The sequence below is a fragment of the Tachypleus tridentatus genome, chromosome 3, assembly GCF_004210375.1.
Source record: "Tachypleus tridentatus isolate NWPU-2018 chromosome 3, ASM421037v1, whole genome shotgun sequence".
NCBI lineage: Eukaryota > Metazoa > Arthropoda > Merostomata > Xiphosura > Limulidae > Tachypleus > Tachypleus tridentatus.
The window spans coordinates 114,094,315-114,149,313 of record NC_134827.1 but is presented as its reverse complement, the minus strand read 5'-3'; the positions used below and the strand labels follow the sequence as shown (position 1 = coordinate 114,149,313).

The 54,999-nt window shown below is 27.1% G+C and overlaps 1 protein-coding gene across 1 annotated transcript; it reads left to right on the top strand.

The window, feature by feature from the left end:
• Nucleotides 1–40,146: 40,146 nt before the first annotated feature.
• LOC143247815 (notch-regulated ankyrin repeat-containing protein-like) lies at nt 40,147–41,572 on the top strand. Its single transcript, XM_076496324.1, has one exon. The coding sequence runs from the start codon at nt 40,515–40,517 to the stop codon at nt 40,896–40,898; it is 384 nt and encodes a 127-aa protein (XP_076352439.1). The 5' UTR covers nt 40,147–40,514; the 3' UTR covers nt 40,899–41,572.
• Nucleotides 41,573–54,999: the final 13,427 nt, after the last annotated feature.

Genomic DNA, 54,999 nt, shown 5'->3' with positions numbered 1-54,999 from the left:
GGTTATGGAAAGAAAACCAATCAACAGGAACAGAAGTGAACAAAGAACTATAAATATCATCTAGTAGTTGTTATGGAAAGAAAACCAACAACATAAACTATGAACAAAGAACTGCCAATATCATCTAGTGATATCAGAAAGAAAACCAATCAACATAAACTATGAACAAAGAACTATAAATATCATCTAGTAGTTGTTATGGAAAGAAAACCAATCAACATAAACTATAAACTATAAATATCATCAAGTAGTTGTTATGGAAAGAAAAACCAATCAACATAAATATGAACAAAGAACTATAAATATAATCAAAGTAGTTGTTATGAAAGAAAAACCAATCAACATAAACTATGAACAAAGAACTATAAATATCATCAAGTAGTTGTATAAAGAAAACCAATCAACATAAACAAAGAACTATAAATATCATCTAGTAGTTATGGAAAGAAAACCAATCAACATAAACTATGAACAAAGAACTATAAATATCAGTAGTTGTTATGGAAAGAAAACCAATCAAATATAAACTATGAACAAGAACTATAAATATCATCAAAGTGTTGTTGGTGAAAGAAAACTAATAAATCCAAAACATAAACTGAAAGAACAAAGATCATAAAGAACTATAAATATCAAGTAGTTGTTATGGAAAAGAAAACCAATCAACATAAACTATGAACAAAGAAATTTATAACATCATCTAGTTATATGGAAAGAAAACCAATCAACATAAACTATGAACAAAGAACTATAAATATCATCAAGTAGTTGTTATGGAAAGAAAAAAACCAGTCAACATAAACTATGAACAAAGAACTATAAATATAATCAAGTAGTTGTTATGGAAAGAAAACCAATCAACATAAACTATGAACAAAGAACTATAAATATCAAGTAGTTGTTATGGAAAGAAAACCAATCAACATGTAAACTATGAACAAAGAACTATAAATATAATCAAGTAGTTGTTATGGAAAGGAAAACCAATCAACATAAACTATGAACAAAGAACTATAAATATCATCTAGTAGTTGTTATGGAAAGAAAACCAATCAACATAAACTATGAACAAAGAACTATAAATATCATCTAGTAGTTGTTATGGAAAGAAAACCAATCAACATAAACTGCGAACAAAGAACTATAAATATCATCTAGTAGTTGTTATGGAAAGAAAACCAATCAGCATAAACTATGAACAAAGAACTAAAATATGACCCTGTGTAGTTGTTATGGAAAGAAAACCAATCAACATAAACTATGAAGAAAGGACTATAAATATCATCTAGTAGATATTATGGAAAACCAATCAACATAAACTAGAACAAAGAACTATGAATTATCATCTGTAGATGTTATGGAAAGAAAATTACCAAACATACAATTAATATCAAAAATCTATAAGACAAGTGATCTAGTAGTTATCATGGAAAAGAAAATTACAATAAAATAATTAGGTCATGAAAGAAATATAAATATAATCTAGTAGTTATCATGGAAAGAAAACAATCAACATACACTACAACAGCAAAATATTAAATAGTGGGTCTGGTACTTATCATGGAAAGAAAATAATAAACATACACTAATATCAAAGAACGATAAATATTATCAGTAGATATCATGGGTGCAAAACTAATAAACATATTAATTATTATCAAAGAACTATAAATATGATATAGTTGTTGTCAATGGAAAGAAAATTAATAAACACAACTAATATCAAAGAACTATAAATATGATGTAGTAGTTATGGAAAGAAAATCCAATAAATGTACACTAATATCAAAAAAAAGTTTATTCCGGGTAGTTCTGTATATTTACGTGTGAAACTTTGCACATATCACTGCTGAACATTCAAAGTCTCCAAAGGCGAAGTCCACTATCTCACTGGTTGAAGTCAACAACTCAACGTCAATAACGAGTATCTCCCCGTGAGCATCAATAACTGCTTGACATCTCTGCCCATGGAAGCTCTGGTGAGATGACGAATTACATCCTGTGGAATGGTTGTTGTCCTCTCAGCCTGCAAAAGCTGCTGCAAGCTGAGGAAGAGTCTGCGGTTGAGTTTCATCGCCGTCGCCGTCATCGGTCCAACTATAATCCCAAAGATGTTCGATGGGTTTTAATCTGGTGATCTGGAGGGCCAGGGAAGAACGCGTTGATGTTGGCGAAGATGTCTCAAGAAGACAGTGGTGAGTCAAGGCTGTTTGAGGACGGGCGTTGTCATGTTGAAAACGTCGTTTACCAACATGATGGGTTGCACATGGAGCCTAAGAATCTCGTCGACGGTTGCGTATGGTCTGATCGGAAACTATACGCAGCCCTGGTATGGTTGAGGCACTAGACGTCGCAGTGGTGGTCCCTATCCCGAAGGTGACGTAACCGGATGAAGCGATCTTATGCGGGCGTGGTCACACGAGGTCTGCCAGATTGTGGAAGGTCACAGTTGATCCATGTTGTTGGTGACGTTTCCATAGCCTTGTGATGGTGCTTTGGGTGGACATTCACAGCTCTGGCAACATCTGGTCGAGATTCGCCTGCTTCCAAGCGACCAATGGCGTTGTTGCGTTGTGCTTCAGTCAGTCTTGTCGTAACTGTATTGCGTGTCGGTGGCTAAACACTGAGCTATGGAAACCGAGAGCCCGTCACTTTTATAGGGATATTGCACATGTTGCATTTGCAGAACATGCAGATCTCACAACAAATTTATTGGACACGAATGCGTTTTATGCGAAAAATCCAATGTTTTCTTCCGTTTTCAAAGTGCACAACTTTTATTGTCATTTTGGTCTGACAATCAGTGCCTTAACACGTGTAACATCACATACTCTGAGCTTGTAACGTTATTATATATTTCTCTTAAAATAACCAAAATATCCCTTTTGCGTTTCTTTTTTGAAAGGTATATAAAAAAACAATAAATATGATTTAGTATTTATCATGGAAAGAAAATTAATAAACATACACTAATATCAAAGAACTATCAATATGATTTAGTAATTGTCATGGAAAGAAAACTAATCAACATAAACTAAGATCAAAGAACTATAAACTGGTAGTTATAAAGCAGAGAAAACTAATCAATTTTGTCTAAGAACAATGAACTAAAAGTATAATATAGTAGTTATCATGGAAAGATATGAATCAACTTTGTCTGAGAACAATGAACTGAAAATATAATATAGTAGTTATCATGGAAAGAAAACTCATCAACATTGAGTAAGATCAATAAACTATGAATATAAACTTGTACTTCTCATCGAGAAAAAGTGATCAACATAAACTGAGATCAAGAAACTCTAAATATAATATGGTAATTTTGTTGAAACAAAATAAATCAAAATAAAGTAACAACAAGAAATTATAAATAAAATTAGTAGTTTTCATGGAAAGAAAATTATTCAACATCAAATAGGAAAAAGAACTATAATGTAGTTTTTCATTAGTAATAATGTTACATCATTTGTAGTTTGCAAATGTTATTAATAATAATGTTACATAACTCATAGCCAGTAATTTTCTAACGTTTATTAATAATATATTACCTTAATGATAGCTAGTAATGTTCTAATAATTTTAAATAATATTGTTACATCACTGATAGCCAGTATTGATATAAGGTTTATTAGTAATAATATTACATCATTGACAGCCAGTAACGTTGTAAAGTGTATTGAGAGTAATATTACATCATTCATACCAGTGATCTTGTAATGTTTATTAGTAATATTGTTACATCATTGATAGCCTGTAATGTTGAAGAGCTTATTAGTAATAATGTTACATCATAGACAGCCACTAACTTTGTAAAGTTTAAAACAATATTGTTACATCATTAGTAGCCAGTAATGTTGTAAAATTTAATAATAATATTATTTAATCATTGATAGTCAGTAATATTGTAATGTTTATCAACAATATTGTTATATCATTGATAGCCAGCAGTGTTGTATTGCTTATTAATAATATTGTTACATCATTGATGGCAATAATATAAAGTTTATTAATAATAATATGATATCATTCATATCTAGTAATGTTATAATATTTATTTATAATAGTGTCACATCATTAATAACTAGTAATGTTATAATATTTATTTAATAATAGTGTCACATCATTAATAACCAGTAATATTATAAAGCATATTAATAATATTGTAACATTAATGACAGACTGTAATGTTGTTATGTTTATTAATAAAATTGTTAAATCATTGATAGCCAGTAATGTTTATTAATAATATTGATACAATAATAACAGCCAGTAATGTTCGAATATTTATTAATAATATTGTATTGTTACATAATTTATAACAATTAATGTTGTAATATTTATTGATAATATTGTAACAGCAATTGTAGCCTGTAATGTTGTAATGTTTATAATAATTTTGTTACATCATTAATAGCCAGTAATTTGCTAATACTTATTAATAATATTGGTACATTAATAACAGCCAGTAAGGTTGTAATGTTTATTAATAATATTGTTACATCATTGATAGCCAGTAATGTTTAATAATATGTTTAAATCATTGCTAGCACTAATGTAAAGTTTAGAAATAATAATGTTACATCATTAATAGCCAGTAACGTTATAATGTTTATAAATAAGAATGTTATATCATTGATAAGCGAGTAGATGTTGCAATATCTATTAATAATATTGTTACTTTAATGACAGCCAGTGATGTTGTAAAATTTATCAATAATATTGTTACATCTTTGATGCACAATAATTTTGAAATGTTTATTAATAATAATGTCAAAGTATTGATAACCAATAATGCTGAAATAGTTATTACTTATATTGTTACATTGTTAAAAGCCGCTAACGTTGTAATGCTTATTACTAATAATGTTACACAATTATAAGAAGTAATGTTGTAATGTTTATTAACAATATCGCTACTTTAAAGACAGCCGGTAATATTGTGATTATAATTAATAATATGGTTCCATCAGTGACAGCCAGTAATGTAAAGTTTATTAATAATAATGCAACATCATTTTGCTGCATGTATAGTTCTAATGTTGATTAATAATATTGTTACGTTAATAACAGATTAACACACTTAGTACAGCGGTATGTCTCGATTTACAAGGTTAGAGTTTCGATTCCCCTTAATGGGCTGAACAGATAGCCCTTTGTAGATTTGCTGCAAGAAAACACACACAGCCGGAATATTCCAATATTAATTAATAATATTGTTACATCATTGATACCCAGTAGTGTTGTAATGCTTATTAATAATATTGTTACATCATTGATAGCCAGTAATGTTGTATTGTTTATTAACAATATTGTCATATCATTGATAAATACCAGTGTTGTAATGCATTACAATAATATTATTTATATCATTGATGATGAAATAATAGTAAGTTATGGTACTGTTTATTAACAACATTATTAAGTATCTTTGATAGCCAGTAGTATTGTAATACCAATCAATAATATTGTTAAATCATTGATGTAAATAGTAGTGTTATAGAGTTTATTAATAATAATGTTACATCATTGACAGCCAGTAATCTTGTAATATTTAATAATAATACTATTGTTATAATCATTGATAGCCAGTAGTGTTGTAATGTTTATTCATAATATTATTAAAATCATTGATAGCCAGTAGTGTTTTATGTATTTATTAATAAAATTGTTACATCATTGATAGCCAATAATATTAGTATTGCTTCTTCATAATATTGTTACATCATTGATAGCCAGTAGTGTTGTAATATTTATTAATAATATTGTTATATCATTGATAGTTAGTAGTGTTGTAATGTTTAATAATAATATTGTTATATAATGATAGCCAGTAGTGTTGTAATGTTTATTAATAATATTGTTACATCATTGATAGCCAGTAGTGTTGTAATGTTTATTAATATTGTTATATCATTGGTAGCCAGTAGTGTTCAATTGTTTATTAATAATATTGTTACACATCAATGATAACCAAGTAGTGCTTAAATTGTTTATTAATAATTTTGTTACATCATTGATAGCTTGAGTATTGTTGAAATGTTTTTTAAAAATATTATTTACATCATTGATATAAAGTAGTGTTGTAATGCTTATTAATATTATTGTTATATCATTGATAGACAGTGGTGTTGTAATGCTTATTAATAATGTGTTACATAATTGATGGCAATTAGAGTTGTTATACTTATCAATAATATTGTTATATCATTGATAGCCAGTAGTGTTGTAATGTTTATTAATAATATTGTTTATGTCATTGACAGCCAGTAGTATTGTAATGTTTATTAATAATATTGTATTTATCTTTCAGAGCCAGTAGTGTTGTATTGTTTATTAATAATATTGTTACATCATTGATAGCCAGTAGTGTTGCATTGTTTATAAATAATATTGTTACATCATTGATAGCCAGTAGTGTTGTAATGCTTATTAACCATATTGTTAAATCATTGATAGCCAGCAGTGTTGTATTGCTTATTAATAATTTTCAACATAATTGAGAGCCAGTAGTGTTGTATAGCTTATAATTAATATTGTTACATCATTGATAGCCAGAAGATTTGAAATGCTTATTAAAAATATTGTTATATCATTGAGAGCAAGTAGTGTTGTAATGCTTAAAAATAATATTGTTATATCATTGATAGCCAATAGTGTTGTAATATTTATTAATAATATTGTTATATCATTGTTAGCCAGTAGTGTTGTATTGTTTATAAACAATATTGTTATATCTTTGATACCCAGTAGTGTTTTATTGTTGGTTAATAATATTGTTATATCATAGTTAGCCAGTTGTGTTGTAATGCTTCTATATAATATTGTTATATGATTGATAGCCAGTAGTAATGTAATGATTATTAATAATATTTTTTTACATCATTGTTAGCCAGTAGTCTTGTATCGCTTGTTAATAATATTATTACATCATTGATAGCCAGTAGTTTTTTGTATTCCATATTAATAATATTGTTACATCATTGATAGCCAGTGTAGTTGTTATGCTTATTAATATTGTTAAATCATTGATAGCCAGTAGTGTTGTAATGTTTATTAATAATACTGTTACATAATGGTTAACCAGTAGTGTTGTATTGCTTTATTAATAATATTGTTACATCATTGATAGCCAGTACTGTTGTAATGCTTATTCATAATATTCTTATATCATTAATAGCCTGTAGTGTTGTAATGTTTATTCATAATATTGTTACATGATTGATAGAAAGTAGTGTTGTAATATTTATTAATAATATTGTTATATCATTGATAGCCAGTAGTGTTGTAATTTTTAATAATAATATTATTATATCATTGAGAGCCAGTAGTGTTGTATTGCTTATGAATAATATTATTACATCATTGATAGCCAGTGGTGTTGTATTGCTTAGTAATAATATTGTTTCATCATTGATAGCCAGTGTTGTTGTTATGCTTATTAATAATTTGTTAAATCATTGGTATCCGGTCGTGTTATAATGTTTATTAATAATAATGTTACATGATTGATAGCCAGTAATATTGTAATGTTAAATAATAATATTTTTTATATCATTGATAGCCAGTAGTGTTGTATTGCTTATAAATAATATTGTTACATCATTGATTGCCAATGTTGTTGTAATGCTTATTATTAATATTGTTAAATCATTAATAGCCAGTAGTGTTGTAATGCTTATTAATAATATTGTTACATCATTGATAGCCAGTAGTGTTGTATTGCTTATTAATAATTTTGTTACATCATTGATAGCCAATAGTGTTAAAATGCTTATTAATAATATTGTTAAATCATTGATAGCCAGTTGTGTTGTAAGGCTTTTTAATAATATTGTTATATCATTGACGGCCAGTAGTGTTGTATTTTTTATAAATAATATTTTTGTATCATTGAAAATCATTAGTGTTGTAATGCTTTTTAATGATATTGTTATATCATTCATAGCTAGTTGTGTTGTATTGTTTATTAATAATATAGTTTTATCATTGTTAGCCAGTGGTGTTATAATGCTTTTAAATAACATTGTTATATCATTGATAGCCAGTGTTGTTGTAATGCTTATTAATAATATTGTTAAATCATTGATAGTCAGTAGTGTTGTAAGGCTTATTAATAATATTTTTATATCATTATAATGCTTCTTAATAATATTGTTATATCTTTGATAGCCAGTAGTGTTGTATTGTTTATTAATAATATTGTCACATCATTCATAGCCAGTAGTGTTGTAATGTTTATTAATTATATTGTTATATCATTGATAGCCAGTAGTGTTGTGATATTTATTAATAATATTATTATATCATTCATAGCCAGTAGTGTTGTATTGTTTATTAATAATATTGTTATATCTTTCATAGCCAGTAGTGTTGTAATGCTTATAAATAATATTGTTAAATCATTGATAGCCAGTAGTGTTGCATTGTTTATTAAAAATATTGTTACATCATTGATAGCCAGTAGTCTTGTATCGCTTATTAATAATATTATTACATCATTAATAGCCAGTAGCGTTTAACTGCTTATTAATAATATTGTTTCATCATTGATAGCAAGTGTTGTTGTTATGCATAGTAATAATATTGTTAAATCATTGATAACCAGTAGTGTTATAATGTTTATTAATAATAATGTTACATCATTGATAGCCAGTAATATGTTAATGTTTAATAATAATATTGTTAGATCATTGATAGCCAGTAGTGTTGTAATGTTTATTAATAATATTTTTTATATCATTGATAGCCAGTGGTGTTGTAATGTTTATAAATAATATTGTTACATCATTGATACCCAGCAGTGTTTTAATGCTTATTAATAATATTGTTAAATCATTGATAGCCAGTAGTGTTTTTATGCTTATTAATAATATTGTTATATCATTCATAGCCAGTTGTGTTGTATTTTTATTAATAATATTGTTGTATCATTGAAAGTCAGTAGTGTTGTAATGCTTTTAATAATACTGTTATATCATTCATACCTGGTTGTGATGTATTGTTTATTAATAATATTGTTTTATCATTGTTACCCAGTAGTTTTGTAATGCTTTTAAAATAATATTGTTATATCATTGATAGCCAGTAGTGTTCTAATGCTTACGTATAATATTATTATTATTATTAATATGCTCTTAATAATATTGTTAAATCATTGATAGTCAGTAGTGTTGTAATGCTTATTAATAATATTTTATGTCATTGATAGCCATCAGTGTTGTAATGCTTATTAATAATATTGTTATATCATTAGTAGCCAGTAGTGTTGTAAGGTTTATTAATAATATTGTTATCCTCATTAGTAGCCAGTAGTGTTGAAATGCTTTTTAATAATATTTTTATATCATTGACTGCCAGTAGTTTTTTGTAATGCTTTATAATATTATTGTTATATCATTCACAGCCAGCAGTGTTGTAATGTTTATTAATAATATTGTTTTATCATTAGTAGCATAGTGTTATATTGTTTATTAATAATATTGATATATCATTAATAGCAGTAATGTTGTAATTTTAATAATACTATTTCTATATCATTGATAGCCAGTAGTTTTGTAATGTTTATTCATAATATTCTTATATCATTCATAGCCAGTAGTGTTGTAATGTTTATTAATAATATTGTTACATCATTTATAGCCAGTAGTGTTGTAATGTTTATTAATAACGTTGTTATATCATTGATCGCCAGTAGTGTTGTAATGTTTATTAATAATATTGTTATATCATTGATAGCCAGTAGTCTTGTAATGTTTATTAATAATATTTTTATATCATTGATAGCCAGTAGTCTTGTAATGGTTATTAATAATATTGTTATGTCATTGATAGCCAATAGTGTTGTAATGTTTATCAATAATATTGTTATATCTTTGACAGCCAGTAGTGTTGTATAGCTTATTAATAATATTGTTACATCATTGATAGCCAGTAGTGTTGTAATGCTTATTAATATTATTTTTAAATCATTGATACCCAATAGTGTTCTTATGCTTCGTAATAATATTGTTATATCTTTGGTAGCCAATAGTCTTGTATTGTTTATTGATAATATTGTCACATCATTGATAACCAATAGTGTTGTAATGCTTGTTACTAATATTATTATATCATTGATAGCCAGTAGTGTTGTATTGTTTATTAATAATTTTGTTATATCATTGATAGCAAGGAGTGTTGCAGTGTTTTTTAATAATTTTGTTACATCATTGTTAGCCAGTAGTCTTGTATCGCTTATTAATAATATTATCACATCATTGATAGCCAGTGGTGTTGTATTGCTTATTAATAATATTGTTTCATCATTGATAGCCAGTTTTATTGTTATGCTTATTAATAATATTGTTAAATCACAGGTATCCGGTCGTGTTATAATGTTTATTAATAATAATGATACATGATTGACAGCCAGTAATATTGTAATGTTTAATAATAATATTTTTTATATCATTGATAGCCAGTAGTGTTGTGTTGCATATAAATAATATTCTTACATCATTGATTGCCGGTGTTGTTGTGATGCTTATTAATAATATTGTTAAATCATTGATAGTCAGGAGTGCTGTAATGCTTATTAATAATATTTTTATATCATTGATAGCCAGTGTTTTTATAATGCTTATTAATGATATTGTTAAATCATTCATAGTCAGTTGTGTTGTAATGCATATTAATAATATTTTTATATCATTGATAGCCATTAGTGTTGTAATGCTTATTAATAATTTTGTTAAATCATTAATAGCCAGTAGTGTTGTAATGCTTATTAATAATATTGTAACATCATTAATAGCCAGTAGTGTTGTATTGCTTATTAATAATTTTGTTACATCATTGATAGGCAGTAGTGTTGTAATGCTTGTTATTAATATTTTTATATCATTGACAGCCAGTAGTGTTGTAATGCTTTTAAATAATATTCTTATATCATTGATAGCCTGTAGTGTTGGAATGTTTATTAATAATATTGTTATATCTTTCTTAGCCAGTAGTGTTGTAATGTTTTTTAATAATATTCTTATATCATTAGCAGAGAGTAGTGTTGTAATGCTTATTAATAATATTGTTTTATCTTTAATAGCCGCTTATGTTGTAATGCTTATTAATAATATTGTTATATCATTGAGAGATAGTAGTCTTCTATCGCTTATTAATAATATTATTACATCATTGATAGCCAGTGGTGTTGTATTGTTTATTAATAATATTGTTTTATCATTGATAGCCAGGGTTGTTGTTATGCTTGTTAATAATATTGTTAAATCATTGGTATCCAGTCGTGTTATAATGTTTATTAATAATAATGTTACATGATTGGTAGCTAGTAATATTGTAATGTTTAATAATAATATTGTTACATCATTGATAGCCAGTAGTGTTGTAATGTTTATTAATAATATTGTTATATCATTGATAGCCAGTATGTGTTGTAATATTTATTAACAATATTATTATATCATTCATAGCCAGTAGTATTGTATTGTTTATTAATAATATTGTTATATCATTGATAGCCAGTAGTGTTGTAAAGTTTATTAATAATATTGTTATATCATTGATAGCCAGTAGTGTTGTAATGTTTATTAATAATATTGTTATATTGACATCATTGTTTAGACGGCCATATCATTGTGCCGGTAATGTTTATTATAATATTGTTATATCATTCCCAGCTGTGCAGTAGTAAGTTGTATTGTTTATTAATAATATTGTTATATCATAAAGTTAGCCAGTGTAGCCAGTAATGCTTTTAAATAATATTGTTATATCATAGGAGAGCCAGTAGTTTTATAATGCTTATTAATAATATTATTATATCTTTGATAGCCAGTACTGTTGTATTGTTTATTAATAATATTGTCACATCATTGATAGCCAGTAGTGTTGTAATGTTTATTAATAATATTGTTATATCATTGATAGCCAGTAGTGTTGTGATATTTATTAATAATATTATTATATCATTCATAGCCTGTAGTGTTGTATCGTTTATTATTACTATTGTTACATCAATGATAGCCAGGAAAGTTGTAATGTTTAATAATAATATTGTTATATCTTTGATAGCCAGTAGTGTTGTAATGCTTATAAATAATATTGTTAAATCATTGATAGCCAGTAGTGTTGCGTTGTTTATTAATAATATTGTTACATCATTGTTAGCCGGTAGTCTGGTATCGCTTATTAATAATATTATTACATCATTGATAGCCAGTAGTGTTTTACTGCTTATTAATAATATAGTTTCATCATTTATAGCCAATGTTATTGTTATGCTTAGTAATAATATTGTTAAATCATTGATAACCAGTAGTGTTATAATGTTTATTAATAATAATGTTACATCATTGATAGCCAGTAATATGTTAATGTTTCATAATAATATTGGTAGATCATTGATAGCCAGTAGTGTTGTAATGCTTATTAATAATATTGTTACATCATTGACAGTCAGTAGTCTTTTAATGTTTGTTAATAATATTTTTATATCATTGATAGTCAGTAAAGTTGTAATGTTTATTAATAATATTGTTATATCATTGATAGCCAGTAGTGTTGTAATGCTTATTAATAATATTGTTATCTCATTAGTAGCCATTAGTGTTGAAATGTTTATTAATAATACTGTTACATAATGGTTAGCCAGTAGTGTTGTATTGCTTATTAATAATATTGTTACATCATTGATAGCCAGTACTGTTGTAATGTTTATTCATAATATTATTACATGATTGACAGAAAGTAGTATTGTAATATTTATTAATAATATTGTTATATCATTGATAGCCAGTAGTGTTGTAATGTTTAATAATAATATTATTATATCATTAAGAGCCAGTAGTGTTGTATTTCTTATTAATAATATTTGTACATCATTGATAGCCAATGGTGTTCTATTGCTTATTAACAATATTGTTTCATTATTGATAGCCAGTGTTGTTGTTATGCTTATTAATATTATTGTTAAATCATCGGTATCGGTCTTGTTATAATGTTTATTAATATTAATGTTACAGGATTGATAGCCAGTAATATTGTAATGTTTAATAATAATATTGTTAAATCATTAATAGCCAATAGTGTTGTAATGCTTATTAATAATATTGTTACATCATTGATAGCCAGTAGTGTTATATTGCTTATTAATAATATTGTTAAATCATTGATAGACAGTAGTGTTGTAATGCTTTTTTAAATAATATTTTTATATCATTGACAGCCTGTAATGTTGTAATGCTTTTAAGTAATATTTTATATCATTGACAGCCAGTAGTGTTGTATTTTTTATTAATAATATTCTTGTATCATTGAAAGTCATTAGTGTTGTAATGCTTTTAAATAATATTGTTATATGATTGATAGCCAGTAGTGTTGTAATGTTTATTAATAATACTGTTATATCATTGAGAGCCATTAGTGTTGTAATATTTATTAATTATATTATTATATCATTCATAGCCAGTAGTGTTGTATTGTTTATTAATAATATTGTTAAATCTTAGTTATCCAGTGGTGTTGTAATGCTTTTAAAGAACATTGTTATATCATTGATAGCCAGTGTTGTTGTAATGCTTATTAATAATATTTTTATATCATTATAATGCTTCTTAATAATATTGTTATATCTTTGATAGCCAGTAGTGTTGTATTGTTTATTAATAATATTGTCACATCATTGATAGCCAGGAAAGATGTAATGTTTAATAATAATATTGTTATATATTTGTAGCCAGTAGTGTTGTAATGCTTATTAATAATATTGTTATATCATTGATAGCCAGTAGTGTTGTGATATTTATTAATAATATTATTATACCATTCATAGCCAGTAGTGTTGTATTGTTTATTATTAATATTGTTACATCAATGATAGCCAGGAAATTGTAATGTTTAATAATAATATTGTTATATTTTGATAGCCAGTAGTGTTGTAATGCTTATAAATAATATTGTTAAATCATTAATAGCTAGTAGTTTTGCATTGTTTATTAAAAATATTGTTACATCATTGTTAGCCAGTTGTCTTGTATCGCTTATTAATAATATTATTACATCATTGATAGCCAGTAGTGTTTTACTGCTTATTAATAATATTGTTTCATCATTGATAGCCAGTGTTGTTGTTATGCATAGTAATAATATTGTTAGATCATTGATAACCAGTAGTGTCATAATGTTTATTAATAATATTTTATATCATTGATAGCCAGTGGCGTTGTAATGTTTATAAAAAATATTGTTACATCATTTATTGCCAGCAGTGTTTTAATTCTTATTAATAATATTGTTAAATCATTGATAGCCTGTAGTGTTTTTATGCTTATCAATAATATTTTTATATCATTCCAAGCCAGTTGTGTTGTGTTTTTATTAATAATATTGTTGTATCATTGAAAGTCAGTGGTGTTGTAATGCTTTTTAATAATACTGTTATATCATTCATACCTAGTTGTGTTGTATTGTTTATTAATAATATTGTTTTATCATTGTTAGTCAGTAGTGTTGTAATGCTTATTAATAATATTGTTATATCATTGATAGCCAGTACTGTTGTATTGTTTATTAATAATATTGTTGTATCACTAAAGTCAGTAGTGTTGTAATGCTTTTAAGTAATATTGTTATATGATTGATAGAAAGTAGTTTTGTAATGCTTATTAATAATATTTTTATGTCATTGATAGCCAGTAGTGTTGTAATGCTTACTTATAATATTATTATTATTAATATGCTTCTTAATAATACTGTTAAATCATTGATAGTCAGTAGTGTTGTAATGCTTATTAATAATATTTTATATCATTGATAGCCATCAGTGTTGTAATGCTTTTTAATAATATTGTTATATCATTAGTAGCCAGTAGTGTTGTAAGGTTTATTAATAATATTGTTATCTCATTAGTAGCCAGTAGTGTTGAAATGCTTTTTAATAATATTTTTATATAATTCACAGCCAGTAGTGTTGTAATGCTTTATAATAATATTGTTATATCATTGACAGCCAGCAGTGTTGTAATGTTTATTAATAATATTGTTTTATCATTGGTAGCAGTAGTGTTATATTGTTTATTAATAATATTGTTATATCATTGATAGCCAGTAATGTTGTAATTTTAATAATACTATTTTTATATCATTGATAACCAGTAGTTTTGTGTTGCTTATTAATAATATTGGTATATCATTGATAGCCAGTAGTGTTGTAATGTTTATTCATAATATTGTTATATCATTGATAGCCAGTAGTGTTGAAATGTTTATTGATAATATTGTTAAATCATTGATCGCCAGTAGTGTTATAATGTTTATTAATAATATTGTTATATCATTGATAGCCAGTAGTGTTGTAATGTTTATTAATAATATTGTTACATCATTGATAGCCAGTAGTCTTGTAATGTTTATTAACAATATTTTTATATCATTGATAGCCAGTAGTGTTGTAATGTTTATTAATAATATTGTTACATCATTGATAGCCAGTAGTCTTGTAATGTTTATTAACAATATTTTTATATCATTGATAGCCAGTAGTGTTGTAATGTTTATTAATAATATTGTCATGTCATTGATAGCCAGTAGTGTTGTAATGCTTCTTAATAATATTGTTATATCTTTGATAGCCAGTAGTGTTGTATTGTTTATTAATAATATTGTCACATCATTGATAGCCAGGAAAGTTGTAATGTTTAATAATAATATTGTTATATATTTGTAGCCAGTAGTGTTGTAATGCTTATTAATAATATTGTTATATCATTGATAGCCAGTAGTGTTGTGATATTTATTAATAATATTATTATACCATTCATAGCCAGTAGTGTTGTATTGTTTATTAATAATATTGTTACATCAATGATAGCCAGGAAATTGTAATGTTTAATAATAATATTGTTATATTTTGATAGCCAGTAGTGTTGTAATGCTTATAAATAATATTGTTAAATCATTAATAGCTAGTAGTGTTGCATTGTTTATTAAAAATATTGTTACATCATTGTTAGCCAGTTGTCTTGTATCGCTTATTAATAATATTATTACATCATTGATAGCCAGTAGTGTTTTACTGCTTATTAATAATATTGTTTCATCATTGATAGCCAGTGTTGTTGTTATGCATAGTAATAATATTGTTAAATCATTGATAACCAGTAGTGTTATAATGTTTATTAATAATATTTTTATATCATTGATAGCCAGTGGCGTTGTAATGTTTATAAAAAATATTGTTACATCATTTATAGCCAGCAGTGTTTTAATTCTTATTAATAATATTGTTAAATCATTGATAGCCTGTAGTGTTTTTATGCTTATCAATAATATTTTATATCATTCCAAGCCAGTTGTGTTGTGTTTTTTATTAATAATATTGTTGTATCATTGAAAGTCAGTGGTGTTGTAATGCTTTTTAATAATACTGTTATACCATTCATACCTAGTTGTGTTGTATTGTTTATTAATAATATTCTTTTATCATTGTTAGTCAGAAGTGTTGTAATGCTTATTAATAATATTTTATATCATTGATAGCCAGTACTGTTGTATTGTTTATTAATAATATTGTTGTATCATTAAAAGTCAGTAGTGTTGTAATGCTTTTAATAATATTGTTATATGATTGATAGAAAGTAGTTTTGTAATGCTTATTAATAATATTTTTATGTCATTGATAGCCAGTAGTGTTGTAATGCTTACTTATAATATTATTATTATTAATATGCTTCTTAATAATACTGTTAAATCATTGATAGTCAGTAGTGTTGTAATGCTTATTAATAATATTTTATATCATTGATAGCCATCAGTGTTGTAATGCTTTTTAATAATATTGTTATATCATTAGTAGCCAGTAGTGTTGTAAGGTTTATTAATAATATTGTTATCTCATTAGTAGCCAGTAGTGTTGAAATGCTTTTTAATAATATTTTTTATATCATTGTTGTAATGCTTTAGTTGTGTTGTAATGCTTTATAATAATATTGTTATATCATTGATAGCCAGTAATGTTGTAATTTTAATAATACTATTTTTATATCCTTGATAACCAGTGGTTTTGTGTTGCTTATTAATAATATTGGTATATCATTGATAGCCAGTAGTGTTGTAATGTTTATTCATAATATTGTTATATCATTGATAGCCAGTAGTGTTGTAATGTTTATTGATAATATTGTTACATCATTGATAGCCAGTAGTGTTGTAATGTTTATTAATAACATTGTTAAATCATTGATCGCCAGTAGTGTTATAATGTTTATTAATAATATTGTTTTATCATTGATAGCCAGTAGTGTTGTAATGTTTATAAATAATATTGTTACATCATTGATAGCCAGTTGTCTTGTAATGTTTATTAACAATATTTTTATATCATTGATAGCCAGTAGTGTTGTAATGTTTATTAATAATATTGTCATGTCATTGATAGCCAGTAGTGTTGTAATGATTATTAATAATATTGTTATATCTTTGATAGCCAGTAGTGTTGTAATGCTTGTAAATAATATTGTTAAATCAATGACAGCCAGTAGTGTTGCAGTGTTTATTAATAATATTGTTATATCATAGTTAGCAAGTAGGTGTTGTAATGCTTTTAAATAACATTGTTATATCATAGGAGAGCCAGTAGTTTTATAATGCTTCTTAATAATATTGTTATATCTTTGATAGCCAGTTCTGTTGTATTTTTTTATTAATAATATTGTTGTATCATTAAAAGTCAGTAGGGTTGTAATGCTTTTAAGTAATATTGTTATATGATTGATAGAAAGTAGTTTTGTAATGCTTATTAATAATATTTTTATGTCATTGATAGCCATCAGTGTTGTAATGCTTATAAATAATATTGTTATATCATTAGTAGCCAGTAGTGTTGTAATGTTTATCAATAATATGGTTATATCTTTGACAGCCAGTAGAGTTGTATTGCTTATTAATAATATTGTTACATCTTTGTTAGCCAGTAGTGTTGTTTTGCTAATTAATAATATTGGTACATTATTAATAGCCAGTAGTGTTGTAATGCTTATTAATAATATTTTTAAATCATTGATAGCCAATAGTGTTCTTACGCTTCGTAATAATATTGTTATAGCATTGATAGCAAGGAGTGTTGTAATGTTTATTAATAATATTGTTGTATCTATTAGAGCCAATAGTGTTGTAATGCTTATAAATCATATTGTTTAATCATTGATAGCCAAAAGTGTTGCAGTGTTTATTAATAATTTTGTTACATTATTGTTAACCAGTAGTCTTGTATCGCTTATTAATAATATTATTACATCATTGATAGCCAGTGGTGTTGTATTGCTTATTAATAATATTGTTTCATCATTGATAGCCAGTAGTGTTGTATTGATTATAAATAATATTGTTACATCATTGATTGCCAGTGTTGTTGTAATGCTTTTAAATAATATTTTTATATCATTGACAGCCAGTAGTGTTGTAATGCTTTTAAATAAAATTTTTATATCATTGACAGCCAGTAGTGTGGTAATGCTTTATAATAATATTGTTATATCATTGACGGCCACTAGTGTTGTATTTTTTATTAATAATATTCTTGTATCATTGAAAGACATTAGTGTTGTAATTCTTTTTAATGATATTGTTATATCATTCATAGCTAGTTGTGTTGTATTGTTTATTAATAATATTGTTTTATCATTGTTAGCCAGTAGTGTTATAATGCTTTTAAATATTATTGTTAAATCAATGATAGCCAGTAGTGTTGCAGTGTTTATTAATAATATTTTTATATCATTGTTAGCCAGTGGTGTTGTAAAGCTTTTAAATAACATTGTTATATCATTGATAGCCAGCAGTTTTATAATGTTTCTTAATAATATTGTTATATCTTTGATAGCCAGTAGTGTTGTATTGTTTATTAATAATATTGTCACATCATTGATAGCCAGTAGTGTTGTGATATTTATTAATAATATTATTATATCATTCATATCCAGTAGTGTTGTATTGTTTATTAATAATATTGTTATATCAATGATAGCCAGGAAAGTTGTAATGTTTAATAATAATATTCTTATATCTTTCATAGCCAGTAGTGTTGTAATGCTTATAAATAATATTGTTAAATCATTGATAGCCAGTAGTGTTGCATTGTTTATTAAAAATATTGTTACATCATTGATAGCCAGTAGTCTTGTATCGCTTATTAATAATATTATTACATCATTAATAGCCAGTAGCGTTTAACTGCTTATTAATAATATTGTTTCATCATTGATAGCAAGTGTTGTTGTTATGCATAGTAATAATATTGTTAAATCATTGATAACCAGTAGTGTTATAATGTTTATTAATAATAATGTTACATCATTGATAGCCAGTAATATGTTAATGTTTAATAATAATATTGTTAGATCATTGATAGCCAGTAGTGTTGTAATGTTTATTAATAATATTTTTATATCATTGATAGCCAGTGGTGTTGTAATGTTTATAAATAATATTGTTACATCATTGATACCCAGCAGTGTTTTAATGCTTATTAATAATATTGTTAAATCATTGATAGCCAGTAGTGTTTTTATGCTTATTAATAATATTGTTATATCATTCATAGCCAGTTGTGTTGTATTTTTTATTAATAATATTGTTGTATCATTGAAAGTCAGTAGTGTTGTAATGCTTTTTAATAATACTGTTATATCATTCATACCTGGTTGTGATGTATTGTTTATTAATAATATTGTTTTATCATTGTTACCCAGTAGTTTTGTAATGCTTTTAAATAATATTGTTATATCATTGATAGCCAGTAGTGTTCTAATGCTTACGTATAATATTATTATTATTAATATGCTTCTTAATAATATTGTTAAATCATTGATAGTCAGTAGTGTTGTAATGCTTATTAATAATATTTTTATGTCATTGATAGCCATCAGTGTTGTAATGCTTATTAATAATATTGTTATATCATTAGTAGCCAGTAGTGTTGTAAGGTTTATTAATAATATTGTTATCTCATTAGTAGCCAGTAGTGTTGAAATGCTTTTTAATAATATTTTTATATCATTGACTGCCAGTAGTTTTGTAATGCTTTATAATATTATTGTTATATCATTCACAGCCAGCAGTGTTGTAATGTTTATTAATAATATTGTTTTATCATTAGTAGCAGTAGTGTTATATTGTTTATTAATAATATTGTTATATCATTGATAGCCAGTAATGTTGTAATTTTAATAATACTATTTCTATATCATTGATAGCCAGTAGTTTTGTAATGTTTATTCATAATATTCTTATATCATTCATAGCCAGTAGTGTTGTAATGTTTATTAATAATATTGTTACATCATTTATAGCCAGTAGTGTTGTAATGTTTATTAATAACGTTGTTATATCATTGATCGCCAGTAGTGTTGTAATGTTTATTAATAATATTGTTATATCATTGATAGCCAGTAGTCTTGTAATGTTTATTAATAATATTTTTATATCATTGATAGCCAGTAGTCTTGTAATGGTTATTAATAATATTGTTATGTCATTGATAGCCAATAGTGTTGTAATGTTTATCAATAATATTGTTATATCTTTGACAGCCAGTAGTGTTGTATAGCTTATTAATAATATTGTTACATCTTTGATAGCCAGTACTGTTGTATTGCTTATTAATAATATTGTTACATCATTGATAGCCAGTAGTGTTGTAATGCTTATTAATATTATTTTTAAATCATTGATACCCAATAGTGTTCTTATGCTTCGTAATAATATTGTTATATCTTTGGTAGCCAATAGTCTTGTATTGTTTATTGATAATATTGTCACATCATTGATAACCAATAGTGTTGTAATGCTTGTTACTAATATTATTATATCATTGATAGCCAGTAGTGTTGTATTGTTTATTAATAATTTTGTTATATCATTGATAGCAAGGAGTGTTGCAGTGTTTTTTAATAATTTTGTTACATCATTGTTAGCCAGTAGTCTTGTATCGCTTATTAATAATATTATCACATCATTGATAGCCAGTGGTGTTGTATTGCTTATTAATAATATTGTTTCATCATTGATAGCCAGTTTTATTGTTATGCTTATTAATAATATTGTTAAATCACAGGTATCCGGTCGTGTTATAATGTTTATAATAATAATGATACATGATTGACAGCCAGTAATATTGTAATGTTTAATAATAATATTTTTATATCATTGATAGCCAGTAGTGTTGTGTTGCATATAAATAATATTCTTACATCATTGATTGCCGGTGTTGTTGTAATGCTTATTAATAATATTGTTAAATCATTGATAGTCAGGAGTGCTGTAATGCTTATTAATAATATTTTTATATCATTGATAGCCAGTGTTTTTATAATGCTTATTAATGATATTGTTAAATCATTCATAGTCAGTTGTGTTGTAATGCATATTAATAATATTTTTATATCATTGATAGCCATTAGTGTTGTAATGCTTATTAATAATTTTGTTAAATCATTAATAGCCAGTAGTGTTGTAATGCTTATTAATAATATTGTAACATCATTAATAGCCAGTAGTGTTGTATTGCTTATTAATAATTTTGTTACATCATTGATAGGCAGTAGTGTTGTAATGCTTATTATTAATATTTTTATATCATTGACAGCCAGTAGTGTTGTAATGCTTTTAAATAATATTCTTATATCATTGATAGCCTGTAGTGTTGGAATGTTTATTAATAATATTGTTATATCTTTCTTAGCCAGTAGTGTTGTAATGTTTTTAATAATATTCTTATATCATTAGCAGAGAGTAGTGTTGTAATGCTTATTAATAATATTGTTTTATCTTTAATAGCCGCTTATGTTGTAATGCTTATTAATAATATTGTTATATCATTGAGAGATAGTAGTCTTGTATCGCTTATTAATAATATTATTACATCATTGATAGCCAGTGGTGTTGTATTGCTTATTAATAATATTGTTTTATCATTGATAGCCAGGGTTGTTGTTATGCTTGTTAATAATATTGTTAAATCATTGGTATCCAGTCGTGTTATAATGTTTATTAATAATAATGTTACATGATTGGTAGCTAGTAATATTGTAATGTTTAATAATAATATTGTTACATCATTGATAGCCAGTAGTGTTGTAATGTTTATTAATAATATTGTTATATCATTGAGAGCCAGTTGTGTTGTAATATTTATTAATAATATTATTATATCATTCATAGCCAGTAGTGTTGTATTGTTTATTAATAATATTGTTATATCTTTGATAGCCAGTAGTGTTCTAAAGTTTATTAATAATATTGTTATATCCTTGATAGCCAGTAGTATTGTAATGTTTATTAATAATATTGTTATATCATTGAGAGCCAGTTGTGTTGTAATATTTATTAATAATATTATTATATCATTCCTAGCCAGTAGTGTTGTATTGTTTATTAATAATATTGTTATATCTTTGATAACCAGTAGTGTTGCAGTGTTTATTAATAATATTGTTATATCATTGATAGCCAGTAGTGTTGTAATGTTTATTAATAATATTGTTATATCATAGATAGCCAGTAGTTTTGTAATGCTTATTAATAATATTGTTATATCTTTGATAGCCAGTAGTGTTGTAATGTTTATTAATAATATTGTTAAATCATTGATAGCCAGTAGTGTTGTAATGTTTATTAATAATATTGTTACATCATTGATAGCCAGTAGTGTTGTGATATTTATTAATAATATTATTACATCATTGATAGCCAGTAGTGTTGTATCGTTTATTATTAATATTGTTACATCATTAAGGAAAGTTGTAATAATAATTTCATCATTTTGATAGCCAGTAGTGTTGTAATGCTTATAAATAATATTGTTAAATCATTGATAGCCAGTAGTGTTATAATGTTTATTAATAATATTGTTACATCATTGATAGCCAGTAGTATGTTAATGCTTATTAATAATATTGGTACATCATTGATAGCCAGTAGTGTTGTAATGCTTATTAATAATATTGTTACATCATTGATAGCCAGTAGTCTTTAATAATATTGTTTCATTGATTAATAATGTTTATTAATAATATATCATTGATAGCCAGTAAAGTTGTAATGTTTATTAATAATATTGTTATATCATTGATAGCCAGTAGTGTTGTAATGCTTATTAATAATATTGTTATCTCATTAGTAGCCATTAGTGTTGAAATGTTTATTAATAATACTGTTACATAATGGTTAGCCAGTAGTGTTGTATTGCTTATTAATAATATTGTTACATCATTGATAGCCAGTACTGTTGTAATGTTTATTCATAATATTATTACATGATTGACAGAAAGTAGTATTGTAATATTTATTAATAATATTGTTATATCATTGATAGCCAGTAGTGTTGTAATGTTTAATAATAATATTATTATATCATTAAGAGCCAGTAGTGTTGTATTTCTTATTAATAATATTTGTACATCATTGATAGCCAATGGTGTTCTATTGCTTATTAACAATATTGTTTCATTATTGATAGCCAGTGTTGTTGTTATGCTTATTAATAATATTGTTAAATCATCGGTATCCGGTCTTGTTATAATGTTTATTAATATTAATGTTACAGGATTGATAGCCAGTAATATTGTAATGTTTAATAATAATATTGTTAAATCATTAATAGCCAATAGTGTTGTAATGCTTATTAATAATATTGTTACATCATTGATAGCCAGTAGTGTTATATTGCTTATTAATAATATTGTTAAATCATTGATAGACAGTAGTGTTGTAATGCTTTTAAATAATATTTTTATATCATTGACAGCCTGTAATGTTGTAATGCTTTTAAGTAATATTTTTTATATCATTGACAGCCAGTAGTGTTGTATTTTTATTAATAATATTCTTGTATCATTGAAAGTCATTAGTGTTGTAATGCTTTTAAATAATATTGTTATATGATTGATAGCCAGTAGTGTTGTAATGTTTATTAATAATACTGTTATATCATTGAGAGCCATTAGTGTTGTAATATTTATTAATTATATTATTATATCATTCATAGCCAGTAGTGTTGTATTGTTTATTAATAATATTGTTAAATCTTAGTTATCCAGTGGTGTTGTAATGCTTTTAAAGAACATTGTTATATCATTGATAGCCAGTGTTGTTGTAATGCTTATTAATAATATTTTTATATCATTATAATGCTTCTTAATAATATTGTTATATCTTTGATAGCCAGTAGTGTTGTATTGTTTATTAATAATATTGTCACATCATTGATAGCCAGGAAAGATGTAATGTTTAATAATAATATTGTTATATATTTGTAGCCAGTAGTGTTGTAATGCTTATTAATAATATTGTTATATCATTGATAGCCAGTAGTGTTGTGATATTTATTAATAATATTATTATACCATTCATAGCCAGTAGTGTTGTATTGTTTATTAATAATATTGTTACATCAATGATAGCCAGGAAATTGTAATGTTTAATAATAATATTGTTATATTTTGATAGCCAGTAGTGTTGTAATGCTTATAAATAATATTGTTAAATCATTAATAGCTAGTAGTTTTGCATTGTTTATTAAAAATATTGTTACATCATTGTTAGCCAGTTGTCTTGTATCGCTTATTAATAATATTATTACATCATTGATAGCCAGTAGTGTTTTACTGCTTATTAATAATATTGTTTCATCATTGATAGCCAGTGTTGTTGTTATGCATAGTAATAATATTGTTAGATCATTGATAACCAGTAGTGTCATAATGTTTATTAATAATATTTTTATATCATTGATAGCCAGTGGCGTTGTAATGTTTATAAAAAATATTGTTACATCATTTATTGCCAGCAGTGTTTTAATTCTTATTAATAATATTGTTAAATCATTGATAGCCTGTAGTGTTTTTATGCTTATCAATAATATTTTTATATCATTCCAAGCCAGTTGTGTTGTGTTTTTTTTAATAATATTGTTGTATCATTGAAAGTCAGTGGTGTTGTAATGCTTTTTAATAATACTGTTATATCATTCATACCTAGTTGTGTTGTATTGTTTATTAATAATATTGTTTTATCATTGTTAGTCAGTAGTGTTGTAATGCTTATTAATAATATTGTTATATCATTGATAGCCAGTACTGTTGTATTGTTTATTAATAATATTGTTGTATCACTAAAAGTCAGTAGTGTTGTAATGCTTTTAAGTAATATTGTTATATGATTGATAGAAAGTAGTTTTGTAATGCTTATTAATAATATTTTTATGTCATTGATAGCCAGTAGTGTTGTAATGCTTACTTATAATATTATTATTATTAATATGCTTAATAATACTGTTAAATCATTGATAGTCAGTAGTGTTGTAATGCTTATTAATAATATTTTATATCATTGATAGCCATCAGTGTTGTAATGCTTTTTTAAAATATTGTTATATCATTAGTAGCCAGTAGTGTTGTAAGGTTTATTAATAATATTGTTATCTCATTAGTAGCCAGTAGTGTTGAAATGCTTTTTAATAATATTTTTATATAATTCACAGCCAGTAGTGTTGTAATGCTTTATAATAATATTGTTATATCATTGACAGCCAGCAGTGTTGTAATGTTTATTAATAATATTGTTTTATCATTGGTAGCAGTAGTGTTATATTGTTTATTAATAATATTGTTATATCATTGATAGCCAGTAATGTTGTAATTTTAATAATACTATTTTTATATCATTGATAACCAGTAGTTTTGTGTTGCTTATTAATAATATTGGTATATCATTGATAGCCAGTAGTGTTGTAATGTTTATTCATAATATTGTTATATCATTGATAGCCAGTAGTGTTGTAATGTTTATTGATAATATTGTTACATCATTTATAGCCAGTAGTGTTGTAATGTTTATTAATAACATTGTTAAATCATTGATCGCCAGTAGTGTTATAATGTTTATTAATAATATTGTTTTATCATTGATAGCCAGTAGTGTTGTAATGTTTATTAATAATATTGTTACATCATTGATAGCCAGTAGTCTTGTAATGTTTATTAACAATATTTTTATATCATTGATAGCCAGTAGTGTTGTAATGTTTATTAATAATATTGTCATGTCATTGATAGCCAGTAGTGTTGTAATGCTTCTTAATAATATTGTTATATCTTTGATAGCCAGTAGTGTTGTATTGTTTATTAATAATATTGTCACATCATTGATAGCCAGGAAAGTTGTAATGTTTAATAATAATATTGTTATATATTTGTAGCCAGTAGTGTTGTAATGCTTATTAATAATATTGTTATATCATTGATAGCCAGTAGTGTTGTATATGTTGTTGTATTAATAATATTGTTACATCATTGATAGCCAGTGAAATTGTAATGTTTAATAATAATATTGTTATATTTTGATAGCCAGTAGTGTTGTAATGCTTATAAATAATATTGTTAAATCATTAATAGCCAGTAGTGTTGCATTGTTTATTAAAAATATTGTTACATCATTGTTAGCCAGTTGTCTTGTATCGCTTATTAATAATATTATTACATCATTGATAGCCAGTAGTGTTTTATTATTAATAATATTGTTTCATCATTGATAGCCAGTGTTGTTGTTATGTAGTAATAATATTGTTAAATCATTGATAACCAGTAGTGTTATAATGTTTATTAATAATATTTTTATATCATTGATAGCCAGTAGTGTTGTAATGTTTATTAATAATATTGTTACATCATTTATAGCCAGTAGTGTTTTAATGTTATTAATAAAATCATTGATAGCCAGTAGTGTTTTTATGCTTATCAATAATATTTTTATATCATTCCAAGCCAGTAGTGTTGTAATGCTTATTAATAATATTGTTAAATCATTGATAGCCAGTGGTGTTGTAATGCTTTAATAATATTGTTACATCATTGTTAGCCAGTTGTGTTGTATTGTTTATTAATAATATTCTTACATCATTGTTAGCCAGTAGTGTTGTAATGCTTATTAATAATATTGTTTCATCATTGATAGCCAGTGTTGTTGTTATGCATAGTAATAATATTGTTATATCATTCATATCCAGTAGTGTTGTAAGGTTTATTAATAATATTGTTATCTCATTAGTAGCCAGTAGTGTTGAAATGCTTTTTAATAATATTTTTATATAATTCACAGCCAGTTGTGTTGTAATGCTTTATAATAATATTGTTATATCATTGATAGCCAGTAATGTTGTAATTTTAATAATACTATTTTTATATCATTGATGACCAGTAGTTTTGTGTGTTGCTTTGATTAGTGTTGTAATAATATTTGTTATATCATTGATAGCCAGTAGTGTTGTAATGTTTATTGATAATATTGTTACATCATTTATAGCCAGTAGTGTTGTAATGTTTATTAATAACATTGTTAAATCATTGATCGCCAGTAGTGTTATAATGTTTATTAATAATATTGTTTTATCATTGATAGCCAGTAGTGTTGTAATGTTTATAAATAATATTGTTACATCATTGATAGCCAGTTGTCTTGTAATGTTTATTAACAATATTTTTATATCATTGATAGCCAGTAGTGTTGTAATGTTTATTAATAATATTGTCATGTCATTGATAGCCAGTAGTGTTGTAATGATTATTAATAATATTGTTATATCTTTGATAGCCAGTAGTGTTGTAATGCTTGTAAATAATATTGTTAAATCAATGACAGCCAGTAGTGTTGCAGTGTTTATTAATAATATTGTTATATCATAGTTAGCAAGTGGTGTTGTAATGCTTTTAAATAACATTGTTATATCATAGGAGAGCCAGTAGTTTTATAATGCTTCTTAATAATATTGTTATATCTTTGATAGCCAGTTCTGTTGTATTTTTTATTAATAATATTGTTGTATCATTAAAAGTCAGTAGGGTTGTAATGCTTTTAAGTAATATTGTTATATGATTGATAGAAAGTAGTTTTGTAATGCTTATTAATAATATTTTTATGTCATTGATAGCCATCAGTGTTGTAATGCTTATAAATAATATTGTTATATCATTAGTAGCCAGTAGTGTTGTAATGTTTATCAATAATATGGTTATATCTTTGACAGCCAGTAGAGTTGTATTGCTTATTAATAATATTGTTACATCTTTGTTAGCCAGTAGTGTTGTTTTGCTAATTAATAATATTGGTACATTATTAATAGCCAGTAGTGTTGTAATGCTTATTAATAATATTTTTAAATCATTGATAGCCAATAGTGTTCTTACGCTTCGTAATAATATTGTTATAGCATTGATAGCAAGGAGTGTTGTAATGTTTATTAATAATATTGTTGTATCTATTAGAGCCAATAGTGTTGTAATGCTTATAAATCATATTGTTTAATCATTGATAGCCAAAAGTGTTGCAGTGTTTATTAATAATTTTGTTACATTATTGTTAACCAGTAGTCTTGTATCGCTTATTAATAATATTATTACATCATTGATAGCCAGTGGTGTTGTATTGCTTATTAATAATATTGTTTCATCATTGATAGCCAGTAGTGTTGTATTGATTATAAATAATATTGTTACATCATTGATTGCCAGTGTTGTTGTAATGCTTTTAAATAATATTTTTATATCATTGACAGCCAGTAGTGTTGTAATGCTTTTAAATAAAATTTTATATCATTGACAGCCAGTAGTGTGGTAATGCTTTATAATAATATTGTTATATCATTGACGGCCACTAGTGTTGTATTTTTATTAATAATATTCTTGTATCATTGAAAGACATTAGTGTTGTAATTCTTTTAATGATATTGTTATATCATTCATAGCTAGTTGTGTTGTATTGTTTATTAATAATATTGTTTTATCATTGTTAGCCAGTAGTGTTATAATGCTTTTAAATATTATTGTTAAATCAATGACAGCCAGTAGTGTTGCAGTGTTTATTAATAATATTTTTATATCATTGTTAGCCAGTGGTGTTGTAAAGCTTTTAAATAACATTGTTATATCATTGATAGCCAGCAGTTTTATAATGTTTCTTAATAATATTGTTATATCTTTGATAGCCAGTAGTGTTGTATTGTTTATTAATAATATTGTCACATCATTGATAGCCAGTAGTGTTGTGATATTTATTAATAATATTATTATATCATTCATATCCAGTAGTGTTGTATTGTTTATTAATAATATTGTTATATCAATGATAGCCAGGAAAGTTGTAATGTTTAATAATAATATTCTTATATCTTTCATAGCCAGTAGTGTTGTAATGCTTATAAATAATATTGTTAAATCATTGATAGCCAGTAGTGTTGCATTGTTTATTAAAAATATTGTTACATCTTTGTTAGACAGTAGTCTTGTATCGCTTATTAATAATATTATTACATCATTGATAGCCAGTAGTGTTTTACTGCTTATTAATAATATGGTTTCATCATTGATAGCCAGTGTTGTTGTTATGCATAGTAATAATATTGTTAAATCATTGATAACCAGTAGTGTTATAATGTTCATTAATAATATTTTTATATCATTGATAGCGAGTGGTGTTGTAATGTTTATAAAAAATATTGTTACATCATTGATAGCCAGCAGTGTTTTAATTCTTATTAATAATATTGTTAAATCATTGATAGCCTGTAGTGTTGTAATGCTTATAAATAATATTGTTAAATCATTGATAGCCTGTAGTCTTGTATCGCTTATTAATAATGTTATTACATCATTGATAGCCAGTAGTGTTTTATTGCTTATTAATAATATTGTTTCATCATTGATAGCCAGTGTTGTTGTTATGCTTACTAATAATATTGTTAAATCATTGATAACCAGTACTGTTATAATGTTTATTAATAATATTGTTATATCATTCATAGCCAGTTCTGTTGTATTTTTTATTAATAATATTGTTATATCTTTGATAGCCAGTAGTGTATGAATACTTTTAAATAATATTGTTATATCATTGATAGCCAATAGTGTACTTATGCTTCGTAATAATATTGTTATATCATTGGTAGCCAATAGTGTTGTATCGTTTATTAATAATATTGTTACATCATTCATAACCAATAGTGTTGTAATGCTTGTTAATAATATTATTATATCATTGAGAGCCAGTAGTCTTGTATCGCTTATTAATAATATTATTACATCATTGATAGCCAGTAGTGTTTTATTGCTTATAAATAATATTGTTACATCATTGATAGCCATTGTTGTTGTAATGCTTATTAATAACGTTGTTAAATCATTGATAGTCAGTAGTATTGTAATGCTGATTAATAATTTTTTTATATCATTGACAGCCTTTAGTCTTGTAATGCTTATTAGTAATATTGTTAAATCATTGATAGCCAGTAATGTTGTAATGCTTATTGATAATATTGTTAAATCATTAATAGCCAGTAGTGTTGTAATGCTTATTAATAATATTGTTACATCATTGATTGCCAGTGTTGTTGTAATGCTTATTAATAATATGGTTAAATCATTGATAGTCAGTAGTGTTGTAATGCTTATTAATAATATTTTATATCATTGACAGCCAGTAGTGTTGTAATGCTTTTTAAATAAAATTTTTATATCATTGACAGCCAGTAGTGTGGTAATGCTTTATAATAATATTGTTATATCATTGACGGCCACTAGTGTTGTATTGTTTATTAATAATATTGTTTTATCATTGCTAGCCAGTAGTGTTGTAATGCTTTTAAATAATATTGTTAAATCAATGACAGCCAGTAGTGTTGCAGTGTTTATTAATAATATTTTTATATCATAGTTAGCCAGTGGTGTTGTAATGCTTTTAAATAACATTGTTATATCATTGATAGTTAGCAGTTTTATAATGCTTCTTAATAATATTGTTATATCTTTAATAGCCAGTAGTGTTGTATTGTTTATTAATAATATTGTCACATCATTGAGAGCCAGTAGTGTTGTGATATTTATTAATAATATTATTATATCATTCATATCCAGTAGTGTTGTATTGTTTATTAATAATATTGTTATATCAATGATAGCCAGGAAAGTTGTAATGTTTAATAATAATATTGTTATATCTTTGATAGCCAATAGTGTTGTAATGCTTATAAATAATATTGTTAAATCATTGATAGCCAGTAGTGTTGCATTGTTTATTAATAATATTGTTACATCATTGTTAGCCTGTAGTCTTGTATCGCTTATTAATAATGTTATTACATCATTGATAGCCAGTAGTGTTTTACTGCTTATTAATAATATTGTTTCATCATTGATAGCCAGTGTTGTTGTTATGCTTACTAATAATATTGTTAAATCATTGATAACCAGTACTGTTATAATGTTTGTTAATAATAATGTTACATCATTGATAGCCAGTATTATGTTAATGTTTATTAATAATATTTTTATATCATTGATAGCCAGTGGTGTTGTATTGCTCATTAATAATATTTTTAAATCATTGATAGCCAGTAGTGTTTTTATGCTTATTAATAATATTGTTATATCATTCATAGCCAGTTCTGTTGTATTTTTTATTAATAATATTGTTGTATCATTGAAAGTCAGTGGTGATGTAATGCTTTTTAATAATACTGTTACATCATTCATACCTAGTTGTGTTGTATTGTTTATTAATAATATTGTTTTATCATTGTTTGCCAGTAGTGTTGTAATGCTTTTAAATAATATTGTTAAATCATTGATAGTTAGCAGTTTTATAATGCTTCTTAATAATATTGTTATATCTTTAATAGCCAGTAGTGTTGTATTGTTTATTAATAATATTGTCACATCATTGAGAGCCAGTAGTGTTGTGATATTTATTAATAATATTATTATATCATTCATATCCAGTAGTGTTGTATTGTTTATTAATAATATTGTTATATCAATGATAGCCAGGAAAGTTGTAATGTTTAATAATAATATTGTTATATCTTTGATAGCCAGTAGTGTTGTAATGCTTATAAATAATATTGTTAAATCATTGATAGCCAGTAGTGTTGCATTGTTTATTAATAATATTGTTACATCATTGTTAGCCTGTAGTCTTGTATCGCTTATTAATAATGTTATTACATCATTGATAGCCAGTAGTGTTTTACTGCTTATTAATAATATTGTTTCATCATTGATAGCCAGTGTTGTTGTTATGCTTACTAATAATATTGTTAAATCATTGATAACCAGTACTGTTATAATGTTTGTTAATAATAATGTTACATCATTGATAGCCAGTATTATGTTGTTTATTAATAATATTTTTATATCATTGATAGCCAGTAGTGTTGTAATTAATAATATTTTAAATCATTGATAGCCAGTAGTGTTTTTATGCTTATTAATAATATTGTTATATCATTCATAGCCAGTTCTGTTGTATTTTTTTATTAATAATATTGTTACATCATTGAAAGTCAGTGGTGATGTAATGCTTTTTTAATAATACTGTTACATCATTCATACCTAGTTGTGTTGTATTGTTTATTAATAATATTGTTTTATCATTGTTTGCCAGTAGTGTTGTAATGCTTTTAAATAATATTGTTAAATCAATGACAGCCAGTAGTGTTGCAGTGTTTATTAATAATATTTTTATATCATAGTTAGCCAGTGGTGTTGTAGTGCTTTTAAATAACATTGTTATATCATTGATAGTTAGCAGTTTTATAATGCTTCTTAATAATATTGTTATATCTTTAATAGCCAGTAGTGTTGTATTGTTTATTAATAATATTGTCACATCATTGATAGCCAGTAGTGTTGTGATATTTATTAATAATATTATTATATCATTCATATCCAGTAGTGTTGTATTGTTTATTATAATATTGTTATATCAATGATAGCCAGGAAAGTTGTAATGTTTAATAATAATATTGTTATATCTTTGATAGCCAGTAGTGTTGTAATGCTTATAAATAATATTGTTAAATCATTGATAGCCTGTAGTCTTGTATCGCTTATTAATAATGTTATTACATCATTGATAGCCAGTAGTGTTTTATTGCTTATTAATAATATTGTTTCATCATTGATAGCCAGTGTTGTTGTTATGCTTACTAATAATATTGTTAAATCATTGATAACCAGTACTGTTATAATGTTTGTTAATAATAATGTTACATCATTGATAGCCAGTTCTGTTGCATTGCTTATTAATAATATTGTTAAATCATTAATAGCCAGTAGTGTTTTTATGCTTATTAATAATATTGTTATATCATTCATAGCCAGTTCTGTTGTATTTTTTATTAATAATATTGTTGTATCATTGAAAGTAAGTAGTGTTGTAATGCTTTTTAATAATATTATTATATCATTGTTAATCAGTAGTGTTGTAATGCTTTTATATAATATTGTTATATCATTGATAGCCAGTAGTGTTGTAATATTTATCATTAATAGTATTATAACATTCATAGCCACTTATGTTGTAATGCTTATTAATAATATTATTAAATCATTTATAGCCAGTAGTGTTGTAATGTTTATTAATAATATTGTTATATCATTTATCGCCAGTAGTGTTGTAATGTTTATTAATAATATTGTTTTATCATTGGTAGCAGTAGTGTTATATTGTTTATTAATAATATTGTTATATCATTTATCGCCAGTAGTGTTGTAATGTTTATTAATAATAATGTTATATCATTGATAGCCAGTAATGTTGTAATTTATATCATTGATATACTTATAATAATATTGTTATATCATTGATAGCCAGTAGTGTTGTAATGTTTATTAATAATATTGTTACATCATTGATAGCCAGTAGTGTTGTAATGTTTATTAATAATATTGTTATATCATTGATAGCCAGTAGTGTTGTATATCATTGATAGCTTATGCTAATAATATTGTTACATCATTTATAGCCAGTAGTGTTGTAATGTTTATTAATAATATTGTTATATCATTCATAGCCAGTTCTGTTGTATTTTTTATTAATAATATTGTTATATCTTTGATAGCCAGTAGTGTATGAATACTTTTAAATAATATTGTTATATCATTGATAGCCAATAGTGTACTTATGCTTCGTAATAATATTGTTATATCATTGGTAGCCAATAGTGTTGTATCGTTTATTAATAATATTGTTACATCATTCATAACCAATAGTGTTGTAATGCTTGTTAATAACATTATTATATCATTGAGAGCCAGTAGTCTTGTATCGCTTATTAATAATATTATTACATCATTGATAGCCAGTAGTGTTTTATTGCTTATAAATAATATTGTTACATCATTGATAGCCATTGTTGTTGTAATGCTTATTAATAACGTTGTTAAATCATTGATAGTCAGTAGTATTGTAATGCTGATTAATAATTTTTTTATATCATTGACAGCCTTTAGTCTTGTAATGCTTATTAGTAATATTGTTAAATCATTGATAGCCAGTAATGTTGTAATGCTTATTGATAATATTGTTAAATCATTAATAGCCAGTAGTGTTGTAATGCTTATTAATAATATTGTTACATCATTGATTGCCAGTGTTGTTGTAATGCTTATTAATAATATGGTTAAATCATTGATAGTCAGTAGTGTTGTAATGCTTATTAATAATATTTTTATATCATTGACAGCCAGTAGTGTTGTAATGCTTTTAAATAAAATTTTTATATCATTGACAGCCAGTAGTGTGGTAATGCTTTATAATAATATTGTTATATCATTGACGGCCACTAGTGTTGTATTGTTTATTAATAATATTGTTTTATCATTGCTAGCCAGTAGTGTTGTAATGCTTTTAAATAATATTGTTAAATCAATGACAGCCAGTTGTGTTGCAGTGTTTATTAATAATATTTTTATATCATAGTTAGCCAGTGGTGTTGTAATGCTTTTAAATAACATTGTTATATCATTGATAGTTAGCAGTTTTATAATGCTTCTTAATAATATTGTTATATCTTTAATAGCCAGTAGTGTTGTATTGTTTATTAATAATATTGTCACATCATTGAGAGCCAGTAGTGTTGTGATATTTATTAATAATATTATTATATCATTCATATCCAGTAGTGTTGTATTGTTTATTAATAATATTGTTATATCAATGATAGCCAGGAAAGTTGTAATGTTTAATAATAATATTGTTATATCTTTGATAGCCAGTAGTGTTGTAATGCTTATAAATAATATTGTTAAATCATTGATAGCCAGTAGTGTTGCATTGTTTATTAATAATATTGTTACATCATTGTTAGCCTGTAGTCTTGTATCGCTTATTAATAATGTTATTACATCATTGATAGCCAGTAGTGTTTTACTGCTTATTAATAATATTGTTTCATCATTGATAGCCAGTGTTGTTGTTATGCTTACTAATAATATTGTTAAATCATTGATAACCAGTACTGTTATAATGTTTGTTAATAATAATGTTACATCATTGATAGCCAGTATTATGTTAATGTTTATTAATAATATTTTTATATCATTGATAGCCAGTGGTGTTGTATTGCTCATTAATAATATTTTTAAATCATTGATAGCCAGTAGTGTTTTTATGCTTATTAATAATATTGTTATATCATTCATAGCCAGTTCTGTTGTATTTTTTATTAATAATATTGTTGTATCATTGAAAGTCCGTTGTGTTGTAATGCTTTTAAATAATATTGTTATATGATTGATAGCCAATAGTGTTGTAATGCTTATTAATAATATTTTTATGTCATTGATAGCTATCAGTGTTGTAATGCTTATAAATAATATTTTTATATCATTAGTAGCCAGTAAAGTTGTAAGGTTTATTAATATTATTGTTATCTCATTAGTAGCAAGTAGTGTTGAAATGCTTTTTAATAATATTTTTATATTATTGACAGCCAGTAGTGTTGTAATGCTTTATAATAAAAATTGTTATGCCATTGACAGCCAGCAGTGTTGTAATGTTTATTAATAATATTGTTTTTTCATTGGTAGCAGAAGTGTTATATTGTTTATTAATAATATTGTTATATCATTTATCGCCAGTAGTGTTGTAATGTTTATTAATAATAATGTTATATCATTGATAGCCAGTAATGTTGTAATTTTAATAATACTATATTTATATCATTGATAGCCAGCTGTTTTGTATTGCTTATTATTAATATTGGTATATCATTGATAGCCAGTAGTGTTGTAATGTTTATTCATAATATTGTTATATTATTGATAACCAGTAGTGTTGTAATGTTTATTAATAATATTGTTACATCATTTATAGCCAGTAGTGTTGTAATGTTTATTAATAACATTGTTATATCATTGATAGCCAGTAGTGTTATAATGTTTATTAATAATATTGTTACATCATTGATAGCCAGTAGTCTTGTAATGTTTTTAATAATATTGTTACATCATTGATAGCCAGTAGTCTTGTAATGTTTTTTAATAATATTTTTATATCATTGATAGCCAGTAGTGTTGTAATGTTTATTAATAATATTTTTATATCATTGATAGCCAGTAGTGTTGTAATGTTTATCAATAATATTTTTAATCTTTGACAGCCAGTAGAGTTTTATTGCTTATTAATAATATTGTTATCTCTTTGTTAGCCAGTAGTGTTGTATTGCTAATTAATAATATTGTTATATTGATTGTTTAATGCATTAATCATTGATAGCCAGTAGTGTTGTAATATTTATTAATAATATTATTATATCATTCATATCCAGTAGTGTTGTATTGTTTATTAATAATATTGTTATATCAATGATAGCCAGGAAAGTTGTAATGTTTAATAATAATATTGTTATATCTTTGATAGCCAGTAGTGTTGTAATGCTTATAAATAATATTGTTAAATCATTGTTAGCCTGTAGTCTTGTATCGCTTATTAATAATGTTATTACATCATTGATAGCCAATAGTGTTTTACTGCTTATTAATAATATTGTTTCATCATTGATAGCCAGTGTTGTTGTTATGTTTACTAATAATATTGTTAAATCATTGATAACCAGTACTGTTATAATGTTTGTTAATAATAATGTTACATCATTGATAGCCAGTTCTGTTGCATTGCTTATTAATAATATTGTTAAATCATTAATAGCCAGTAGTGTTTTTATGCTTATTAATAATATTGTTATATCATTCATAGCCAGTTCTGTTGTATTTTTTATTAATAATATTGTTGTATCATTGAAAGTAAGTAGTGTTGTAATGCTTTTTAATAATATTATTATATCATTGTTAACCAGTAGTGTTGTAATGCTTTTATATAATATTGTTATATCATTGATAGCCAGTAGTGTTGTAATATTTATTATTAATAGTATTATACCATTTATAGCCACTTATGTGTTAATGCTTATTAATAATATTATTAAATCATTTATAGCCAGTAGTGTTGTAATGTTTATTAATAATATTGTTATATCATTCATAGCCAGTTCTGTTGTATTTTTTATTAATAATATTGTTATATCTTTGATAGCCAGTAGTGTTGTAATACTTTTAAATAATATTGTTATATCATTGATAGCCAATAGTGTACTTATGCTTCGTAATAATATTGTTATATCATTGGTAGCCAATAGTGTTGTATCGTTTATTAATAATATTGTTACATCATTCATAACCAATAGTGTTGTAATGCTTGTTAATAATATTATTATATCACTGAGAGCCAGTAGTCTTGTATCGCTTATTAATAATATTATTACATCATTGATAGCCAGTAGTGTTTTATTGTTTATAAATCATATATTGTTACATCATTGATAGCCATTGTTGTTGTAATGCTTATTAATAACGTTGTTAAATCATTGATAGCCATTAGTCTTGTAATGCTTATTAGTAATATTGTTAAATCATTGATAGCCAGTAATGTTGTAATGCTTATTGATAATATTGTTAAATCATTAATAGCCAGTAGTGTTGTAATGCTTATTAATAATATTGTTACATCTTTGATAGCCAGTAGTGTGGTATTGCTTATTAATAATTTTGTTACATCATTGATAGCCAGTAGTGTTGTAATGCTTATTAATAATATTGTTAAATCATTGATAGCCAGAATTTTGTAATGTTTATTAAAAATATTGTTAGAATATTTATACCCAGTAGTGTTGTAATGTTTACTAATAACATTGTTATATCATTGATCGCCAGTAGTGTTGTAATGTTTATTAATAATATTTTTATATCATTGATAGCCAGTAGTGTTGTAATGGTTATTAATAATATTGTTACATCATTGATAGCCAGTAGTCTTGTAATGTTTATTAATAATAGTTTTATATCATTGATAGCCAGTAGTGTTGTAATGTTTATCAATAATATTGTTATATCTTTGACAGCCAGTAGTGTTATATTGCTTATTAATAATATTCTTATATCATTAGCAGACAGTACTGTTGTAATGCTTATTAATAATATTGTTTTATATTTGATAGCCAGTAGTGTTGTATTGCTTATTAATAATATTGTTAAATCATTGATAACCAGTAGTGTTGTAATATATATAAATAATATTGTTATATCATTAATAGCCAGTTGTGTTGTAATGTTTATTAAAAATATTGTTATATGTTTGATCGCCAGTAATGTTCTAATGCTTCTTAATAATATTGTTATATTTTTGATAGCCTATAGTGTTGTTTTGTTTATTAAAAATATTGTCACATTATTGATAGCCAGTAGTGTTGTAATTGTTGTTAATAATATTATTATATTATTGATAGCCAGTAGTGTTGTATTGTTTATTAAAAGTATTGTTATATCATTGATAGCAAGAAGTGTTGTAATGTTTATTAACAATATTGTTGTATCTTTGATAACTAGTAGTGTTGTAATGCTTATAAATAACATTGTTAAATCATTGATAGCCAGTGTTTTTGTCATGCTTATTAATAATGTTGTTAATTCATTGATATCCAGTAGTTTTATAATGTTTATTAATAATAATGTTATATCATTGATAGCCAGTTCTTTTGTATTGCTCATTAATAATATTGTTATATCATTGATAGCAAGTAGTGTTGTAATGTTTATTAATAATATTGTTATATCATTGATAGCCAGTAGTGTTGTAATATTTATTAATAATATTGTTATATCATTGATAGCCAGTAGTGTTGTAATGTTTATTAATAATATTTTTATATTATTGTTAGCCAGTAGTGTTGTAATGCTTCTTAATAATATTGCTATATCATTGATAGCCAGTAGTGTTGTAATGCTTATTAATAATATTGTTATATCATTGATAGCCAGCAGTGTTGTAATGTTTATTAATAATATTGTTATATCATTGATAGCCAGTAGTGTTGTAATGCTTATTAATAATATTGTTATATCATTGGTAGCCAGTAATGTTGTAATGTTTAATAATAATAATATTACATCATTGATAGCCAGTAGTGTTGTAATGTTTGATAATGATATTGTTACATCATTGATATCCAGTAATGTTGCAATGTTTATTTATAATAATGTTTCATCATTGATAGCCAGTGTTGTATTACTGATTATTCTTCCAGTGTTGTATTGTTCTGGTTGTTATTGTATTATTTACCTTAGTATTCTGACCGATAGGTTTCTATTATAAGTAAACAACTTCTTATAATATTAAACTAATTTGTTTATTTCACAATCGACAATGCGATAGTTGATTTTTTTTTTTAAATCTCCTGCCTCTTCTTAGTGATGTGTGGGTATCTACTTGCCAGTGGTCAGGTAATTCCACACGGTACAATGACCGGAAAGTCGTGCAGCCACTAGCCAAGTTCAAAGAAAGTGGCTGTGAGACTATGGTCACGTGCTACGTTCAACGTCTGGCGGTTCTTACATCGCAGCCAAGAACAAGATCAGTCTCTACTACATGGAGGTCATGAGAACGTTCGAGCTCAAGGTCGGAACTTGCGTGCCTCTCGCGGCAACAGATTTGAAAAGAGAAATAACGTTTATCAAACCATGATTGTGGCTGTTATTCAGTCATATAATTATTTATATTATACACGTATTATTTTACGTATACGTACTTTACGTATAAGATAGGTTTGGGGGAACAAATAATTAACATTAAATTTGATTATAAAATAGTTTGTGTGTTTTTTTTTCGAATGATATCTCTTTTATCATATTGATTGACATTAGCTATCATGCGTTATTTCAATATATCAAACTTTTAATCCTGGTACATGTGTGAAGATAGTTAGAAGATTGTGTGTGTTAAATTTTTTCTTTGTTCCTTCTAATTCCACTTAGACAAAATAGTTTATTTGAAGCTCAGATACTGCCACAAGTAGCCTAGAAACAGTCCAGAAAACAGTCTTCTCACGCTACTGGTTATCACTGTTGGCGTTTGGCTCATTTCATTTTGCCTGGTGTCAATCACGCAAGAATAGGCGGAGCAATCGTGGGAATCCGAAAGTGATTCGATATTATTTGCTGTGTGATTTCGCGCGGGAACCAGACCGTTGTAACGACAAAACTTGAAATCTCCCCAGCGGCGAAGCTAGTGACTACAGACGTGGCAGTATTGTTGTAGAATACAGACGAAAAGGCTAGTGCGCGCTTTGCATTAAAACTAGACCTATGATGACTGTCAGATCTAACACCGAAACTGGAAGTACGTCTGTCGTTTCGAGCGAAGCGAACAGCAGGTGTGAGGCTCTCGGAACTAACCCGTCTTACCAAGAGATATTCCTGAAGGCCGTGCGGAACGGTGACACTGGTGAACTCCAGAGCATTCTTCAGCGCTGGGAAGGCTCTCTCAACGTGAACCTTTATGACCAGACAGGTCAAACGGCTCTCCACCAGTGCTGTATGAACGGTAATCTAGAGCTGGTGAAGTTACTGGTAAAATTCGGTGCTGACGCCAGACTGGCGAATAGAGACGGCTGGAGTGCTTTACACATAGCGGCGTACGGTGGACACAGGGACATAGCACTTTACCTTATAGCAAACACCCACAGGTAGGAGTAATCAGATTGTTCATTCTGTGATAGTCCCTCACCTGTTAACCGCAGCCAAGTTCCGAGTTTGTGGTTTAAAACAAGCGTCGGTTGTAGTGTTAAGACTGTGCCATGAAGGGTTAAATATGATAACGTGGTGTTATACGGTGTACGGGTTTCGTGTGCAGTATGTTTTGTATCTCAGTGTGATTTTATTTTACGGAGAGAGAGAGGGGTGTAAATGGATAATTTATTAATATGTATAAGTATTTTACTGAAACAGTGTAAAATATCGAGACATCCATCCGAGAAAAACCTTCTACCCTAAAGAAGCAACGTGTACTCATCCATATTCCGACACTAGGGCAGCACGTGAACAACAGTGGTGTGACTACAGCTACTGGGTCCGGTCGGACGTTTCAGTTACACTACGTTCGACGGTCTAGCGCGATGTTATTTATTAAAGACTACAGAATGTCCATTTAAAACATAACTTCTGTAATATAGCAGTAAAGTCAAGTAATAACCAAAGTTGTATGTTGTGATGTCATAACTAAGTCTTACAATAAATATTTCAGCCTCTGTTTTGTTGTGATAAAGTGTTGTACAACGTTTTCAGGGTGTTGTGACATAGCTAAAATGTATTATGTGTCGAACCACTCACGTTAAGCACTTCAAATAAACGGGCCATATGAGACCTAGATGTTGTAATTTATTTCTTTAAACTTGCAGAACGAACAAAGACGTCCATGTACCATAAAAAGAACTGTCACCCTCAGAACAGTATTTTAGCATTTCTGTTTCTATTGTATAAAACTGTATTCACGGTTTGTATTTAAAAGTACTGAAAATTTGTCTTGAAACTTTGTATTATAAAAACAATTTTTAAACAAACATCCCTTTAAGGGAATTAACATATCAATACTGTTAATATATCTGTCAGATGTATAACATGATATATCCTGAATGTCGAATTTGTTTTCCATGCTATATAACTTACCACACCCATATCCAAAGCAACTTCATGGTTTTTTTCGACATGATTTTCGAAAGTTCCTCTGAACGCGTTCATTGTAACATCTGGAAAACCAGTCAATAACATTTCTCTATATTATAACAGTTTATCAGTAGTAGCTAACACGTTTAACGTTTATCTATATTATAACATATTATAAGTAGTGACTAACTGATAGTGAAAGCTTATAACTAAATTATGTAATTATTCAACATGTTATTAGTGACGAACTGATATATCAGTTGTTAGAGACCACTTAGCATAATGAGTTATTAAAACTGTGGTCTATATGAGACATTGCATCTAGTATACACTGTGTTATTAATACTGTGGTCTATGCAGACATTCCTCTAGTATACAATGTGTTATTAATACTGTGGTCTATGTGAGACATTCCTCTAGTATACACTATGTTATTAATACTTTGGTCTATGTGAGACATTCCTCTAGTATAAACTGTGTTATTAATACTCTGGTCTATGTGAGACATTCCTCTAGTATACACTGTGTTATTAATACTGTGGTCTATGCAGACATTCCTCTAGTATACACTGTGTTATTAATACTGTGGTCTATGTGAGACATTCCTCTAGTATACACTGTGTTATTAATACTGTGGTCTATGTAGACATTCCATCTAGTAGACACTGTGTTATTAATACTGTGGTTTATGTAGACATTCCTCTAGTATACACTGTGTTATTAATACTGTGGTCTATGTAGACATTCCATCTAGTAGACACTGTGTTATTAATACTGTGGTCTATGTAGACATTCCTCTAGTATACACTGTGTTATTAATACTGTGGTTTATGTAGACATTCCTCTAGTATACATTGTGTTATTAATACTGTGGTCTATGTAGACATTCATCTCGTATACACTGTGTTATTAATACTGTGGTCTATGTAGACATTCCTCTAGTATACACTGTGTTATTACTACTGTGGTCTATGTATACATTCCTCTAGTATACACTGTGTTATTAATACTGTGGTTTATGTAGACATTCCTCTAGTATACACTGTGTTATTAATACTCTGGTCCATGTAGACATTCCTCTAGTATACACTGTGTTATTAATACTCTGGTCCATGTAGACATTCCTCTAGAAAACACTGTGTTATTAAAACTGTGGTTTATGTAGACATTCCTCTAGTATACACGGTGTTATTAAAACTGTGGTTTATGTGGACGTTCCTCTAGTATACACTGTGTTATTAATACTTTGGTTTATGTAGACATTCCTCTAGTATACACTGTGTTATTAATACTCTGGTCCATGTAGATATTGCTCCAGTATACACTGTGTTATTAATTCTCTGGTCCATGTGAGACATTCCTCAAATATACACTGTGTTCTTAATATTTTGGTCTATGTGGACATTCCTCTAGTATACAATGTGTTACTAATACTGTGCTCTATAGGAGGCATTCCTCTATTAGACACTTTGTTACTAATACTGTGGTCCATGTGAGACATTCCTCTAGTATGCACTGTGTTATTAATACTGTGATCTATGAAGACATTTTTCAGGTATACAGTGTTATTAATACTGTGGTCCATATAGACATTCCTCTAGTATAAACTGTGTTGTTAATACTGTGGTCTATGTAGACATTCCTCTAGTATAAACTGTGTTATTAATACTGTGGTCCATGTAGACATTCCTCTAGTATAAACTGTGTTGTTAATACTGTGGTCTATGTAGACATTCCTCATGAATAATAAACTGTGTTATTAATACTGTGGTCTATGTGAGACATTCCTCTAGTATAAACTGTGTTGTTAATACTGTGGTCTATGTAGACATTCCTCTAGTATAAACTGTGTTATTAATACTGTGGTCTATGTAGACATTCCTCTAGTATACACTGTGTTATTAATACTCTGGTCTATGTAGACATTCCTCTAGTATACACTGTGTTATTGATATTGTGGTTTATGTGAGAATATTCTTTAAAATAAATTCGAAACTCTCATTTACAGTTATTTTTTTCCTGATATTTGGAGCTGTTACTTACCTCTTCGAACAACGACATCTATAGCACACAAGTATTACTATGTCATGACGTGTGGCTGTTTAACTTTCCAGCTGGGTAAGCATCCTGGCGTGGAACAAACTATTTGGGTAGATTAACTGTGAAGTTTTCTGATATTTTTAAGACGTATTTGTTTTCTGGACGTCTGTGGTCGAAATTCTTAATAGAAATATGAAATTAATGTACGATTTGGTGTAGAAATTTACATTTAATTAATTAATATCTTACTAAAATATAATGTTTGCTGAATATATCAAATCGTAGGACACGTTGACTGCTGGTAAGAAATCCGAAATATATTTCACTGTAGTATAATAATTCGTTCGTGATGAATGAAACATCGAAAGTCAACATTCCCAGTAAACACTGAGCCTTTAAGTACGTTTAGATTAGGTTTTTAATTACTGTTAAGGCCTTCTTTACCTAAGGTATTCGATGTTGTTAAGACCGTGACTAGCGGCCTACTACAGGGGCTAACGGTGTCAGTGTAGACCTCTAACCGGTCCATTTTCCTACCCGTCTTACCCCCGGCATGTTCACACGGGAACAATACGGAAGATATAGAAATTGTGCCTGAAATAATTCACGTTGTTTCTCAGAATTGCATACAAACCTCGCAAATCGTTCATTTATAGACTTCTTTAGAACTCCATCATGTTCCCTCAAAACTTAAATAGGCTTAAGTGCAATGTAAGTACAATGGAACAGTGTTCTAAAAACTCATATTCAGTACATTGTAGTCATCACTAAACATTATTAGAAAAACACATTAATGTGTTGTCAACTAAATATTATTATAAACACACATATTAATTACAATGCAGTTAATTTTAAACTTTATTAGAAAAACATATTAATTAGTGTAGTTAACTTTAAACATTATTAGAAAAACATTAGTTACAGTGCAGTTAACTTAAAACATTATTAGAAAAAGAATATATTAATAACACTGTATTTAACTTTAAATATTATTATGTAAACATATATTAATTAGTATAGTTAACTTTAAACATGATTATAAAAACATTAATTAAAGTGTAGTTAACTTTAAATATTATTATGTAAACATATATTAATTAGTATAGTTAACTTTAAACATTATTATAAAAACGTATTAAAGTGTAGTTAACATTACACATTATTATAAAAACATGTTAATTATAGTGTAGTTAACTTTAAACATTATTATAAAAAACATGTATTAAAGTGTAGTTAACATTACACATTATTATAAAAAACATGTTAATTATAGTGTAGTTAACTTTAAACATTATTATAAAAAACATGTATTAAAGTGTAGTTAACATTACACATTATTATAAAAAACATGTTAATTATACTGTAGTTAACTTTAAACATTATTATAAAAAACATGTATTAAAGTGTAGTTAACATTACACATTATTATAAAAACATATTAATTATAGTGTAGTTAACTTTAAACATTATTATAAAAAACATGTATTAAAGTGTAGTTAACATTACACATTATTATAAAAACATGTTAATTATACTGTAGTTAACTTTAAACATTATTATAAAAACATGTATTAAAGTGTAGTTAACATTACACATTATAAAAACATATTAATTATAGTGTAGTTAACTTTAAACATTATTATAAAAACATGTATTAAAGTGTAGTTAACATTACACATTATTATAAAAACATGTTAATTATACTGTAGTTAACTTTAAACATTATTATAAAAACATGTATTAAAGTGTAGTTAACATTACACATTATAAAAACATATTAATTATAGTGTAGTTAACTTCAACTATTATTATAAAAACATGTATTAAAGTGTAGTTAACATTACACATTATTATAAAAACATATTAATTATAGTGTAGTTAACTCAACTATTATTATAAAAACATATAAATCAGTGTAGTTAACATTGAACATTATTGTAAAGACGGTCGGCTTGGCCAGGTGATTAAGGCGCTCGACTCCTAATTCCGATGGTTGCGGGTTCGAATTCTCGTTACACCAAACATGCTCGCTCTTTGAACCGTGGGGATGATAATATAGTGAAGGTCAATCCCACTATTCGTTGGTAAAGAGTAGCCGAAGAGTTAGCGGTGGGCAGTGATGACTAGCTGCCTTCCCTCTAGTTTTACACTGCTAAATTAGGGACGGCTAGCACAGATAGCTCTCGGGTAGCTTTGCGCGAAATTGAAAACAAACAAATTATAAAAACAGATATTCAGTAAATTAAAACTATCTTTGTAACATGACTGTACATCAGTTTGGTTTTATACATGTTATTGCATCAGTCTTTTGGAAGCTCGTTCTGTATGGCTTTCTGCATCAACATGTGGATGGTTGTATAACTGTTCCTATCAGTAGAATCGATATATATGAATCAACTGCTTACATTTAACAGTTAAAAGATATGAACATATTATTGTAAACCGTTGTATCGTTTAGTGGGTTCTATTAATTACTTGGTAAAATTAAAGCTGAAGTGTGTGATATGGATGTAACACATTCTTTACTAACTTTCACACATACTACCCTTAGGTCATGAGGAACGTTCTCACTTACAACGTAAGTCATTTCCTAACTGAATTAACAGACTACAAATAATAAACGTAAATGATTAATTACTAATTTATTTGAATCCACCGATCAAATGTATGTTTAACTGATCTGTACTGATTTCTCACTCAAAATTGACAATAATGCCGTGTCTAGGTACACTAGTAAACATTGCATGATCCTTGTCATTCACTGTCAACTTTCTAATTCTTCGAACATAGCGGTTAATGTATATAGTATTTTAAAACAGTACGAACGTTAATGTATCCAGTGTTTCAACACATACGTCTGGATGTTAATGTATATAGTATTTTGAAACAGTACGAACGTTAATATATCCAGTGTTTCAACACAAACGTCTGGATGTTAATGTATCCAATGTTTCAACACATACGTCTGGATGTTAATGTATATAGTATTTTGAAACAGTACGAACGTTAATGTATCCAGTGTTTCAACACATACGTCTGGATGTTAATGTATATAGTATTTTGAAACAGTACGAACGTTAATGTATCCAGTGTTTCAACACATACGTCTGGATGTTAATGTATATAGTATTTTGAAACAGTACGAACGTTAATGTATCCAGTGTTTCAACACATACGTCTGGATGTTAATGTATATAATATTTTGAAACAGTACGAACGTTAATGTATCCAGTGTTTCAACACATACGTCTGGATGTTAATGTATATAGTATTTTAAAACAGTACGAACGTTAATGTATCCAGTGTTTCAACACATACGTCTGGATGTTAATGTATATAGTATTTTAAAACAGTACGAACGTTAATGTATCCAGTGTTTCAACACATACGTCTCGGGCATAATATACATAAATATATAGTATTTTAATACGCTGGTAGTGCTAGAAACTGATAACTGTACCATGTCAAGGTGCTAGAAACTAATAACTGTACCATGTCAAGGTGCTAGAAACTGATAACTGTACCATGTCAAGGTGCTAGAAACTGATAACTGTACCATGTCAAGGTGCTAGAAACTGATAACTGTACCATGTCATAGTGCTACAAACTGGTAACTGTACCATATCGTGTTGTTACAAACTGGATACTGTACCATGTCAATGTGCTAGAAACTGATAACTGTACCATGTCAAGGTGCTAGAAACTGATAACTGTACCATGTCAAGATGCTACAAACTGGATACTGTACCATGTCAAGGTGCTACAAACTGGATACTGTACCATGTCAAGGTGCTACAAACTGGATACTGTACCATATCGTGTTGTTACAAACTGGATACTGTACCATATCGTGTTGCTGCAAACTGGTAACTGTACCATATCGTGTTGCTACAAACTGGATAACTGTACCATATCGTGTTGCTACAAACTGGTAACTGTACCATATCGTGTTGCTACGAACTTGTAACTGTACCATATCATTTGCAGATCAAATAAACATATTACAAGCTGTTTTAAGTCTGTTTTTACATTTCTCTTGTGTACATTATCAGTAAACCTTGATATGTTTATGAAGAAAGTAAGTTTACTCTTAAAAAGGTTGAAAGAGTAAAAACTCAACTTTGACGATTATTGTTATACTGAATACCAACTTTGGAAAGCACGACTATAGCAGCCAGTAACATTTCGTCGTCTTTACCCTCATGCAAGTGTCCGAAAGTTGTAGCCGTTTCCGGTGTCGGCGGATCTTAATCTTGAAGCTTGAATAAAGAAATGGCATACATCATGGATGTTAAGGTGTATAATATTTTAACACATACATCATGGATGTTAAGGTGTATAATATTTTAACACATACATCATGGATGTTAAGGTGTATAATATTTTAACACATACATCATGGATGTTAATGTGTATAATATTTTAACACATACAACATGGATGTTAATGTGTATAATATTTTAACACATACATCATGAATGTTAATGTGTATAATATTTTAACACATACAACATGGATGTTAATGTATAATATTTTAACACATACAACATGGATGTTAATGTGTATAATACTTTAACACATACATCATGTAATATATATTTTAACACATACATCATGGATGTTAATGTGTATAATATTTTAACACATACATCATGGATGTTAATGTGTATAATATTTTAACACATACATCATGGATGTTAATGTGTATAATATTTTAACACATACATCATGGATGTTAATGTGTATAATATTTTAACACATACATCATGAATGTTAATGTGTATAATATTTTAACACATACAACATGGATGTTAATGTGTATAATATTTTAACACATACGTCATGGATGTTAATGTGTATAATATTTTAACACATACGTCATGGATGTTAATATTACTGTCAAAGTGAACTGTGGAAAATAAAGTTATTCTGGCCACAGAGAAGAAGAAATCTTTTCCGATTCATGGAGTGTAGCTTGTATCATAAATGATTAAAATCTACCAGCTCTATATCAAGATGTCTGCCAACTAACAATTCAACGTGACACTTATAGACTGTTTCGTATTGGCTTGGTCAAGGGAAGGACTTCTAATTTCTATATGTAGGACCGTCTTCGAATATATTTGTGTACTGTTTGAACAACTTCACAGATAACTCTATATCTAAGATTATTTTTTATCTGTTTCTACTTCTGTTCGTGTTCGATAGTATATTAGGAAGGAAAAACGCGTCTGTAAAAATAGGACAATCTCTTTGACTTATCAGTGATAGCCTTGACTTATGTTAAACGACATGAACGATTTTGTGATAGATTGTTTAGGTATTCACAATGAAGTTTGGATGAATGGACGGCATCAGCCTGTTGTAGGAACGTAAGTTCATAGGACGAAATTTCAGATGTCTGGAGACGAAAAGTGACATACTAACGAAACGTCGTCCTGTTCACGTGTGTTCCTACAACAGGAAGTTGCAGTCCATTCATCCAACTTTCAACCACAACGATGCATCAACTCTCAAACCACGTGACTACAAGGAACGGTAAATCCACGTAAGACTTGGGACCATAAAGTAGGGCTAACTAGTAAAACACAGGAGTTCGTGTCACTTACCACATGAAGTAGGGCTCAAGTAACCAGTACAGCACACGAGTTCGTGTTACTTACCACATGAAGTAGGGCTAAAGTAGCCAGTAAAGCACACGAGTTCGTGTTACTTACCACATGAAGTAGGGCTAAAGTAACCAGTAAAACACACGAGTTCGTGTTACTTACCACATGAAGTAGGGCTAAAGTAACCAGTAAAGCACACGAGTTCGTGTTACTTACCACATGAAGTAGGGCTAAAGTAGCCAGTAAAGCACACGAGTTCGTGTTACTTACCACATGAAGTAGGGCTAAAGTAACCAGTAAAACACACGAGTTCGTGTTACTTACCACATGAAGTAGGGCTAAAGTAACCAGTAAAGCACACGAGTTCGTTTTACTTACCACATGAAGTAGGGCTAAAGTAACCAGTGAAACACACGAGTTCGTGTTACTTACCACATGAAGTACGGCTAAAGTAACCAGTGAAACACACGAGTTCGTGTGACTTACCACACGAAGTAGGGCTAAAGTAACCAATAAAACACACGAGTTCGTGTTACTTACCACATGAAGTAGGGCTAAAGTAACCAGTAAAACACACGAGTTCGTGTTACTTACCACATGAAGTAGGGCTAAAGTAACCAGTAAAACACACGAGTTCGTGTTACTTACCACATGAAGTAGGGCTAAAGTAACCAGTGAAACACACGAGTTCGTGTTACTTACCACATGAAGTAGGGCTAAAGTAACCAGTAAAACACACGAGTTCGTGTTACTTACCACATGAAGTAGGGCTAAAGTAACCAGTAAAACACACGAGTTCATGTTACTTACCACATGAAGTAGGACTCAAGTAACCAGTAAAGCACACGAGTTCGTGTTACTTACCACATGAAGTAGGGCTAAAGTAACCAGTAAAACACACGAGTTCGTGTTACTTACCACATGAAGTAGGGCTCAAGTAACCAGTAAAGCACACGAGTTCGTGTTACCGCATCTTACTTTAATTATCGTATGTTTCTAATTTAAACATTCACAGAATTTCTCAGAAACATGTTTTATTCTTACAGTTTTTATTGTTTAACCGAAATACATTTGATCCTGTTAAATTCTTCCCGAGTCAGTTTCTTCAGAAACATTTTGTAACACATTCGATCCTATTAAATTTTTCGTGAGCCAGTTTGTTGAGAAACACTTTGCAAAGCATTTAATCCTATCAAATTATTCATGAGTCAGTTTCTTCAGAAACATTTTGTAACACATTCGATCCTGTTAAATTATTTGAGTCATTTATTTCAGAAACATTTTCCAACTCTTTGGATCTTGTTAACTTATATCCGAATCAGTTTCATGAGAAACATTTTGTAACATTTGATCCTCTTAAATTATTCCTCAGTCAATTTCTTGAGAGACATTTTGTAACGCATATGATCCTGTTAAATTAGTCTCGAATTAGTTTCGTGAGAAATATTTTGTAACATTTGATCCTCTTAAATTATTCCCGAGTCAGCTGCTTGACAAACATTTTGTAACACATTTGATCCTGTTAAATTATTCCCGAGTCATTTTATTGATGTTAGTATATGATAATTATAATATTTACAACTGGCATGCAATTCTACAATATTTTTATCTAGTATCTGAAAATTACAATATTTACAGTGGACTTATAACACTATATTATTCTTATGATTTTAGTATCTGACAATTACAATATTTACAGTGGACTTATGACACTATATTATTCTTATGATCTCAGTATCTGACAATTACAATATTTACAGTAGACTTATAACACTATATTATTCTTATGATCTTAGTATCTGACAATTACAATATTTACAGTGGACTTATGACACTATATTATTCTTATGATCTTAGTATCTGACACAATATTTACAGTGGACTTATAACATATATTATTCTTATGATCTTAGTATCTGACAATTACACTATTTACAGTGGACTTATAATACTATATTATTCTTATGATCTTAGTATCTGACAATTACAATATTTACAGTGGACTTATGACACTATATTGTTCTTATGATCTTAGTATCTGACATAATATTTACAGTGGACTTATAATACTATATTATTCTTATGATCTTAGTATCTGACACAATATTTACAGTGAACTTATAACACTATATTATTCTTATGATCTTAGTATCTGACACAATATTTACAGTGGACTTGTAACACTATATTATTCTTATGATCTTAGTATCTGACACAATATTTACAGTGGACTTGTAACACTATATTATTCTTATGATCTTAGTATCCGACACAATATTTACAGTGAACTTAGAACACTGTATTATTCTTATTATCTTAGTATCTGACACAATATTTACAGTGGACTTATAACACTATATTATTCTTATGATCTTAGTATCCGACACAATATTTACAGTGAACTTAGAACACTGTATTATTCTTATTATCTTAGTATCTGACACAATATTTACAGTGGACTTATAACACTATATTATTCTTATGATCTTAGTATCCGACACAATATTTACAGTGGACTTATAACACTATATTATTCTTATGATCTTAGTATCTGACACAATATTTACAGTGAACTTATAACACTATATTATTCTTATGATCTTAGTATCTGACACAATATTTACAGTGAACTTATAACACTATATTATTCTTATGATCTTAGTATCTGACACAATATTTACAGTGGACTTATAACACTATATTATTCTTATGATCTTAGTATCCGACACAATATTTACAGTGAACTTATAACACTATATTATTCTTATGATCTTAGTATCTGACACAATATTTACAGTGGACTTATAACACTATATTATTCTTATGATCTTAGTATCCGACACAATATTTACAGTGAACTTAGAACACTGTATTATTCTTATTATCTTAGTATCTGACACAATATTTACAGTGGACTTATAACACTATATTATTCTTATGATCTTAGTATCCGACACAATATTTACAGTGAACTTAGAACACTGTATTATTCTTATTATCTTAGTATCTGACACAATATTTACAGTGGACTTATAACACTATATTATTCTTATGATCTTAGTATCCGACACAATATTTACAGTGGACTTATAACACTATATTATTCTTATGATCTTAGTATCCGACACAATATTTACAGTGAACTTAGAACACTGTATTATTCTTATGATCTTAGTATCTGACACAATATTTACAGTGAACTTATAACACTATATTATTCTTATGATCTTAGTATCTGACACAATATTTACAGTGAACTTATAACACTATATTATTCTTATGATCTTAGTATCTGACACAATATTTACAGTGGACTTATAACACTATATTATTCTCATGATTTTTGTATCTGACACAATATATACAGTGGTCTTATAACACTATATTATTCTTATGATTTTTGTATCTGACAATTACAATATATACAGTGGTCTTATAACACTATATTATTCTCATGATTTTTGTATCTGACACAATATATACAGTGGTCTTATAACACTATATTATTCTCATGATCTTAGTATCCGACACAATATATACAGTGGACTTATAACACTATATTATTCTCATGATTTTTGTATCTGACACAATATATACAGTGGTCTTATAACACTATATTATTCTTATGATCTTAGTATCTGACACAATATATACAGTGGTCTTATAACACTATATTATTCTCATGATTTTTGTATCTGACACAATATTTACAGTTGACATGTAACTCTATAATATTGTTTGGTATTATTATTTGACACGTACAGTATTTACAGTTGGTGTAGAGCACTGTATAATATCCTAAGGGTATTAGAAGTTTTAATACGCATGTTAATGTGAATGTGAGAAATACATGTTTTTGCTGAGTCTCGTGTTGTTTTTTGTAAATTCTTATAACTTAGTATTCGGACAACTCCGTCCAGCTGCCGGTCGAGTAGTGTTACTTTTTCCGGCAAGATGTTCTTAAATAACCGACACCCGTCTGCTTTGGGGTCACTTGGGTCATCTTCATGAGAAACGAACAAACTGCTCTTGTTTAGATGGGATTTTTACTGAGGGGTCTCGGTATAATTCCTTGCCTAGGATAAAGGAAAAGAAACACCCTTCGTATTAGGGTAATACATCCTTCCGTTGTAGAGTGGCAGAGTTTGTATCAAAATGTCATGTTCTGGTTCTAGTACCTCTTTCACATGAGTTAATTATCAAATTATGTACTGTGCCTATCTGGCAAATTATCAGTATGTTGTCAGAAATTAGCTCTATGTCAGTGATCAATATGTTGTAAGTGTTTAACATGTTAATAATTAATAACAAATTTTACTGTCTGCTGAAACCTAACTGCATGGATTGTGTTTGGAATTAAACCAAGTTGTATTAGACAATAGTTTAACGTCAGGAAGGTGAAACACAGGAGGGTTACAACTCTGAATATGAAGAAGTTAATCACCTGTAGTTTGAGAATTGGGTAATAGTTTTACTGGTATGAATCACCACACTTTAGTTTCTACTAAAGGAACTCTCGTTCTCTGACAATCAACCTTTTCTTGTTACAGTTTTAAGGGTTAAGCCATCAGGATGTAGTTTATGATGTGTTCATTGTCTTCATCTATCTAAAGCAGTCTTTTCACGTCATGTTAGTCTTCAGATAGTGTTTGTCACCCACCTTTTTAGATTTCCTTTTAAAACTTCGAACAGGAAGCCGCATTATGCTGTCGTACTTTCATTCTGAAATAATTATATGTGGCGTCATCTACTAACTAAGCTGTAAACTAAAATACATTAAAAAAAATTGAAACATTTGAACTTTTTTAATGAATCCTGAACTATAAAGTTTTCTTTACAACGTTATACCCAACTACTTCAACGAATTGTTATTGTATAGATGAAGACAGGTTTTAAATTGTTATTGTATAGATAAAGACAGGTTTTAAATTGTTATTGTATAGATAAAGACAGGTTTTAAATTGTTATCGTATATATGAAGGCAGGTTTTAAATTGTTATTGTATTGATAAAGACAGGTTTTAAATTGTTATTGTATAGATAAAGACAGGTTTTAAATTGTTATTGTATAGATGAAGACAGGTTTTAAATTGTTATTGTATTGATAAAGACAGGTTTTAAATTGTTATTGTATAGATAAAGACAGGTTTTAAATTGTTATTGTATAGATGAAGACAGGTTTTAAATTGTTATTGTATGGATAAAGACAGGTTTCAAATTGTTATTGTATAGATGGAGACAGGTTTTAAATTGTTATTGTATAGATGAAGACAGGTTTTAAATTGTTATTGTATAGATAAAGACAGGTTTTAAATTGTTATATAGATGAAGGCAGGTTTTAAATTGTTACTGTATAGATGAAGACAGGTTTTATATTTGTTATTGTATAGATAAAGACAGGTTTTAAATTGTTATTGTATGGATAAAGACAGGTTTCAAATTGTTATTGTATAGATGGAGACAGGTTTTAAATTGTTATTG

Coding starts and splice junctions, on each gene's coding strand:
- LOC143247815 (XM_076496324.1), top strand. CDS start 40,515: ATGATGACTGTCAGATCTAACACCGAAACTGGAAGTACGTCTGTCGTT.